The following is a 71723-nucleotide window of genomic DNA, read 5'->3' on the forward strand; positions in this document are numbered from 1 at the left end:
AGCTACTGTTCTTCATGCCGCTCATTTTCTTGGCCAGCAGGATTCTATTTTCCTTTCGCACTGCTCCAGCACAGAAGGAGGTTACTTCCCAGAGGTTCTACTTTCAAGGACTATGAGAGTTTGGAATTTAGACATAAGGCCAACTGGGGACCACAGTTGTAGATACAGAACCAAATGTAGAAGGAAAAGAATGCTTGGTGTGTGAGTGAAAAGAGTGAAAAAAGGGCAGAGGTAAAGATCAATGTGAATTTTAAAGATAATTTCTATGGCATCAAGAGTTTTTTTGATACTTTTTGCTTTGCTTTTCCAAACTATTTGTATACTGATTAAATTTGTTCTCTGACATTTTTTTTTCTGTTTTGTTTTTGGGTTTTTTTTTTTTTTGACATTTTCATATATAATGCATTTTGATTACTCTCACATCCAACTACTTGTTATCTACTTTCACTATGACACTCCCACCTTCCTATAAGTTCCTTTCTCATAGTCATGTCTTTTTGCTTTGTGTTCCACTGATTTTAGCCAGGGTCATCTGTAATAGTGGGTTTGGAACCATCCCTTGGAACCTGCATCGCTCATGTCTGATATGTACCAAAAACAATGTCCTTACCCAGAATCCATCAGTTTGTCAGGAAGGTATTTAAGATATGCAATCCAGGAATCTTCAGGGCTTCTTTGCATTATGTACATTGAAAGAGTAAAACAGAAATCTACCAGCTTTTACCTGGCTTCAGATGTTCCCCCAAGAGGTCAGCAAAGGCTTTGAAATCAGCCTTTGCACCCTAAGCAGCAGGCAGTTGACTAGGAAGAGACTTCTGCTCTCTAGGAGTTCATGCAAGGCTTTGATTATCCATCTAAGTCATGTTTCTCAGATTTTCTCCCCAGAGCGCAGCAATTTGTCTACGTTCCCAGAGAGAGGACAGATCAATCTGTAATAAATCATCTCAGGTTATGTGTCTTCTAAAATGACAGAGCTTCAGCATAAATTTATATACTCTTCCCTTAAGAGAATTAGTTAAAACTATGGCAAGTTAGACATGAGAGAACAGATGCACATGTAGGACACTGGAAAACAGAAGCTGGTACTATCCCTGCTTTCAAACAATATGTATATCTGGAAAACTCAAGGGAAGAAAGGAAGAAAGAGAGCAAGGCCAGGAAAATAAATTAGTGAAGTAACCTAGCACCAAATTTACATGCAGAATTAAATGCTTTTAAATAAACAAAAAATACAGCTAGAAAATATGACAGCAGCAAAATAATAGTAGGAGTGCACTTTGTCGGGGAAGGCTCCATGAGGAAGCGTCACTGACAGTGTCCTTTAAGAGGGCAGATGACTGCAGCAACGGAAAGTGAGCTACAGAACAGAAGAGTCTCTTAACCTACCCACCAAAGTCATGCAAGCAGTTAATAATGTTAATAGGGGTTTTTAACATACGAACTGATTAAGTTGTAATTTAGAAAAATAAAAAAGAACTCTTTTTTTTCTGAAAGATGGGCTGCAATGTGGCCTGGTGGGGGAGTACTGGCTTCTACTTTCAGGGTCACAAAGCAAAATAAAACAAACAAATAAGCAACCTCCCCCTCTCTGAAAAAACAAACACAAAGAAACAAATAAAAACCAATCAGACCTACAACAATGCTATGGTGCTAGCGTTATTAATAAAAAGGAGCCCAAGTGGGACACCCAAGAAGCTTTGGGCTTGGAACTTTCTCAGCACTCTATCTATCAGCCCAGTCCATCTGGGACACAGAGAACTAATAAGCAAAGTGAGTTGGAGCAAGCTACAACTCACATTAGCTGACATCCCTAAGAGGCCTGTGGCACACCCGAGCAGCTTTGAGCTTGGATCTCCCTCTACCACAGAGGTCCTCTGAAAGACTCCACCCATCAGGAGATCCAAGCAGATGCTGAGACACACAGTCAAACTTCTGGGTGGAGTTCAGGGAGTCTTATTGAAGAGTTGGGGGATAGAAGACCATGAAGCGGTCAAGAGCTCCACAAAGGGACCTATGGAGCCAACAAATCCAGACAGAGTAGGGAGGCACTGCAGAGACTGATGCAAGAACCAATGATCATGCATAGTGAGGACCTAAACCCTTTGCTCAAATGTAGACTATAGGCAACACAGTTTCCTTGTGGGTACCCTAATATAGGGAGTAGGGACAATTTCTGACATGGACTCAGGTGCCCACATGTTCATCCCTTCTCCCTGACAGGGCAGCCTTGTCAGGCCACAGAGAAAAAAGATACAGGTAGTCTAGATGAGACTTGGTAGGCTGAGGTCAGGTGTTAGGGGAGGAGAGCTCCCCTTTCTGAGGACTAGGGGAAGGAGGAAAAGGGTATGAGGGAGGAAGGGTGGGGTTGGGAGGAGATGAGGGAGGGTGCTACGGTCAGGATGTAAAGTGAACAATTAAAAAATATTTTTAAAAAGGAGCCCAATTATATCTGTAAAGCAGATTATATAGCTACAGTAAAAGCGCTATGTACGATCAGTAGGGAAAATGAATTATTCAATAAACGGTCAAAGTAGGTAACCATCTAGAAGAAATATCTTAAATCCACTACTTTGTATATTTCACTAGAGTGTATTTGAAGTGTGTGAAGCTCTTAGATTTAAAAATAATAAATCTAGCCTAAGTTTTAGGTCCTACACTTGAAACGTTGTGATGGCATGCTGGTGACAGGCTGAACTCAGCTACATCTGAATTCTCCCAGATTGCTGCAGAAGCCGTGAGCGAGGCACAGAAGACAGAACTCAGAGCAAATGCAGAGATTTCTGGCAGCAGTGCAAAAGCTGTGAAAGTTAAAAAAAATCGACCCCAAGCCCAGCCTGTTGTCATAGTTGCAAGGTGAAGATGTAGATTTGCAGGTGCCTGTTATAGCACCTGTCCGTCTCACTTCACAGGAGAAAAAAAAAAAAAAAAAAAAAAAAACTGTAGCAGAGCTTCCTCTTAAACCAAAAATGCCTGCAAGTTAAAAATATGGCTCTTTTTAAAAAAGTAATAGAGGAAGGACAGCAGGTAGCCAAGAAGAGACTTGATACCCTATGAGAATATACAGGGGGAGGTAATCCCCCTCAGGAACAGTCATAGGGGAGGGGAATAATGGGAAAATGGTGGGGGGGGAGGGAGGAATGCGAGGATACAAGGGATGGGATAAACATTGAGATGTAACAAGAATAAATTAATAAAAAATTAAAAAAAAACATGTAATATCACAAATACCAAAAAAAAAAAAAGGTAAAATAATTCAATCAGAAATGTCTAAACTATTATAAATGATAAAATAAGCACAAAAGCCAAGGTTGAAAAATTTAACCTTATTGAGATTGTTTTCAATCATTATCATTCATACCACCACAAGTAAAACAATACACAAATGAGACGGGGAACATATTTACAATGTAAATCATATACCATTGGTGGGCTTGCTGCTAAAGAAGTTTAGCGGGTCAGTGAGAAAAAAAAAATACAAACAACCAAATGAAAATGGGCAAAAGATAAAGAGACATGAGGACATCATCTTCATTACTCGTAAAGAGAACAGGGAATAAAAGCTATACTGAGATGTCTCCCCCACTTACTGCATTGCCAATGCCAGCAAGTTCCATGAGACACTGAGGAAACAGTGAAAACCTGCACTAACCCAAGTGTGTGGTTATTTCACTGCATCTATCAAAGTCGCAAGTATTTACCCTTTGACATAATGATCCTTCTAAGGACCATAACTCAGACACTCGGGCACTGGCAAGTAATATATCTATTTGATTACCAAATACAACACTGAGCATAGAAGCAGCAGACCAAAAGCAATAATGAGCAATAATCACATCAGCGAGAGCACATTCATGTGGAGTCAACTGGGTTGGTATGGCGGCACATGCATGTGAACCTCACGCACACTTAGAGATGGAAAGCTGAAACGCTGGAGGTTTGAGGCCATCCTGGACTCTGCAGGACATATTTGCACCATGCTACCATTTGTTCAGAGAAGATAAGCATTTCATGAAGGTGAATACATACACTGAAGTATATCTTTAAAAATACATGAAACTGACAAAATTGGTAACGTTGCAAAAGGAGAGTCCCTTTATAGTAGGCAAATTGGAAGGAAGATGAATTACAATTTTTTTCTCTTGAAATGTATGATATTATGGTTTTGTTCTTTAATATTTAAGCTTGGTAATGTGTTTCTTAGATATTGGGTGGTTTAAATCATTTGTACTGAGGATTGTATGTGATCTTCAGTCTATCACTGACATAATTAACAAATACATGCTATTTCCACAAACCTTCAGCCATTTTGTTCCTTTAGAGCAAAGGTGTAACTTTTGTCATCCTGTTGTAAAGGAGACAGTCGGATACTGCTATGAGGAATCAACAGGACATTCTGAATGTTCAGTAGTATGTAGAGAAAATAGGAGGATGGACGGGAAGAGGAAGAGGAAGAAAAGGGGGCGGGGAGAAAAGGGAAGGAAGGATAGCATGAAGTCTAAACTTGGCATTCTGGAAAAATGATGATACATTTCAGACTGTTGGTCATTTAAAGTCCATTTTTACTTTTTTAAAGCCTGGAGTGGGTTAATTGTTATTGTCATGTTAATAAAGCCTAAAGCAGCAAACTTTGGAGGTCATCTATAGACAAGAATGCTAAAATTTCTTACATTTTCTAAAGAGGCTGAGACACTTGTATAAAGGCCCATGCCTTGCAAACCTAGTCCCTGCTCATGATGATGACAATAGAAATAAATAGAAATAGCAGAAACTTTATCAACAATAAACGTATTTTACATAGGTCCAGGACAGAAATGTAAAAAGGAGTTAAAGTACCATATTTAAAGAATCAATCCAGAGTAATTGAGTGACTATCTCTTAGCATACCATGTATGTGAAGTCTACTTCAGACTGATGGGTGATCCATTGTGATATCAGAGATCCATTCGTTTCCTCTTATTCTGAACATCTCAACCCAAAACATCAGAATTTCTTTCTTGAACAGAATGAAATATCAACAGAAAGATTCAACAAATGAAAATATTGACATTGAAAATTGGCAGAAGCTATGAAAAAGAAAAAAAAAAACAGCAAGAAAGGAAAAGTATTTTAGCAAAATAAGACAAGTTTATAATACAGAGAAGTAACTTCTAATTTTGCAATGGAATGGCTCTAGAAATCACAATCAATATGTAAAGGAAGACATGAGAGTAATTACAGCAGTCATTAATCCTAGACAGGTTAGAATCAAAGAGATGGGAACATAATGATTAACCACAGTAATGTAATTAAGGATACTGCTGGTGTACTCTTTGACCTAGCTATCCATTTCTAGGAATTGTTCCTCCAGATATAGCCACATAAGAACGCAGAGTTATATATACAAAGATATGTATGAACTTGTTGGAAATACACATATCCTTTGCTTTGAAATAATGAAATTAGAAGCAGCTTACATGTACAATAAAAGGAGACTAATGAAACAAATTGCACAATGGAATAAATACTATGTGATTATTAAGTAAGATGGGGGAAATGTTATGTATGTAGTGAAATATAAAATCGACTACAACAAAGAAAAGATAAAGTTGTAGAATATCATAAAAAGAATCATATACATTTTAAAAATATCTGTGCACGTTTAGATATGTCTAGAAAGAGAATTAGAAAGCTATGAGCCAAGTAGTTGACTGAGAATTTAAAGAAATAGACACTAGGCCATACACTTTTACTTTATTCTATACAAAATAATAACACTTGATTTTAAAGATATATATTTTAATGTTGGAAAATGATGTTGTTCTTTTTAGCTCTCAGTGTCTTCTCTTCCGCTTACATGTTATATGTGTCCATTCCTACCTGTACTTTCTTTAACACCTTTGTTTCTCTTCCCATGGTTCACTTTCTACTTTTATGACCTGCACTCAAAGTCATATCCACATATGTACATATGGATAAGTATTTAATGATAGGTCCACATATTAGACAATGTGTGTCATTTAACATTCTGAGTCTGGGCAACCACATTTAGTATGATAATTTCCAGTCCATAAACATTACTGAAATTTCACTTTTTAAAATAGTGCTTAGGAGATGTAAGGAAAGACGATCAACAAAAAGAAATTGCAATTGAAAACACCATGATGAAATGTAACACTTTGAATGCTGGTAAAAGATAAGTATTATAAGGCAGGAGAAGTTTCCATAAAGTTTTAAAATATAATCAAATACAATTAAGGTACAAAAAGGAATAGTATTTAAATAACTGGAAGTTCACCAGTAGGGCAAGGAAAAAAATTCAAAATTGAACCATAATTGTTTTAAATTAAGCATTAAAAAAAATGACAGAACTTGGGAATGTTATATAAGAATGTTCTCAAAGTTAAAATATCTTGCATAAGTAATATCAATTGAACACAGATTATTATAATGACTAACGATTGTTCAGGCCAGGCTGTTTTCTCTTGGGAAGTACCTTCTTCTCTTGGAAAAATACATCTTCTCCTCTATAAACAGTAGTCTCAGGATACATAGTTATCTTTCAAAGATTATACTCCTACCTGGCCAGACAACAGGCTTAATGGCCACTAACCTGGGCTGATCATGGAAGTACCCTCTTAGTCCCGGCATAAATGACGTGGGTCATCAAAGCAACACCACAGCTGTTTTTTCAGCATTTTTAAGAACTGGACTTGGTAGGAAATGAGGGTCATTTTTATGGTAGGCCTCATGGGTGCACCCTCAGAGCTGTGTAGAGGAAGCAAGATGGCCCAAGGTGGCAGAGCCAGTGGCAGAGGCTACAGTGTGAAGAGCCCTTCTGCACCACTGTTGCACTCTCTGCTTATCTAAAAAGATAAGTCTCTTTATGACTATGGTAGGGATGGCCAAATGTCTGTCTCAATCAGAAAAATGCTCACTAATAGAGAAAACAAGGAGCACACCAGTACATCTACTTTTCTATCTTCTTTTCAATGGCAAAGTCATCATCTATGAATCTAACTATGAGCCGACAGCTTAATATGAAGTAGAAGTTTACATGTTAGGATGACTACAACTTTTAGAACCAAAATCAAAAAATCCTGAATCGGAGAAACAAATAAGATAAAAGCACGGTATCAGACGTTCTTAAGAGATGGCTCAGAGGTTAAGAGCACTGGCTGCTCTTCCAAAAGTCCTGAGTTCAGTTCCCAGCAACCACGTGATGGTTCACAACCATCTATGATGAGATCTGGTGCCCTCTTCTGGCATGCAGGTGTACATGCAGGCAAAACACTGTATATGTAATAAATAAAACCTCTTTAAAAAAAGAAAAGAAAGAAAGAAAGCTTTCATGGGGACGTACCCCTTGGACTAGTGTCTCGATATTAGTGAGTATATACCATTTAACTCTTTTTGCTTCTGGGTGAACTCACTCATTATGATAATTTCTAGTTCAATCCATTTGTCCACAAATTTCGGAAATTCCTTGTTTTTAATAGCTGAGTAGTATTCCATAGTGTATATGTACCACAGTTTCTTTATCCATTCTTCTACTGAAGGACACGTAGGCTGATTCCATGTTCGGGCTATTATGAATAAGGCAGCTATGAACATGGTTGAGCATATGTCCCTGTTGTGTGGTAGTGCATCTGCCTGGGAGAATGAGGAAATAGAAGGATCTAGAAGGTCCTGGAAAACTACAGGCGGGTCTGGGCCCTGGGGTCCTCCTCAAACTATGGCACTAGCCAAGGAAAATACAGGCAGTAAACTTCGAACCCCTACCCAGACTAGCCGATGGACAGGACATTCTCCACCGTTAAGTAGAGAAGGAGATCTGACTTTCACACAAACTCTGGTGCCCCATAGTTGACCATGTACCTTGGATGGGGATGCCTGGTGGCACTCAGAGGAAGGATAATAGGTCACCAAGAAGAGACTAGATACCCTATGAGCATATACAGGGGGAGGAAGTCCCCCTCAGTCACAGACATAGGGGAGGGGAGTAGGGGGGAAGCGGGAGGGAGGGAGGAATGGGAGGATACAAGGGATGGGCTAACAACTGAGATGTAATATGAATAAATTAATAAAAAAATAAAAATAAAAATAATGGAAAAAGAAATGTACACCTATAGTCCTAGCACTCAGGAGACCTAGGCAGGGCATCCCAGGACCACTGGAGATACATAGAGAGAGGTTGTTTCCAAAGCCAAAACAAACAAACAAACAAATCTTATTCCCCTATTCCGCTAAATAACCTGTCTCTTTCTGGTTGAATAAATATTCAGTTGCAGGGAAGAAGAAGGAGAGAGGGCGTAAGTTTTTCACAGGTTCTTAGGCTAGCTTGCAGGCCTCATATCTCATTTCTAAATAACACTTAAAGATACTAGCTCTTACAGTGGTAAGAAAACCCTCATGAAAAGATGATGTTGAGAACTCTGACAGATGCTGGATTGATGCCATAATCAACATAATGATGAAGTCAGTACCATATAAGAGACAAGCAAAGAAAATGACAAGAGTGGATATGCTCAAAAACATACATTTAATACTAAAAGTGTAAAATTTAATGTGAGGCTCCACAGCTTGAGTTCTGAATGCCTATTTAACTATATAGAAGTTTTCCAGGCACGGTAGCACACACCTGTAATGCCAGCACTTGGGGGCCAGAGACAAGCAGATCTCTGTGAGTTCCAGAACAGCCTGGTCTACAAAGTAAATCTAGGGCAGCCAAGGATTCAAGGAGAAACCCTGTCTCAAAAAACAAAAGGGGGAAAAACCTGTATAAAAATTCATCTAGTTGCATAGATTTACAGTCTGATTAAACTGGGTGTGTGATATTTTTTATTTATTTGCAAATATGTTTTATAATGAAGTATCTAATATTGGAAAAAGGCAAGATATGGAGAAACACATTCAGACATAGAACAATTAGTGTAAAATGTCAGATGAGAAAAAAATTAAAATTAAATTAAAATGTTTTTCTTGTTTATTTTTATGATTTACATTTCAGAATTGAGTTAAAGTTATCTTCAACAATTTTAGGAGAACATGTGAAAAGGCATACCTGCTAGCCAAACAGATTATCTGCAAATGGAAATTACTGTAATTTATATTTAAATGCAATTTCTTTAAAATCAAAACAAAACAAAAACCCATAAAATTTGCCATTTGCCTTAGTATGTTGTCCTGTAATGTTAGATACTAAGGAGGATAAAACATGGGTCAAGACTTGCTGGGTTATACATTGAGCTTAAATCCGGTCCGCGTGATTTAGCAAGACCCTGTCTCAAAAAGAAGAAAGAGAGATAGAGATAGAGATAGAGATAGAGAGAGAGAGAGAGAGAGAGAGAGAGAGAGAGAGAGAGAGAGAGAGAGAGAGAGAGAGAGAGAGAGAGAGAGAGAGAAGCCGCATATGCTACAGGGAGCACAACTGGAAAGTCAGGGATATTTAAGCTTGTTTCAGCCCAAATGATGCTGCTCGCGTATCCAGATGACATAGTTTTGGTGTTTACTCTGTTGGATTTTGGTAGATTCTCTACTTTTAGCTGTCTTTTCTATGCCCCCATTTCTTCCTTTTGGAATGGAAACATTTAATCTATATCATCTTGTGGTAGAAGTTTGTAACCTTCTTTTAAAAGCAGGGTTCAGAGTCAAGAGATTGCTGAGTCTCCAAAGACACTTTTGACTTTGGACTTTGTCAAGCCGTGCTGGAACTGTAAGACTAAAGGGATTTTCAAGTTGGACTGAATGGACTATGAGACATTGAGAGAACGCCTTGGGCCTATGAAGGGTGGAAGGAAATGTTATACCTTAAATGTGACACATCTCTCATAGAATCGTGTGTTTTGAGTCATTGTTCCCAGCTAGTAGAACTATTTGGTGGAGGTTATGGAATCTGTAGGAGGCACTGTGTAATTGAAAGATATGGGTCCCGAGCTAGTGGGCCTTGGGAATCATAGCTCAGCTTCCATATCTGGTCTTACCTTGCCTCTGCTTCCCAAAGGATGCCACAGTGTAACATGGTGTTGCTGCATGCCCCAGCTGCCACAGAATCGCCTGTTTCCATGCCTTTGCTACATGATGGATTATGTCCCCTCAAACCATGAGGCTAAGATAAATAATTCTTCCCTTCAATTACTTTTTGTCAGGTATTTTTGTACAGCAAAGAGAAAAATAACTAATACATCACACACATCAGAATGTCAATATTTCTTAACTTCCTGAGTCAGAGAGAATCAGATTCAGGCTTAGCAATATAATGACTCCATTCCCCAGTGTCAAACTTAGATTTCTTTCTTTTTATTTTGGTAGAACTCAGTGTTTTGTTGAAGTCTCAAACAGTAGAGTGAGTGCAGAAAACATGAATACCAGGTGATAAGTGGAGAGAAATAATTGCAGATGATTCATCTCTTTATCTAGGTGAGCGCCAGGGGCTCAGGAAGCAGAATCGAACTCCCTAGGGATGGTATAGTGGAGGTGGGGGATCTATCCTTAGAGGAGTTATAAGAAGAAATGAAACAGAACTCTCTGACATTAGACATCATGGTAGCATTTAGGAAAGCATGGTAAGAAAGCTAGAATCTTGAAGACTTACCCACCCACTCCACACACTAGGAATAACATATTTCACCTTAAACTTTTTCTGCTAAAGAGATAAGCTCCTTGCCATCCTTTTCTTGGTTTCAATTATCTCTAGAGAAATAGAGATTTTAAGCAGTAAGAAAGTAAAGGATTAAGAATATTAAAATGATGAAAGCTAACCAATGAAAATTCCAAAAATGTAGGCAACTCAAGAAAATCTGACAAAATTTAAAATTAGCAAAGAAAAATCTAAATATGTCTGTGCATAGCTGTCACCCCAAAAATGTCCTAAATAGATCATAAAATTATTTAAAAAATATCAGCATCAACCTCTTAGGAGCTGGAATTCTGGCCAACACAGGCTTTAACCACAGCACATTTAAGTAAGAATAATGAAAATATTAACAAATTGCTTAATTTCCTAAGATATTAAAATAATTTTTATAAGTAAAAAATTGGCCTAGGAAAGAAATTAGGAATGCAATAAAATCTATTTTAAAGTAATAACAAACAGAGCTCTGAATATCAAAATGTGATGGGATGTGGCCAAAACAGTGTTTAGAAGAAAATGTACTCTTTTAAAGGTCTTTAATAAGAAGGAAAAAAGAACCATTAATGAGAAAAGCTAATATACTATAAATTTGGGAACAGAACAGAGTATTAATATATGGCAAAACTAAAAATAATATGCAAGTATAAAATGATAACCTGGAAAATAAATAGCATAATCATATATAAAACTAAGAGCTGGGTATATGACGAAGAAAATGTATAAATCTATTATAATATAACAACCTAAATTATAAAGATGTATGCTATGTGGCTATACTAATTTGTTATTTTCAATTAAAAACCATCAATAACTACTGTAAACACACATGCACACGCATGCACACATGCACACACACAGACACATACACAATTAAAATTCTATCACTCTCAGACTTAGTCTTTGCTCTCTCCCTGTCCTCTTTTCTCTCTGTTATTCATCTTGAAGAAGCTCATGCTCTGACCTCATCTCTGATGCTTTAGTTTTAAAGATAATATACATAAATTCAGACATTCACATTGCTTATCTCCAACCTTGACCTTTCGTGAGCTCTATAAGCTAGTAAGCTAGAGAATTTTATTTACACACACACACACACACACACACACACACTTGATCATAGATGTTTTTCTGTATATTGTCTCATTCATCTGGAAATGACAAGTCATCTCTTTAAACAGTATATAAAATAACAAGTTCCTAAAATTTGAAATTCTTAAATATTTTAAATAAAAGAATAGTGGGATTCACGATCATATTTTCTTTCTTTTTTATTTATTCTTGTTACATCTCAATGTTTATCCCATCCCTTGTATCCTCCCATTCCTCCCCCCCCCATTTTCCCATTATTCCCCTCCCCTATGACTGTTCCTGAGGGGGATTACCTCCCCCTGTATATTCTCATAGGGTATCAAGTGTCTTCTTGGCTACCTGCTGTCCTTCCTCTGAGTGCTACCAGGTCTCCCCCTCCAGGGGACATGGTCAAATGTGAGGCACCAGAGTACGTGAGAAAGTCATATCACACTCTCCACTCAACTGTGGAGAATATTCCGACCATTGGCTAGATCTGGGAAGGGGTTTAAAGTTTACCTCCTGTATTGTCCTTGGCTGGTGACTTAGTTTGAGCAGAACCCCTGGGCCCAAATCTGCCTATCATATTGTTCTACTTGTAGATTTCTAGGACCCTCTGTATCCTTTTATTTTGCTATTCTCCCATGCGTCTCTCATTTAGAGTCCCAATAGGATTATATGTGTGTAATGGTACTTTGACCATACCCCCTTTTGTGATTTGTTTTAGGTTCTTATTAGACATTCTACTTCACTGCATAATAGTCACTCTCAAATTTGTATATCTAAAAATGAATCTCTTCACAAAAAATGCACTCACAACTCATTCTTATTTTCTCCAGAAAAGAATGTCACTATTATCACAGGCACCAAACACTAGCAGTACGCTATAAAGCCCCTGTTTCATCTTGTATGGAACCCATCAATTAACATTAGTGTGGTACTTTGATGATTGTATATGTATTATAGGGATGTTTATATGTCTGTTATATCTATTATCTATCCATCTTTCTATCACCTATGTACTATCTCAGCTACCTACCTAGTGAGCATCTATCTATCTTTCTATCCTCCCATGTTCTGTTTTCTTACTATCTCTTTAACCCAGATCTTTATTATTTAATATTTGTATCTTGTGATGATCCTAGAAGCCTCTCAGGTAATCCTGCTTCTATTTGAGACCATCCTCATAGGCTTCAAGACAATCCTTTACTCACTGTGTAGTGACTTCTCAAAGGGAAGTCCATAAAGTCTTCCTCCAAACTGTCTCATTCTGATTTCTACACCAAACCGCTGCATTAAAGTGGGCATCTCACTACCACCTCCATCCATCCATCTATCTCCCTCATTTCCTGCTTTATTTTCTTCACAACAGTTATCACTCCCTGACTTAGTTATTGATACAGTTGATTGTCACCTACCTACCCCAGTCATGCTAGAAAACTACATGTGCTCTTTCTCTGCTCTATCCCACTAGAAGTTTTTTATGTATTCAAAACTACATAAGCAAGAAGACAGAAACTGGGGGAGGAGCTCACACAATGAGGGCGGAGGCAAAGACCACATATATCTACATTGAGGTCAAAGGAAAGTACAATAAATGAAAAAATATTTTAGTACATGCTAGAGATTGTTGTTTTACATAGAACTGAGACTAAGTAAGAACTGAGAGCCTGGTGCACTAGAATGAAGGCAGGCCTAGAGACGGTACCTGCCATCTATCAGTAAATATGAGGATGGACCCAGTAGACCCAGAATGCATCCTTTATTTCTCAGAGTGAATCTCAAGGTATGGCTGAAACACTTTACCTTTAGTTGACCTCTACTCACAGAGTGTGAATCAAAAGATTGTAGCTTTTATATGACTTCTCTGTGCTCAGGTGCTGTGTGTGAGGAAATGTTGGGAGAGTGTTGAAAGATCATTGTGACAGCTTGTGAGTCTTTGGGTTTTATCAGGGGAAGAGCAGCATTTCTCTGTGGGATTCAATGGGACTGTAGTTAATTTCCCAGCTTAGGTGAATGTGCTGCCACTTCAGATATCCACAGATGGACAGCCTCTAGGTCATGTTTTTTGAGGGTTAACGGAATGTGCTTTCAATCCTTATCAAAAGCGGTTAAGCTTTGCAGTTCAAGTGACCCTACAGCGTTTAAATATAGTCAGCACTTTCAACAACACTCTTATATTTCAGCATGGCCTTGGCGGCAAAACTCAGACTGCTGCACTAAAATCAAACTACATCCGCCAGTTCTATATTTACAGACCTCAGGCTTTAGAAAACCGAGAGGACAATCTGGGAAGCAAAGTAAGAGCATTTGACTTAAAAATAGGTTTTGCTAGGGGAAATTTCAAGTCCTCAGAAGACAATTATCTGTAAGTAAGTAAGTAAGTCAGCTGCACAAAAGTAGCTAGAGTCGATTGGTAGGCAATTTAAACAGTTACACGTTGTCTAACAATAAAAATGGGCACACGTTATCTTGCTCAGTAAAAGTAAAGACGTCTGACAGTACACGCCTGAGAGCCCTGTCTTAGGGACACTGGTGTTGGGATTAAGACAGTTGCTCTATTTTGATTGCATCTCCTGAGAACCCACTCTATTTTCTAGATAGATCTCCTGCAGCTTGGGGATCAAATGGGTTTTTATGGGGGAAGAGAGCTTCTCTTCCCAACAAAAACAAATGCTGAACTTCTTGAAAACTGGACTGTAGTAGGAGTCAGTGGCTATGACCAGGTGTGTGCCAGCCACTGGTGGGCTTAGATATTTGTATTACTTTTCTTTTGCAGGGACAAAAACCTGTGACCAAGGCAACTTAAGAAAGAGCTAATAGGGCTAATGGGGCTAAGAACACATCACAGCAGGGGCAGCAGCAAAGGAGGCACGACAGCAAAAAGAGAACGCTGGGACCTTGCATTCGTTACTACAAGCACAAAGTGGAGAAAGCAAACATGATGTGGGGCAAGTCTATAAAGAGTCAAAGCGTGCAGCCAGCGACGTACTTTTTCTACCAGCATGCCACTGCCTCCTCAAACAATGCCGCTAACTGGGAACCAAATGTCCTACCATCTGAGCCCATGAGGGACATTTTTCATTCAAACCACCACCATATGACTTCTACCTGAATGAATCATATTCCTTGTAGCTGAAAAACTCCAGAGAAATGAAATAACTGTGGCTGGCTCAGGCTAAATAGGGCCCAACCCAGTAAAGGGTTATAGAATTACCCACATATAAGTTGCCTATGTACTTTACAATGAGACTTGGTTGGAATGGATACCATAGTTCGAGACAGTTATTATTGGATATTGTAGTTCAGATTATTTTTCCTCTAGTGTGCTTTTGAGACTTTCTAAGTTTTTATGACAACTTGTCTTATAATAGATAGTACATATAAAATTGCCATTAAAGAAGGTATACATAAATGGAAGAGAACATTAAAACTAATTAAGAAATGCTAGGTACATTTATATATTATTATAATTGGAAAGATAAGTGAGAATACATGACTTTTAAAAAAATAGTATATACTATACAATTAAGAAATAAAGAACACTAAGAACTTCAGGATAAAATAGATAAATTATCAAGGAATCAAATTACTTTCCTGAATCTTCCCCCCTACTCACCAGAATTCAGCATTTTTAATTTTTACAGCTTGTATTGCATTTTATTATTTTCATTTAGTATGTGTATGTGTGGGGTGTAGAGTGCCATGGTGTGCATGTGGTCAGAGAGTAACTTTCTGGAGGAAATTCTCTCCTTTGACTATGTGAGTACTGCGTATCGAACTCAGATCACCAGGCTTGCAGGTGAGCACTTTAACCTGCTGAGCCCTCTCCTTGGCTTGCCCTTTTGGTTTAGATTTTCAAAGAGCAAACAGTCTCTTTGTTGCAAAGCATGACTTTCTATCTGTAGCTGATCTCATTGTGTGTGTGTGACCATCAAAGACTTTCTCAAAGTCTCTCTCCGTTTGCAGAACTTCTATTTTTCATCTAAGCATTCTAAGATAGAAAGCAGACCCCCTTCTCCAAAACTCCCACAGAGTATGACAGACTGCCACACAGGCTTTTCTCTCAGTTGTGTTGAAACCAATGTTCAATTGCGTTGTGAAAACAGAAGGAGAAATATTTAGTATATTTAGTACAGACCTTATCAAACGTGTTTCCAGGCCTCCGTAGCTGTTAACCACCAACTCAAGAGAAAACCATGTCTGGTCAATACCTTGCCTATAACCCTGTGAGTTCCTAGCCTACTCTCTGCATAGATTAGTTCTTCTATTTCTCTGTCATTCCCAGATATCATACACTTTCAAACACTACTAAATAAGCTTTCTTTATAACCAAACTTTCTAATATATATATATTATATATATAATTTATTTTCAGTAAAGTTCAGGCCAAAACATTATCTAGTTCATTCCATAGAAAAACTGTACTAATCTTGCAACTCAGACATCATATTTTTCAAGTTCTAAGTTTTAAAGACTCTCAGGCAGGAGTGCAGAATGATGCAGAGAGATCAACGCACTCTTTATTCAGTTTCCTTAAATGCTATCATTTTGCAAGACTAAAATGTCACAGCTAGGATATTAGCATGGGTCTTACCAAGTAACTAGAAGTCTCTACCACCACAAGGATCTCCCAACTTGTCTTGTTCTAGACTGTTCTAGGCAGACGTTCTTCTCTGCAACCGGAAACACCCCCTTAACTCCTGGGTGCTGCTCATTTGCTGTCTGACTCTATAATTGTCCATATGAAGGATATTGCGTGAATTGCACGCTACAGCACATCCCTTTTGAGACTGGCTTTTGTCTCACATCATTCTCTGGACAGTAACCCAGGTTGCACGCACTGAATGCACTGGTTCCCTTTCTTGAATGATATATCACGGTACAGATCCCATCATGCATTTCCCGATTTGCCTCTTGTGAATAATGTGCATACAAACATCTATGTGAAGAGTTTGAGTGAATATAAATTTTGTATCTCTATAAACAACATCATTTTCATTCTAACAACAATGTGTGGATGATAAACTTCCTTCATTCCCTCTAGCCTTTGTTTGTCATCATTTTTAAGGTGTGCGGTGATATCTCGTTGTACTTAGTTGCTCAAGTTTTTTAAAACTTAAGACAGTTTCTCTCTATATAGGCTGGCAGGTCTTGAACTCTAAATTTTCCCTTTTCAGCCTTGCAGTGCTGGAACTGTAGGCATGTCCCACCACACCATGCTTCCCTGGGGTTTTTATTTTCGTTTTGATAACAGATATCACCATACCTTTGCAATATGATTCATTGACATTCTATGTATCTTCGATAAAATGGTTCTTTGTGTATTTTGCTTATTTAACTAACCAGACACTTCTTCTAATGTTATGTTTTGAGAAACATTTACATAGTCTTGACATCAGTACTGTCTACAGTATGTTTCCAAATATTTTCTCCCATATTTTCATCTGTCTTTTAATCTTCTTACATGGTTGATTGCAGAGCAAAAATGTTAATTTTGATGAACTCCAATTTATCAAACCTTCTTTTCATAGATGTTGCTTTTGGTAAGAACTCTTTACAGTGTTTTCCAGCTGTGTGTGACAGTGATCTTTCTCTTAATTTATATGATTTTTCTATATTTATGTTTCATGTTAATTATCTATTTGGGCTTTGGAGATGTGATATTTAGGGCAAGATCTGTTTCTCTATGGATATCAAGTTTTTCCTATATTGTTTTATAATAGACTTTTTTTTTTCTCCTGTGACTTACTTTTGTACTCAATTAAATTCAGCTGTCCTTACTCTGTGGTTGGTTTGTCTTCTCTTATTGATCCCTACATCTTGTTGTTTGGTTGTTTGGTTGGGTTTTTGTTGTTTGTTTGTTTCTTTTTTTGTTTGTTTGTTTTTTGTTTGCTTGCTTTTTTTTTTTTTTTTTTTTTTTAGACAGGGTTTCTCTGTGTAGCTTTGGCTGTCCTGGACTCGCATTGTAGACCAGGCCGGCCTTGAACTCACAACTATCCACCTGCCTCTGCCTCCCAAGTGCTGGGATTAAAGGCGTGCGCCACCACCACCCAGCATTTTAATTAATATGTGAACTTATGATGCCTATATAACATCTTCGGCTAGCAGGTAAACTGATTTTTACCACTAGTTTTAGATATTTAATTATTTTATCTATTCTTGTTCTCTCCATATAAGTTTTAGGATATCCTTGTCTACACCTAGAAGAATCATACACGTATATAATCATGACAAATGTGCATGTTTGCACACACACACACACACACACACACACACATACACACACACACACACACACACATACACAACTTTCTCAAAAGATCCCTAATATATATGTTTTATTGGATTTAATTTTTGGTTTTGCTTTCTTGATTTATTGTTTTATAATTTTATATGTGATTCTGATAGTTTGATAAAATCCACCTCGACTCTCTTACCTCTAACTTCTCATAACTTCCCTTATCAATGTCCTCTCCCTAATGAAATCATACATACAAGCAGCATTATACAGACTGAGCAAGTGGTACCTATGTATTTAGGAATATACATCTTCATGAATAACGATGATGAAAAAAAGAAGACCATGAATTAAAAAAAAAAAAAAAAAGCAAGGTGAGGTTTATGAAAAGGTTTGAAGGAGCAAAAAGGAGGAAAGATGTAATTTTATCATGTAATTAGATTACATCATAATATAAAGCATAAAAGAAAAAATTCAAAAAGCACTGAGTCTACTTAATGTTGCCAGTAACGTGCATGCATGTAGGGCCATCCACTGTTATACGAACAGGTGCAGATATATCTACTGTGTGTGGACAGTGTATCAGGGATGAAGTCTGAAAAATAGCTGACTCTTTTATTTTGATTTCTATATGTTTTGGAGACAGGGTCTCTCTCGGCAGTTTTTGTCTTTTGTAAGTTGTTTTAATCTGAATTCTATACATTGTTAATATGACTGTTTAATCTTTGTATTAAATATTTTCTCCAGCCATTCATTTTAACCTTCACATACTACTGCATTTGAAGTGAATTTTAATGTTATATTAGTGAGTGAGATTTGTAATCTACTCTACCAATCTCTGTGTTTTACTAGGTTCATTACATTATTTATTTAAAATTTAATTAGAACTTTAAAATGTAATTTTTTTTTGTGAGTTTGTCTTCTCATTTTTCATGACTTTCTGTAAGTTGCGCGAGTATTGTTAAATTCTATTTCATCTACTTTGGTAAATATAGACTTTTATTTTTATTTATTATTTTAAAGAAGTATACTTGTATGTTTAGTTTAGATTTTATTATTCTTTGATTGTTATCTATTATTATAGTACATATAACCAACTGATAACCATTCTATTATCTCCCTTATTTTTGTATTTATTTGTTTGTTTGTTAGATTATGGTGCGTATGTATGTATGCGTGTGGGCACACATTTGTGTACATGCTATGGTACATGTGTGGAGCTCAGAGGACAATATGCAGGAGTTGGTGTTCTCCTTCCATCATATAGTTCTTAGGGACCAAAGTTAGGTCATCAGACTTTGCAGCAAGCATCTGTCCCTGCTGAGCCACTCTCACCAGCTGTGCCTTCTTTGATTACAACATAACGGTCTTTAAAAATTCTCTGAATGCATATAGAATTAAATTTGAAATAATAATTTTTGCTTTGGCCATCAAATACCATACCAAAACTCACAAGTTATCCATGTTGTATTAACTAATATTCTTGCACATGGTATTCTGTTATTTTGAGTTTTCAATGTTTTGTCTTTCCTTTGTGTTGGGAGAATTTTCATTACCAGTGTTTTAGGGTTACTCTATTGTTAATACATTCTCTTAGTCTTGCTTCATCTGAGATGTCTTTATTCCCAAGATATTTATGGTATTGCGGGTTTCAGAATTTGAAAAATATTTCTCCAATTATTGCTGCCTTCCATTGTTTCTTATGAGAAATTCACCATAATTTGAAGTTCACTGCTGCTTTCCTCCACATGAGATTTTCTCTTATTGACTTAAGATTTCTCGTTGTTTTAGAGCATCCTTGTTTTCAGAAGTTAAACTATGATACAGATATTTAAGTTATTTATTTGCTTATTTATTATATGTGAGTGGGCATTTTGCTTGCATGTATTCTAGGCACCATGTGCATGCTTGAGGCCCATGGAGGTCAGAGGATCCTCTGGGACTGGAGTTACAAAAGATTGTGAACTGCCATGTGGTTGCTGGGAATTGAATTCAGATCCTCGGGGAAAAAAAGTGTTCTTAACCAGTAAGCCATCTCCTCAGCCCCCTACGGTGTGTTTTACTGTAGATCTTTTTAAATTTATCTGTCTAGGACTTCCTAAGCTTCCTCAATGTGTAGGTATACATCTCTTACAAACTTTAGGGAGTTTTCAAATGTCATTCATTTGAGGCTCTGCTCTTCTCCCTGTTCAGATTATATGGCTTCTTTGTACAGTAGTTATAGGTAGAAGTTCAGATTTCACACTCCATTTGGGGTTCTTTACTATGGGTGGGTGCTAGGAAGCCACTGCTGATGGATCCTCATATGAGTGTCTTAGCAGGGACTCCTTCGTGCTCCCCTATCTGGCCTCTAATGACACTATTTCTGAAGAGGGTGTCTTCCTGACTCTCCGATTATTGTCCCTCACAGGAGGGTCTCTTAGTCTCCTAACAGTGACAATCCCTACTTGAGTCTTCTGATTCCATCTATCTATATGCATGTCAGGCAAGGGGTTGACTGCCTTGTTATCCCCTTTCAAAGGCATCCAGGCTCCTCACTCACCTTCTCTGGGAAGGCTGGTCTTTCTCATATCTGTAACCATTACTGGAAGGTCTTATGTCTTATTGGGTTCTTCTTTTCCAGCCCCTTGTATTAAGAAAGTGTATTTCTTTTTTGAGTGCTTTTCTTGTCTATATCCATTGTAATTATGGGTGTCTGAATTGCCTAAACACTTGTCAGAGTTACATGAGGACAGAAGAAAACCCAGAGAAATAACCACATCGTACTGCTAGAGTCCATTGTCTCTGGCTGCTTCTCTCTACTTCTGAAAGCCTTCTGTTTACTTTTTTATACAGTCTCGAGGGATTTTAGTAGTGCAAGTGATTTTATAAAAATGCCTGATGGGACTGCCTTGCCAGGCCACAGGGAAAGAGGGCCAACTCAATCCTGGTGTGACTTGATGAGCTAAGGGGTGGGTGGGTGTGTGGGGCATCACTTTTCTAAGGAATAGGGGAGGAGGAGGGAAGAAGGGAGGAGGGCCTTGGAGGAGAGGAGGGAGCGAGCTATGACTAAGACGTAGAGTGAATAAATAAATAAATTAGTCTTAAAAAAAAAAAGAAAATCACAAGCCATTTTTCTTTTAACAGAAACTCTTAATGATGTCCAAATGTTGCCTGTTTCATTGCAGCCTGTGAATAAATGTGGACATCAACTAAGCAACAACTCCAATTTCCCATCCTTGCCCTCACCATCTCTTTCTATTTTCTGTAAGTAGATTTTTGTTACCCACAGAGGCATTGGCAAGGCTCTTACTGCTGCAGAGTGGTATCGTGGGAACATAGGACTATCTACTCAATTCTGCTGTGTCCTGATAAAAACATCATCATTAGGAATCTGAGGAGTTATGTACAAAGGAAATGAGAGCTTTCTACTTAGCTTTGAACAACTATTAATGATTCGGGCTACGAAGCACTACTGCATACACCCAAGGACTCATAAATTTGCCTTGCTATATGTTAATTTCCAACCTTTCTTGTTATAGTCTGTATGACAAGGTGGTATGTTATGATTTTTAGTCAGATTTCTCTTAGTTTAATAAAATACCTGAAACAATCAACTTACAAAGAGAAAAGGTTTGTTTGGGCTCAGCTTTAGTCTACTTACTTGGTCATATTGCTTCTGGGGTTGCAGTAAGGCATCACATCGTTGCTATAGCACATGAAAGAGGGAAATTTTCATGTCATGGCAGCTGAGAAGTGAAAACTGAAGGAAGAGCCAGAGTTCAGATACATTTTCCATACTCCCTTATTTAACCTCAAGCCTACACCTGCAGTCTTCCGGGATCCACTGCTGCTCTCTAACAAAAAGAGATACTTCAATGAACAAAGCTAATACACCAGTTATAATCAATGGAACAATCATAGAGCAGAAAGCCTATACAAGGAGGGTTAATATCAAAACCATGGGTTATTATTGAGATTGGAGAGATGGTTCAGTGGTTATTAGCTCTGACTGATCTTTCAGAGGACTTCAATCCAATTCTCAACACCCACAATGAGAGCTCTTTATGATCTGTTTAACTCTACTTCTGAGATATCCAAGACCGTCTTCTGGTCTCTAAATGTAGGCAAAATACCTGAACATGAAAATATTGGTGATTATCTATTATGAGGAATAAAGCATTAGCGCACTTTCTCACGTTTTGATCAATATTTCATGTGCTCTTTAAAGAGTTCACAGAGGTGGACCATCACATTTGCCCCATTGTCTTGTTTTCTGTTTTTCTAAGTTGGAAATTTATTGTCTTTAATACTTTAAACAACACAGAACTTGTTTTCATGTTTGTGCTAACAATAAAATTTGTATAATGCTTAAATATAGTTCTCTTTCTTTCTTTCATGATGAAATAAAGAAATGAAATTCCTTGTCCTTTGCCATGTGCCTAACGTGACTGGTTTAATAATGGGCCTAGATCCAACAGGGTGCTGGCAGAATTGATTGTTTTTTTTTCTTTTAGGCAAGTATTCTTGCAGAACCTGCTCTGTCAGCTGGTTCGTCTCTCCGGGTGAAATCTTAGGCTAGTCCAGCAGCCTTCCCAGGTACTTTAGGCAATAGGTGTCTTCCAGTCATTCACAAGTAATAAAAAAAAAAGGCATTTAAATCTATGACCCAAACTCTGGATTATCTCTTTCAAAATTGCTTTTCTTCTCCAGTTCCTACTCATTTCAGGTGTGGAGACCATAGTGAGAAATACAAGTCATACTCAACATCTCCTTTACTTATCGGCATGTTTTCTCACTTGGAACAGCTGCTTTGGTTCTGGATAGAGCAGGTTTTACATTTAATCTGATGCAAGAGCTCTCTGAAAAATACTAAACATCCACAAGTTCTCTGCATCTTATGAGAGCTTTTTGGAGTTACTTTCCCTAGGAATCTATATCTGAAGACTTTTGAATTCAATGTATTTTCTTGGTGTGCTGCTAATGATCCTGCCTTAATTTTTTATTTAAAGACGTACACTCAGACTTTCCCTGCCTCCTCTTTCTTATGTGAAGAAGCTTCTCCAGGCAATTATATCTGAATGCTCTGCATAGCCAAATCTTTTTCGTAGGACTTACAGATCACAAAAGAGACAGAAAATGTTTATCTATGAAAGTATAACTTACATCTTATACGGTATTTGTGAGGTGATGTTTCAGGGCAGGTACCCAGCATCACCTATGCCCTATGGTTTTCAAGTACTAATCATGTGATTCTTGCCATGTCACATTCTCTGAACCTTCTCATTTGCCTTAATGTTAGATGTCAGGATGACTTATGGTTAGAAAAAGGAAAAACTATAGTATCCTCAAATCCTTATACAGAAGTCCACATTCACTGATCTCTAACTTACAGTGAATTTGTATTTTGCATCCTATTGAGAAAGCAAATCAAAATCAGACAGGCAAAGTTCACAAGCTCTTAGTCTCCACTGTGCAGGTGGTCTGATACTTTTTTTAAATTGCTCTTGGAGACTCTGATACAATATCAGCAAACACATATGGTTGCAGATGCATATTATTTGTTGTTTGCCTATAATATGTCAAATAATGAACAAAACACAATGACTCCAATCCTCATACCAATCATATTAATGAAGGCATGATTATTGTTTGACAGATGAAGAAATTAAGAATGGATAAATGAAGACTATGCCGGGGTTTTATAGAGTCATAGCACAGACTGCCTGCATTCAAAATTCCTGCTCATTACATTAGATCCACTGAATAAATGTATACATCACTGACATATATTTCTATATGCACATTAATGAAGAATGGGAGAACCAAGACTGACACAGAAATCAAGAAAAGGTTAGATCATGGGGCAGATAAAGCCAGTAGAGGTGCTCCTTCTTGTTTGACCTACAGTAGAAGAGGAAAGCAGGAAAGAAAGAATATCAAGACAGCCTAAAAATAATTACAGAAGAAAACGCTTAAAAATTATAGAAGGAGTTAGAAATCAAAGAACAAGAGGCTCATGCTCTCTCTTTCCTCACCCCAGCTGTGTGTGTGTGTGTGTGTGTGTGTGTGTGTGTAATGTGTGTGTGTGTTTATAGGAAGCTAACGAACTGACCTGAGCATGGATATGGTGTCTCATATCTGTAATCTCAACACCAGGAGGGTAAAGCAGGAAGATAATGAGTTAAAGTCTTGACTGACTACATACTTGAGACCTTTTCTCAAAAATAAAATGCCTCTCCCTACCACTCCCCACCACATTCCCAATTGTAGAGAGGTCAAAGAAAAGGGTTAGGAAAGTGTGTGGCTCCTGAAGTTTAAAGTATGATGGAAATTCTCATTTTACATACAATTTTAAAATTGTATATAAATAAACATAACCTATAACAAACACATCCACATCTCTGGGCAACCATTACTGTCACTCATTTGCAAAGGTTATTCATTTGTTCAGGTCTGAACTTGTCTCTAATTAAATACTAAATCTCATTCCCTCTTTCCCTTGGACACTAAAAGCGACTGTTTTGTGAATTTTTCTGTTTCAAGCATGTTGTTTACATGCAATCGTACAGTGGTAATATATTTATGACTGGATTCTATTACTCTTAATATTTATTGATTTATGTTTGTTTTTACTGTGGTTGTATGAAAATGTTAGGAGTCATCACTGTTTATTTAACTATTCCTTTGCCATGAGTCAGTTAGGGGCTTATATTTTCAAAAATTAGGAACAACACTGGGCTTCCTAATCTTATAATGAAGCCTAAGGTACCTTCATTGTCACTTCTTTGACATCAGAATAACCATCTCCTGGTCTGTGCCAACAGTCAGTAGCTAATAAAACAATCTAACCTCAGAAAGCAGGTCAGGCACAAGCGTGATTTTTGATTCCTTATAGACCAGGCATGGCATATAGTTTTCTACACAAACCCCTCATTCCGCTAAGATTAGATGCTTCCTTCTGGAGGTTAATTTCCTTGTCACTACCAATGTTAGAGTGTTTCTATTTTATTTATTTAGAGGCTTACTATTTTTAATAGGGTCTTGCTAAAGGCTAACTTCAAACTCATACTTCTGCTTCAGCCTCCTGATTGCTGGGGATTACTGACATGTGTGACTACAGCTAATTTCTATTTCCATTCATGGAAATCAACACTTCTCTCTAATCACTTAGTATTTAACCTCAGCCTGGATTTACAGTTGGCTCAATCATTTTCTCTAAATGATTTTCATCCCTTGCCGTCTTTGTTCGGGGTTCACTTGGCGTATTAGTTACCGCTCTCACATCAACAAATTATCGGTATGCATGGTCTACACGTAAAATGCAGAACATGGCCAAGAAGAAGCAAAAATAAACATATGGGATTATACCAAGACAAAATGTTTCTGTACAGCCAACAAAACAACCAACAAAGTAAAGAAATGGACAGTAGAACAATGCAATCTATATGTATGATGCACAATTAAAATCCACAATATACAGGAAAGCAACTCATCTAAGAAGTAAATGGTAACAAGCCACATCCCAATTAAAAGTGGGCAAATAATTAGAAAAGACATTTCTAAAAACATGGCATATAAATGGCCATAAATCTTCAAAATTATAATCATTAGAAAAATGCAAATTAAAATTAATGACATATCATCTCACATCTACTAGAATAACTATTATCAGAAAAATAAAAGAAGATGGAATTAGGAATGTTCATGATATGCAAGCATGCGGATCTTAGTTGTATTTCCAGAGTCCTCAGTCAGACAAACAAATAACAATAGCAAACCCCAGTTGAGGTGACACATTTTTATCACCCCAGCATTGGAGAGTTACAGATAGGAAAATTCCTGAAGCTCAACAACCAGCTAGTCTATCCTGAAAGACAAGATCCAGGCCAGGGTAAAGGTATGGGGAAGAGTTAACCAAGACCAAGGATCTATGAGGAAGCCACATTGAAATTTACTACCTTCTATGCTAATTTAAAAATCACAATTAATGAAGAATTTGAGTAGAGGCATCTTATGTGGGTGGATCAGGTTAATCCCAGAGGCTGCAGATTATTAAATAATAGTTTCAAGGCCTGTATGGGATATATTCCTAGGAGTTATGAGCCAGGAAAGCCACCAACCCCCCCCAACTATGTAAGTTATAACCATTGCTCTTGGATGCCAACCAGAAATGGATGTTAAGATCTTTTTGCTTATTGGAGAATGTAGATAAACCATATTGGAACTGACCTGGAATCTTCCTACATGTGCCTAGTTTATATATATAAAGTTATGTTAGTTACTATGCAGACAGCTGGGGAGAAAAGCCAGTGGAGGTATTACCAAGCTGTGGACCTTGCATGCTTTGCCTATAAATACAATTGTGGCTATGACAAATGTCTGATTGGATATGGGGCCTGCTTCATAGGAGGGAGTTCTTTTCTATTACTAGAGACTTACAGCCATTCCTGTAGAGGTAATAAGTACCAAGGGTGAACCTATTGTTTCTGTTTTGCTAAATGGACATATCCTCAAATGGCATCCCAAATATATTTATAACCATAGACTATGGCTGCCCTCAGCCTTGATCAACCTTCTCTTTGCAATGTATACCACTTAATGCTTAGACTCATGGCTAGTCAAGATATGGACAAGTGACTGGTGACTAATCAGCCTTAAACAGGGCATCCATATCACTGCCCCCAAGGCTCAGGAAATATCCTTAAAGAATTCAAGATCCTGATGATAGAGAGATTTTGAAATGTATTATGGCTCTGACAAAGTTGTGGCACTCATAAACTCACAGGAGTTGCAATTGACTGGTTGTTTTCACAGAGTCTGTAATCCCATAAACATCCAGTCATTGATGGGGCATCAGTCTATGGGATCTAGGACAACTTAGTGGAGCTATTGACAGTCTATAGCTCCTGTGAGGATAACATATTGACCTTAGTGATGCAACCACTGTAGTGGATGGCTCCAGACCCAGCCCCACAAGGATGATCCCGGTTAATCCCAGTGGATTACAAAACAGCAGCAACAACAACAACAACAATAACAGCAACAGTAGCAGCAAAAATAGCAAACAGAAGAAAAGAGTCAGAAAAGTGGGATAGGGACTTGGTTGGGGGAGAAAGAGTTGGTGGAGATAGGAGGAGATTAAAAAAGGTTGGGCAGATAATCATGACTAGGGTGTGTTACACACCAGTAAGAAAATTACAAAGAATAAATGGATTTAAAGAGAGAGGAACAGAGCCAAATCCAGGAAAAAAAAATCCCTAATCAAGAATAAGAGGTATTGGATTCTGAGGAATGACATCTTATGTTGACCTTGGACATCCATACACATCTATATACACATATGTGCATATTGTTTGGCACACACAAACACAAACAGATACACAAAAAATGAAAGATTTTTTTAAAATGTGAGAATGTGCAGAAATACTTGTTTGCTGTTGATGAAAATAGAAATAGGCACAACCATTATGGAAACAGTTTAGAGAATCCTCAAAACATCAAAACAACAACAACAACAACAACAACAGAGCTGTTAAACAATCCAGGAATTCCACAATTGTCTATGTTTATAGGAAACTAAACCAGGATGTCAGAGTACGACTATTGCAGTACCATTGTCAACAGTCAAGATATTGAGTGAAGCCTATATTGGAAACGAAAAATGTTTATTTCCAAACAGATACTATTAGCCTAAAAAAAAAAGAAAGAAATCTTGTTCTTTGAGGAAATGTGGAAGAACTTGGGGAATATTGTACTAAGTAAAATAACTGAGACAGAAAATGACAACATGCCATTGATTTGGGAGATACTAAAGTCACAAAAATAAGAGAATACAATATTGACTGCTAGAGAACAGGGTAGAAAATAGGGAACTTGGCAGATTCTTTTCCAGGAACATAAAATTTTAGTTAGGTTGGAGGAGTAAGTTCAAGAGTGTGTTGTAGTGTGTAACGTAGTGACTATAGCTAATAACAAGGAATTATGTTATATTGCTGAAGACTGCCAAAAGGATAGATTTAGACATGTTCACCATAAAACATAACAAATTCATTAGGTATGATATACATTAATTTGTCTGGTTTTACTATTTCACAATGCACAGATATTACTAAACATTTTATTAACTATATACAATTACAACTTTTATTGGTTGTCAACTCTCAAACCTCATCAGAGAAGATTCTTTCTGCAGTCAATGATTATCCACACAGAGACAAATGACTGGTTAATATGAAAATAAGAGACGATAAAGTGCTCAGTCCTACATGGGACATCTCTACCGTATATCATCCTCCCAGGACATAGGAGCCATTGTAGAAGAGGAGGCTGAAACACAGTAAGAGCCAGAGGCAGTGGGTAACTTTAGGGAAACAGCATTTCCAAGACAAAACAGAGCAGCTGCACATAGGAATTCATGGTGTTTGTGACAGCATGGTCAAGACTTGTGCAGAATCAAGCCAGATAAAATCCAAGCATGGAGTTCTACCTTATGTAAGGATGAGCACAATGTCCCATCCTTAACTAAGGAGCTACTGGCAATTAATAAGTTAAGGCAGAGGAAGAGCCGTTTTCTTTAAGGCTGTGGCACCTGCTAAGTCTCATGAGCCCCAGCGGGTGTCCACATACCTAAGAGTATATAGGAAGCTATAAAGGAACGCAAGGGGCTTTATAATTTGTTAGAAGAAGACACAAAGTCGGGCTAGTATGGAATTAGAACATAGAGCAGGGAAGAGATAGTGGAGTGGGAGGAAATGCTCAAAATGCAATGCATAAAAATTCTCTTAAAAATAAGTAAATAAAATTGAGCTGGATATAGCGTGCTATCCCTGTAATCTTAATATTCAAAAGGCTAATGCAAGGATATAAAGATGTAAAGGCTAGGCTGGGCTGCATGGCAAGATCTTGCCTCAGAAATTAATTAATTCATTAATTAGGAAAGTAATAGACTTGTGAGTGTGACACTGACTATAGTACTTTATCTTTGTCTTCCAGAAGTGAGCAATCTAGATGAATGCAAATAAAAGGACAATGGGACTCATAAAAATTCATGTCTCATGTTAGTGTGTGGCTGAGACATGTACTGAAGGCATAAAAGAGAGGATAGCAATGACTGAAGCAGAACCAGAAATAAATAGCACCATTGAAGATCAATATTAAAATTTTTGCTCAGGAGATGGCTTAGTGGTTAAAGTATTTGCCATGAGTGCATGGAGACTAGAATTTGGAATTTCCAAGCAACACATAAAAAAGATGAATGTGGTCCACATGACTGCAACACCAGCATTCCCACAGTGAAATGGGAGGTGGAGACGGGAGAGTACCCAGAAGCTTGTGGGCCAAATAGTCTGTGGAATGACACAAGGAACCGCATGAGACCCTGTCACAAATCAGGAGGAAAGTTAAGTCCAACATCCAAGAATGTCCTCTGACCTCTGTACACATGGTATGACACACACATGACCACACTCACATGCACAAACATGTGTATATACACATCACTCACAGATCATAGATACATGTTTACTTTTATTTTTAAAATTTAAAAAATGATGAGTCTTAGATAAATTATTCTGTGTGAGAATGAACAGCATTTTGACTGTTAGTAGGTCAAATAGTTTAAAGATTTAGAGGTGATGGGATACCATAGCACCATGTACTCTGAGATGTAGTAGAGTCCTAGAGCACATAAAACAGGCTCACCATTCATGAGTGTATTTTTACAACATTTCCCTCATAAAACAATGATCAATTTTGGTTCCTGCCATTTAGTTTCTTTCTATATTTGATGGTTTCATATAGAAATCAAATTTTATGATGTTAAACATGATGGCCAAATCCCTTATTCTGGATAGAGAGTTTTTGAGGTTTTCAATAAAGTGTACATGATGGTACAGATTCAATAGTTAACAAATATTATTTCATCTTTCTATGAGCAAAGTACACTTCTGGTCTATTGGCCTTGCATTTGGCCAGATGTAATGAAACCTTAGTTGTAAAATGTTTGCATGCCTTGTCTTAAGTCTTTGCCCTGGTGATTCTTTTTTTCTTTAATTGTTTATTCACTTTGCATCCTGGTCATAGCTCTGTCCCTCCTCTCCTCCAAGTCCCACCCTCCCGCTGCCTCTCCCTCCTCCCTCCTCTACTCCTCAGAAAAGAGGAGCCTCCCCTCCCCATCCACTCCAGACCATCACATTGCATCAGGATCGAGCATGTCCTCTGCTCTTGTGGCCTTGTAGGCAGTCCCAGGGAACAAAGTCCATGTCAGAAACAGCCCCCACACCCATTGTTAGAGGTCCCACATGAAGCCTGAGCTGCCCATTGGCTACATCTGTGTAGGAGGCATAAGTCCAATCCATGCACGTCCTTGGTTGGTGTTTCCATCTCAGCAAGTCCTTCTGGGCCCTAGTTAGTTGCCTCTGTTGGTGTTCTTGAGGAGCTCGTCTTCTCCCGATCCTTTTCTCCTCCCCACCCCTGACTTTTCCACAAAACTCCATCGCCCAAAGTTTGCCTGTGAGTCTCAGCCTCTGTTTCAAAGGGCTGCTGGATGGAGCCTCTCAGAGGACAGCTATGCAAATCTCCTGTCATGCATGTCTTTCTGGGTCTGGGCTACCTCACTCAGGATGATCTTTTCTAGTTCCATCCACTTGCCTGAAAGTTTCATGGTGTCTTTGTTTTTAACAGCTGAGTAGTATTCTGTTGTGTAAATGTACTACTGTTTCTTTATCCATTTTTTTTGGTTGAGGGGCAGCTGGTTGTGTCCAGATTCTGGCTATTAAGAATAAAGCAACTATGAACTTAGTTGAGCAAGTGTCCTTGTTTTGTGATGGAGCATATTTTTGGCTTATACTCAGGAGTAGTATAGCTGGGTATTGAAGTAGAGCTATTCCAGCTCCATGTCTCAGAAACTTAGCTCAGAAAAGCACAGGGGAGTTAAGCCTCTATGAGCTGGTGTCCAGGATTTAAACTCCTCAGAATATAACCAGCAGCTCAGAACACAGTAGAGCTCAGAAAAGTGTGAGTTAATACACAGAGCTTTGAACAAATGAATGAATGAACGAATGCTTCTTTTGTACCATAAAGCAAAGGTGTTTATTTCAAATCATTATCACGGTCCAGGTTGACAAAAATGGTGCTTTTTAGCTAAGTCTCATGCAAATTCTTATTGAGGACTTATATATTCAACTGACAAAAGTTATTAGAATTTTCTGTATCCAGGCTATATTGTCTTAGCTATTGGAATAAGAAAGAGTAGTAACATGAATGAAGAAATAATAAAATAGAATCTGGGACACGGATGGCGCAACCTGTGATCCCAGCACTCAGGCAGGCAGAAGCAGGTAGATCTCTGTGAGTTCAAGGCCAGCCTGGTCTACAAAGTGAGGCCAAGACAGCCAAAGCTACACAGCTACACAGAGAAACCCTGTCTTGAAGCAAACAAAACAAAAAACAACAAAAAAGGGAATAATAAAACAGGACAAGAATCTTCCTTATGAGATGGGTCTTTCTACATACTTCAGATTTTGAACTTTTGAGAATTACCTTTAATGTATTGCTACATTAAGAAACAAACACTCATTCTCTCCCTGTCTCTCTGTCTCTCTGTCTCTCTCATTCTCTCATACTCTCTCTATACGCATATATATACACACGTATACCTTTATATGTATATACATAGAGACATATATGTGTGTATATGCACACAAATATGCACACTTATCTGCTGTTACCATGATAGTCAGAGATCATGTCTCAAAGCAAATACATACATACATACATACATACATACATACATACATACATACACACAGAGAAAGGAGGATTATTACACTCAATAGTCTTTTTGAGAATTCAGTTTTACCTTCTGATGACATTGCTTTTGCTGTTGGCCCATAATCAGCTATAGTCTATATCACTTAAGTTTCAAAAGTGAAGGACATTTATGGACATACTGTGACACGCAAGTGTGCACACCAGTGGCGATGTCATTACGTTGATAGCTGAGAAGCTATTCTCAGATATGTAATAGATCTGATTCTGAATAGACCAGCGTAATTAGTCCTGATGATTCAAGCTGTTTTGAAGACTTTGGCAAGAAGACGAGGAGACCCATGTCCCTGCACGCAGGTTTAGGACTTTCTATCTATTACATCAATGGAGAACATAGTTTAGAACTAAAAGATGACTTTCTGCAGTAGTATAGCGATCTGAGTTGTAGTCCTCAACACACACAGATAGGAGGCTTTCTAGGGTTCAATAGCCAGCTAATATTGTTAACTTGGTAAACTCCAAATTTAGCCTCAAAAGCTAAGGGGGAGGGTAAGAGAAAAAGACACATGGTATTGATCTATAGCCTTCATACATATTTGCACACATGCACAAGTAACAGTCACATATATGAACATGCACATACACTATAAACATGAAGAAAAATAAAAGCAAAAGAAAGACTACTGCCGGGATGTAGATTAGTGCTGGAAACTTGCTTAGAACACCCTATGTCCTGCTTAGATCATGGGCATGAACAGCGAAGGTCTGGAGAACGCAGATCATCACTTCCACCTCTGGTCAAAACATAACAACACAAGGCAGCGAAAGTCAGTTCAAAAGTAAAAAATAAAACAAAAATTTGACTAAACTACTCACTACAACAAGTTTAATGCCAGAGAGGCTCCATTGCAAAGGCTTCGGTTCAATTTCCAATCCTGATCAATTGTTGGTTTTCTCTCAATGGGCAAGCGTACCATAATTCTGTATACCTCTGCTTTCCTCTGGGGAAAAAGTTATCAATAGCTGTTATCTCTTCCCATAGAATTGCTGTGAAGACTGGTAGAAAAATGTGTATGGCTGGATTATTCTACCCACTCTACCCACGGGGTGGGTTCTGTAGTTGCCAGGCGCTACATTCACCCTTTTCTTTTCTTTCTTTTTTTTTTTTTTTTACAACTTTTAAAAAGTATTTTTACAGATAAATTTATATTATTACACACACACACACACACACATTAAACTACCTGCAGCAAGAAGAACCATGAAACAATCAGAAATTATATAAATGTTACATTCATAGTGTTTTGGCTATTTGTATTTGGCAGCCTTGAAGACAATTTCTTTCCTATCTTGGTGCATCTGAAGTTCAGGATGTAAATAAATATCTACTATATCTTGTCATTATCAACTTAAAACATCTATCTAGACCTAAACACATCTTAACCCCTAAATGACTAAGCTTAATTGTAAAACTAAACTATCTGGCCTTCAACCCCATCAGAGGCTGGAGAAGGAGTAAAATTAATTACCTGCAGTTTAGCAACTTCCCAAATGAGAAAGTGACAGAATTGCTACTTTCTGCTAATATGTCATCAAGAAAAAGACTAGAATCAATGGTAGAGAGGAAGTAAAGCCATTGGGCAGCACTGTCTGTACAGAGAAACATGGCTGCTGCATGAGGTGTGTGTTCAGGTCTCACTTACTGCCCAGCTCCGCGAGTGCATTGGGCACAGCTGTAGTGGTGATGAGTCACCCAAAGCAGGACAGGGCAGATAAGGAGGCCTCACTCCTGAGACAGCTCCAGGAAGAGTGGTTACTTTACCCACAGGAGCATTTTGGTAGGGAGAGGTGAACCCAGTTTCCATCATGGTAGTTCCATGGACAGAGCCTAAGTTCCAGCTGCAGAGGCTCTCTGCAGGACTAGTATTACACAATTTACTCTCATGTATCAGCACCATGATGTAGCCAAGGACACCTGACTCTCTAGCTTACACTCACCTAATCTGAACAGTCCCTGTAAGCATTTCCCTAGGGAACTGCCCACTAAAGGGATTGGTTGGTGTGTAGCAAATATGGGAGACAGCGAATATAGTGAAAGGATAAGTGTTTATGGATACAGAGCTTAGACTTTCTGAGAAAGGAAAGCAGAACAGACCCTGTAACAGTGTGTGTGCGTGTGTGTGTGTGTGTGTGTGTGTGTGTTGTGTGTATGCGCGTATCAATCTGTCATACATCGTATGGAGGTCAGAGGGCGTTTTTTAAAATATTTTTTAATCATGTATGTATATGTGTGTGCACATGCACACAAGTGTGTGAGTGTGTGAGTGGATGCATGTGCTCTCACATGTGAGTGCAGGTACCCTGTGGAGGCTACAAAGAAAGGTCAGATTCCTAGGTGAGGAGGTTATAGGGAGTTGTGTCAGTCAATGTGGGTGCTGGGTCCTGACATCAGGTCCTCTTCAAGTGTGTTCTCTTAGCCACTGAGCTATTTCTCCAGCCCCCAGAGGGCAGCCTTTGGGAGTCACCTTTCTCGTGCCATGGATTCTGGGGATTGGAGTCAGGCTTTCAGGCTTGCACACAAGACGGCACCTACTGAGCCATCTTTCTGGGCCCTGGACTCAGGTCTTTTGATATCCTGCAGTCTGGTCCTTATTCTAAGTCTGTCCCTTAGTCTGATTCTCATTCTCACCCCTAACTGAAATTTCGCTTCCATTTTTGGCCTCATCATTATCCTGGCCATCCAAGACCACAATGAAGCTTATTTGTGACTCTTTTATAACTTCATTGCTCTAAAACCAGACTCTGTGACTGTTTTCTTGTGTAGTCATTTCTGTGTGTCCTTCTCACTGGCCGTCAGCCTCGATCAGATTTTACTGCACAATAGCCCAGTGCCAGGGCAGCCATGGATGTCTAGTTTTGCTGCTGTTGTTGTTTAGTCACCCAAATCACAGTATCACATTGTTCTTTCTCAAATATTATTTTTTCTTGTCATACCTTTTCTCAAAAGTCTCATTGCTCCCAAATCTGCTTTTCATTTTTAATTCTTTGTTTTGGGTTTTTTGATTTTTTTTCTTTTTGAGATAGGGTTTCTCTGTGTAGCCTTTGCCATCCTGGACTCACTCTGTAGACCAGGCTGTCCTTGAACTCACAGTGATCTGCCTATCTTTGCCTCCCTGAGTGCTGGGATTACAGGAGTGCACCACCGTTCCTGGATCAATATCTTGCTTTCTACTCCATAAAGTCTAGACTTTTCTTCATGAATCCCTTGGCCCAAGTGATGCTCTAGCTTTGTTTTACTTTCCAAATTGCACAGTCACCATACCACATCCGTGTCCCTTCAGAGACTCCAAACTGCTGATACATGCCATTAGCTTGGCCTTCCTAATACACCCCATTTTGCTTATGATGGGGACACAGGGAACAGCAATGTCTTTTTTTCGATGTGGCTGCTGCTGAGGGCTCAGGGTGATTTGGGAAGCAGAGTTTGGTCTTAAAATTCCATCAATTCCTACTAACACTTAAGGAGCATCTTGAGAGATTATGAAGAAAAAGAAATACCATACCTGCCACAAAATGTTTTCCACCAACAGGGAGATAAGGGCAGAGTAAAGAAAGAGACTCAAAACAGCTTCATTCTTTTTTTTATAGCAGGCATGGGAAAATATTGCCTTCATTTTCCAGATGAGAAAGCTTGCTTACCTTCCTGAGGGTGTAAGTGGTTGTTTATTGTCACAAAGCTAATAATTAGCCAATTAGGGTCTGCTAGTTGGGTGATCTTTTTAATGTGTGGCTCTGACTACAAGCAGCAAGGCCATGGCTCACAAGGAAAAGCAATGAAGCATGCTTGAAAACAGTGTTGAACGGGCTTGGGATGGTGAGGCCTCCCTGGCAAGTGGCATTTGACTCAGGGGCTAAGGAATCCAAGAGATTTCAATCAGAAAAGAAAGGAGAGTAGGAAAGGATATTCCAGAAATAAAGAGACATTATGAACAAAAGTCAAAGAGTCAAATGCAAGGAGCAGAGCAAGGGCAAGATTGCTTGCTGATTAAAGACTCCCCCTCTCCTCTCTGAGAAGCTCTGATAAAGGAGGAGGTGAGGCCCGAGTGTTCCCTCACTGATAAGCAGGCTCCACCCGGAGGCCTACACTACACATTTGGGGACAGAGGGATAGAGTGGAAGAGGTGCCCCTTCTCCAGTAACATAGAGACTGGAGTGGGGGCAAAAAGGGGTTCACTTTCTGAAAATTAGTCTCTAGATATTACACTTGGAGCAAAACCAGAGGAGATTCTGGGAGCCAGAGAGAAGGAAAGACAAATGGCAAGTGTCCTGGCGATCCCTTCTGGAGACAGAGCCTAGTGTGGGGTTTAGGGTGGCTAGGTCAAATTACTGTCCTCCCCACACACACTGGAGAGGAGGAGGGAATTGGAAGCATCCAGAATAGAAAAAGAGAAAGGCAAGGGAGGGCATGAAGGAAGGTGGGCAAACTTGAGCCTCTAGGGAAGTGGCTCATTCTGGGAACTGCCTTGAGATGAAAACGTGGGGAGAGGGAGGACCAAAGTGGCTCGAAAACGCTGTTTTTAATACAACCTTCCTTTCGGCAAGCAGCTTCTCTCTTCTCCTCCTCCCGCCACTTACTTCAGGAGGAGAAGGACAGAGTGGGGGATAAGCTGAGGAGAAAAGACAAGCCAGTAGAATGGGACGTCCATGGAACCAGGAGGTAAGTGGCCTCTACCATGACACGGGAGTCATCTCTTCTATCTCTAAAGTCCTACAACCCTGTTTGATCTTTTTTTAAAAATTAATTTCTGTCATGTGTACTAGAGGGCGGGCTTTTAGGGAGAATAAACAGAATTATCTCTGTGCAAAGGGACAAAAGCACTAACACCGTTACCCCCTTCCCATTATCTCCTCTTTGTTCATCCCAAACTTCTTAGTCTTGTTTTTCTTTTTCTTTCTTGTTTTTTTTTTTTTTTTAAACCTCTTGTTTCCCCCACTAGAGATCTCCAGAAGAGGGACTTGACACTGAATGCAGCCGACAGTGGGCAAGAGCCAGACGGGTGCTGATAGCAGTCCTGCTTTGTGGCCTGCTCCTTGGTTCTTCCGTGTTTTGGGTGTACATCTTCCAGAACTGTGGTCCTCGTAAGGAAGATCCTGGAACACCCCTGACCAGGCAGCCCTCCTTCACATAGACTGGTCTAGGCCCCTGAGTCTCCCGCCCCATGACTTACTTCCTCCTATGCTCAGGTTCCATGAGGATCCAGACTGTTCTCTTTCTGACTCCCACAGCAGGCTACCAGTCAGAGGACATCCTTCTTACCTTTGTCCCTCCGTTATGGCTCCCTAGAAGTCCTCTGCCAGCCCCTGGGGGGAGCCCTTGTTCAGTTTGCTCTTCTTTTCTCGCTCTGAGCTTTTGTTTTGCAGGTCTATGTGAAACAGCTGTGTGTTTAGATCTCCTAGCTTATTACTTGGCCTCTGGAAACAGAAGTGTGTCCCCCTGCACTGACTTTTTCAGCTTTGTCTGCCAAACAGCCAATGGGACCAGTGATTCTTTCCAGGCTCTTACAGAAGAGAACAAGAGCCAACTGTGGAGACTATTGGGTGAGGACATAGGTTGGCAGAGTCTCTGGGCAAGTAGACAACTGAGTCTCAAGTGATACTGATAGTTGTAAATTCTGCACAAGTAGAGAAAACTTCCCTTCCACTACTGTCAAAGATTCTTCTTTAGTTACATGATGATTGCACTTATACTTTTTCTTTTCTTCTACCTCTTTTCCTTTCTTGTTTCCCTTTCTGCATTTTATTTATTATCCTTATCATCTTTTGTGTCTATACTCCATATCTACCCTGTTGTCAAGTTGAAACTTTAAAACCTGGAAGCTCCCCCCCATTTTTCTAAGCTTGATTTTCTTCTATATCCCTATTGGAAGTTTCCTGAACATCCCTGTTTCCATCTTCTGTTTGCCTCTGTACCAGTATCCACTCCATCAGTTCTCCTGTGTTTCCACTCTAGAGTCCCCAGGGTCCTGGAACCTAGGTTCCGGACAGGAGAAAGCCTTCCAATTCTATAACTCCTGCATGGACACAGATGCCATTGAAGCTTCAGGGGTGGGTCCACTCAAACAAGTTCTTGAGGAGGTGAGAAAAACTGAGATGTCAACATCTCTAACTAAGTAATTCATATGACCAATGCATACTTGAGGGCTGCTGTGATTTTCCTATAATGCAGGGCTCTTTCTTAGGGATTCCAAGTTACAGAAGGGAGATAGAAATGGAAATACTCTCTGAAGAATTGAGACTTAGAGTAGAGAAAGAAATAGGAGGCCTAGAGGTATCAAAGTGCTCAGAAACAAGCAGCAAGTGGATGTGAGAAGGAAGGGAAGATGAACACATTGGGGGATGGGGCTGACGGGTCCCTAGGTTCAATTCTGTCTCTCTTCTATGAAGCTTGGAGGCTGGCACATCTCTGGCAACTGGACTTCTTTGGACTTCAACCAAACTCTAAGGCTCCTGATGAGTCAGTATGGCTACTTTCCTTTCTTCAGAGCCTATCTGCGACCTCATCCAGCCCCTCCCCACACACCAATCATCCAGGTGAGGCAAAAACTGGCAGAATCACAGTTTCTCCTGAGTCTCTAACTCTAGGCTATCACTGCTTACAAAAGATATTTAGAGCTGAGAGATAACACACAGATGCAATGTAGGGCACAGCCCTATCTTAAGGGAAAATTAGTACTGCAAGGATCAAGGCTACTAGGTGGGGAGGGGGAGGTATAGCAGGACCAGCTCTGTGAAGAGTGAAGTAAAAACTTTCAGCTTTCTTTATTGCAATATGGATTTCTCTTAGTCATTCTCTTTCCAGAAGTGCCCTTCTCTTATTTACTCTTTATTTTCCCTAAGGCACCTTTATAAACTTAATAGCTAAAAGCCTGTCATTTTAATAGATCATGCACTCATCAAGACAGGCCCCTTAATCCTTAGCCAAGCATCTGTGATCTAACCCCTACACTTAGCTCCTGTTATCTGTCTCCCCCTTATACTCTATGTTCTGCTGACTCACATGCAGTGACAAAATTTTTCCTCTTCTGTTTGCATATGCTGCTTTATTGCCCGTAAAAATCCTGAGAGACTGCTATGTGTTTTCAGATATTAGCCTTGAGAGTGTCCTTCAGTAACCCTTCCCTGACACACTGGTTACAATTTAGGCGAAGTCCCTCTGTCACCCATTTAAATCTCTCAGCATTTAATACTCTGAAAACCTGTGGCCTCAACAGACTACAGTTCTCAGAAACTAGTGTCCACTACTAGGTGCGTTTATACATAAATTAATAATGGAAACATCACTGGTGTGGTAAGCACTGGAGTGTTCTATATTTGCCTCTGAATTCCACACCTTTGTATAGAGTACTGTTTCAAGAAAATGTGACCACCAGTATGAGGTATTCTAAGATATGGCTCTGACATGAGCATTCATAAGTTTAACTATTACAGTTTGGTGGGATTAGCTAAAATCTGAACTGCTTAAGGACAGATTTAGAGAGGAGGCCACCAAATGGAGCCTTGGGATATGGTTAATTATCTGAGTGGAAAAAAAAAAAAAAGAAACTAAAAGATACCATAAAAGAGTGACAGGGAGCCAGCCTGATCTAAAAAAAAGTGAGTCCAGGACAACCAAGGCTAGGTAAAGAAACCTTGTCTAGGAAAAAAAAAAAAAAAAAAAAAAAAAAAGAGGTGGCAGGGGGAGGGAAATTCTGAACTAAGGAAAGTATTTGGAATGCTGTGGCTCCTGCAAAAGTCAGTGAGAGGTTGGCCTAGAGGTTAAGTAGGAAGGACTAGTGGGAATGAAAATAGGACACTGGGCCTCATTATTGTTGGCCCAGAATGTCAAGAAGAGTTGGTGACTATTAACACATGGCAGGGGTCGGAGGAGAGGAGCTACTGACACCTTTCAGATTTACCATGACTCTGTGTAGAGTTCAAATAGAATCAGCGTTGGAGCAACCTGAGGCAGCTAAAGATTCTAACTCAACGTATTTACGTTGCATGAATGATAACAAAAACGGAAAATAAGAGCTGAGTATGAGAATATGACCCATTTCAACACACCGTTGATGGTCCCAGGGACTTTCCAAGGCTTCTAGGGTAGAAAATAAAGAAGGTGGGACAAACACTGAGTCAGTGCCAGTCTTTTAGAGTAAGTTTAGCCATAGAGGGTGGATTTCAGGGTGCCCACGAGGTGCTGAAGCAAGAGAAGCAAAGGAGTAAGGGGAATTATGGAGATGGAAGATAGACCACCATGGGAGGGATCACAGAGATCCCAGGAAGAACTGGCTACAGGAGAAAGGAACAGAGCAGAGAAGAGGAAGGCACCGTTGAAAGCTTGCAGCTAGTGCTCCCCCTCAAAAAAAGGTGTGTAAGTGGGAAGAGATTGTAAGTGGACAGCAAGAGGACAGTAAAGAAATTGAGAAAATGGGCAAGGATTCCTTTCTTTCTCTTTAAACTTTGGGCATAAAATGTAATAAAGATGGAAGAAAGTAAATAGGTCAGTGGGATTGGGCTGTTGGGGTGGGATATTGAAGTCAAAAGAAAGAAAGCAAAGAATGAATATAAATATTCTCTGAAACAAGCTTACACTAGGACATGGACACTTGCTTGGAGTGCAAAGTTTAACTGATCCCCTACATATAGTATCAATAGAAATGGTATTTTAATATAAATGTTTTTTAAAGTATAAATTAATGTAAAATTTATGATGAACAAACCATCAAGTTTTCATTTATTTGTAGTTCTAACAATATAATTTTTCCACAATTAAGCAAAACTGTTGGCGGTCTTTAAAAAACAATTTTAATTTTAAAATAGAATAAAGTAGATTGTGGGATTTGGTGCTAGAGATTGGATCAAGGGCTCATCTGTGATAGGCAGCTACTCTACTGTAGAACCATGCCACAAGCTCCTGACACTATAGAATTCATTTTAAAAATTCATAAGCAAAGTGTTGATGATTTATTCATGATGGATTTTTCTGCATTAATTGTGATTTTAAAATATGTATTAAAATATTCATTTAGCCAGGCAGGGTGACACACACTTATACTTCCTGTGCTTGAAGGAGGCAGAGGCAGGTGTGTCTCTGTGAGAACGAGGACAGCCTGGTCTACAAAGCAAGTCCAGGACAGGCAAGGCTACACAGAGAAACAAACAAACAAACAAACAACAACAATGTGCATCTTCTTACTGAGTGTGAATACTTTTTAATAAGTGCACTGGACATGGGTACCCCACATCCTTGGTTTTAAATCCACACTGTCACAAAGAATAGTTTCCTCTAAACAAATCTATGTGTTCCTCTCTTGCTGAGAAGCTCAACATTTGCATGCAAAGACTTGCCCCAGTCCCTTTCTTCTGTTCACTCCATCCTCTCATTTCTTTCTTATCATCCCATCTCCCATGGTAGCTGCCCTACCTTCCCACGCCTACCCTCTCCATCCCCTATATGCCCACTTCTCTCCAGTCTCTCTTGTGTCTAGATAGACCAGCCGGAGTTTGGCATTCTTCTTCAGCAAGGGCAGGAACAGAAGGTCTATGCCCAGGTAAGATGCCACACAACCAACTCCCCATCCCCAAGTGAAAGGCTTCTAGCTTCTGGGACTAAGATTACCCTACTCTAGGTCCTGCGGGAATATGTGACTTACCTGAAGCGACTGGGAACTTTACTCGGAGGTGACCCAGAGAAAGTCGAGCAACATGTCTCCTGGTCCCTCTCCTTTATGTCACGGCTGTTCATGTTTCTGAGGCCACTGGAGCAGCAGCGAGCACAGGACAAGCTCTTTCATGTGGTTACTATTGGTGAACTGCAGGTGCCTAGAACTGAAGGCCTGGGGAGTCTGTGCTTGATGGCCTCTCAAAAACGTTCTCGTTTTTGTCTTCTTCCTTCTACTATCACGAATTCTTTCACTTTAAAAGCACATGTATTTAGCCGGGCATGGTGGTGCATACCTTTAATCCCAGCAGTCAGTGAAGAAGAGGCAGGAAGGTCACTGTGAGTTTGAGGCCAGCCTGGTCCACAAAGCAAGTCCAGGACAGCCAAAGCTACACAGAGAAACCCCGTCTCAAAACACACACACATACACTCACACACATACACATACACACACAAACACCACAAACACACATGCACACACGTATGCACTTATTTATTTATTTATTTATTTATTTTGTGGAATGCTTGTCAGGAACATGCCAAAATATGGGTACCAAATTTTGGGAGTTGGATTCTTGTTTTCAATCATACAGGCTGGGAGACTGAACTCATGTGGTCAGAATTAGTGCAAGTGTCTGTAACCATTGAACCATCTAGTTGGTCTCTTCCTTTCCTTTCAATTTGCCCTTAACTCTAGTCTTCTCCAATCCTTTCCCTAGCACACCGCCCCCTTCTTGATTCCCTCTCTTTCCCTTCCTTCTGGTGTCCTTTCATGCTCCTCAGCTTTGTGTCCTTTCTCTAAGGAAATGGCCCCAGCCATCGACTGGTTCTCCTGCTTGCAAGCAACATTCACACCGATGTCTCTGAGTCCCTCCCAGACCCTTGTGGTTCATGACCTAGACTACTTGAGAAACATGTCACAACTGGTAGAAAAAGATCTGCTGGCAAACAGGTTGGTCCAGGTGGAGTTGGACAGATACTAGGCAGGGAAGGGGAGTAAGGAACAGGGACACATTGAGTGAGAAGCACCTGTAACATGGCGGGTGGCACAAAAGGAAAGATAAAGGCCAAGCATTGGGATGTGAGGAAGACCACATGACACATGAAAGGAAGGATATATTGGTGAGACAAGATGAAGTGTTTTCTAGGAGTGTACCGTCAGCAGCCTTTAAGGAGCTCCTGCACTATAGGAAATGCGAGAAAGCCCAATTCTGAAAGGCACAAGCCCAAGCCCTACTCTATAGACCCCAGTGGCAGCACTGTCTAGAAATCCTTTAGAGGGGAGGCAAAGCAGCAATAGTATGACTTCAGCAGCTTTGTATAAGTGTGCAGTGAGTGAGAGACAGCTGCCTGCAGGACCGAGGTAAGCCACGAAGCCAGCTTTGTCGTACTTAAGAACCTATCTTCAGATGAGCTGAGGTTTCCTGGTTTTAAAAATAGATGGATAGATGAGTCCAGTCATCTCCCTGCAAGTTCAGAAGGCAGCCTCTTTACTCCATTCCTCTGCTACTCCCAGAGCCAAGAAAGACTACTCTTGATGGCTTTGCATATATGGCAGTTGCATATATGGCTTTGCATATATGCATATATAGCAGAGAAAGAGCTGCCTACACGCATACCATGGTAGTTTAGTGAACAGATTATTCATTGGGGCATGTTTAGAAGCTTTTGATTTAGGTTGGGAATTTTGTATCCACAGGGACATGATGCAGAGCTACATGATCTTGGGGCTGGTCGATAGCCTTTCCCCAGCCCTGGACAGTAAATTCCGGGAGGCACACAGAGAACTGAGCCAGAAACTCAGGAAACTGAAAAAACTACCACCTCTGGTAAGGAGAGAAGGTGATGTATTTTCTATATTGGGGGGAAATATTGATATATTTGCAGAGATAAAATAGCATAAGAGAAAAATAGCATAGGAGAGCTCCCACCCTGTGCAAATAGGCAAGATGGGAGTACATCTTATGACTATAGACACCACCTGGCTACTTTCATGGCATTTGGCTGAACATTAGAGTTTCAACATAAAAGTGAAATTAAGAACCTTTCCTTTACTGTAATTCTTGAGCAATATGTTGTTTTCATAAACGCTATGGTTTGATGATCTGAACCTAAAGCTTAGTTAGACTTACTGTGATGAACAATATTTGTCAGGCAGTGGCCATTTAGAAGATCCCAAGTTTGGTGTTTAAGTGTGCACCACAGAGTTCATCCTTGATCCTGTGGGATGGCTTTGTTTTGTTACAAGCAGACTTAGTTGGTCAGGTCTTTGCATATCTAAGGAGAAGGGTATATAAAAAATATGTAGAACCAACTAATCAGTCAGATGCGTTATCTGAGATACACAGTTCTTCTTTCACAGAGTTCCTTGACATCCTATGTCAGAGCGTTTCAAATCCAAGTGGAGCCATCCAGAGCACTGGGCACATCCTTACTTCAAAGAAGGCCTCTATTTATGGTCTGGAAAGGGAATCATTTTTTTCTTGCTAATTTGTGGGTCATTTTTAAAACATCTTTAAAAATATTTCTTCAATACTGGGGAGATGGCTCAACGACTAAAGTGCTTGCCACTCAAGTGTGAGGACTTGAGTTTAATCCCCCAGTTTGAGTCAACTTTCAGTAGTATTGTCTGTAATCACAGTGTTTCTGTGGCACAATGAAGCAGGATAACCTCTGATATTCTTGGCCCAGTAGCCTGGTGTATACAGTGGCAACACGAAGAAACTCAATCCCAAACAACGTGGAAAGTGAGGTTTGGCACCTAAGGTGGTTTTCTGAATACTACATGTGCACCATGGCAGTTAATGTGCGCTCTCTCTCTCTCTCTCTCTCTCTCTCTCTCTCTCTCTCTCTCTCTCTCTCTCTCCCCACCTCTCTCTCTTTCTTCCCTCCTTCCCTCCCTCTCTCCCTCCTCTTCAGATTTATAAAAGGAAAATGTTCTCACTGAGGTAGAGATATAGCCATCGATTATTTATGGTTTATAAAAGCCTAGATAATTTCCTTTATTGGCTTAATCCTCAAAGTTTTATGATAAGCACAAATATCATTGTATGTTTTTATTTAGTTATCTTTTGGATTTTAGAGATAGAGTCTATGTAGCTCAGTCTGTCCTGGAACTCACTAGGTAGACCATGTAGGATTTGAACTTAGAGAGATCTGCCTGTCTCTGACACCTGATTGCTGGGATTAAAGTCATGCACTACTATACCCATCTCATTTTATGTTTATTTTAAAGATGGACCAATGAATATATGAGTTTGAAAGAGTCTGACTATAGTATTAAGTTAGAGCAGGAATCTTCTCGGGCTGTCTGGCTTGAAGGTCAGTGTGCTTCTTCATTATACCTTAGACCCTTCTCCACTGGGATGGTCACTCAGTGTGGGGTAGATTCACAAGACGCTGCTATGAGATCTATCTCTTGATCAGAGGAAGCAGAGCATAACCCCCCAGCTGCAAACTTCCTGGCAAAAACATAGCTTCCTGTAAGTGACGGCACTGTGGCATGAGGTCATGCCTTAGAAGGTATAAACATGCTAACACAGAGACTCATGCTTAAGGAATGTGAAAGGCTTACCAACCCTGTAATCATTGTCCTTTTCATTAGGTATATCACTGTGAAGTGTGTATCATGCTCTGCCAATTAATAGATGATGCCCTTGGAGAAGCTGCTTCTCCTTTCTGAACAGGACAAAAAGTGACACAGAGCAATAATGCTGATGACATCTGATAAGTCTTAAAGTCCCTATCAGGCATCCATGTACACTACTCAGTAAAGATGATTGTATTTAGCCTTCCCTAGAAATGCTCTGGAGTTTTTAGTTCCCATTTCTTAGATTGAGAAGCAGGTGTAAGAATGACAACTTCCCCTGATATCTCATTTCTCTTAGTGAGGAGTCAGGCTACAAACTAAATCTCCTTGGTTCATGAACCTATATTTTTAACACACTAGGCTGGATTGAGAAATAAATGGGTACTACAGCATTGGGTTAGCAAAGTCTTTCATAGAAAGAGTTTAAGATAGTTAAGTACATTTGTTATGTTCCATATGGTTTATGTTGCTAACATTTGACTATCTTAAGTGGCACAGAAGACAGAGCTGAGCTCCTAAAGAACGTAGTTTAGACAGTAGATACCCTCGGTGGCTCCTTAAACAGGGTGAGCATAGAAAGTTTGAATGTCAATAGGGTTAGCAATGTGTAGAGAAAGAAAGGAATTGCCTGACCTTATCTTACAGGAGCAATGCATGGATCATGCTGGCTGAAAGATAGTCTAGAAAGTGGGTTTGTCTTCATGACTCTGACCGAGAAGAAATTATGAGGCTTTTCATGCAAGGCTGTGCCCAATGCTGCTGCTGAAGTACAGCCTGGGTGGTTGAGAACCGGTTCAGCCAATAGGATAACAGTAAAGCAGAAATCAGAGAAAAGAAGGTCATTTCTTTTCATGAATTGGAACATTCAGAGATTTTTGTCTGACTTATATTTTAAAAGAACATGCTTCAAGGTAAACAGTGAAATTTCCTGACTTGTGGTTTAAGAGGTAACATGGAGTCAATGGCCATACCAGATTTCGGCCTTGATTTTTAGTTCCAGACAATGGTTATTAATTGCAGACTTCTGATTCACCTTAGGAATTCTAATGTAAGTTCTTATTTTGAAATATCAGTAGCTATCAAATGTGACTCTTTTTGTTGATTCGTTTTGAGAACATGGTCAACAGAAATGCCTATTAAACCAGGTTTTTCCTTTATGAGACTTGTAAGGCTGGATTTGGGACAAGGACAGCAAGATTTCATATTTGCCTTTGTGTAATAAGAACTATTTATATTCAGCCCAAGATCCCAATTTATTAAGGCAATTTAAATTTTTTGTTTAAACAAGTAATTTTATTTGCTTTTCTTCTTGTATCCTGGGTCATCTGCAATTTTACTCAGTGTTTCTTAATCCATATTACTATTAAGATCTTGGTAGAAAAATATTCAGTCAGGCTTGGTTTAGCTATAGATTCATTTCTTAATTTATATTTTTTTGTTTTTTCAATTTTTTTGACACAGAGACTTACCACATCACCATGATGGTTTAGAACTTCTAATCCTCCTGCCTCAGCCCTTCAGCTGCTAGGATTACTGGTGTGTGCCACCACTCAAAGCATGTGGAGTGTGTGATATTTGTTGAGTACCAAGTATTAAAAATTGTTTCTAGGCACCCATTATGTAAGAGTGAACAAAATAGGGAAGTTTCCCTGCCTTTGAATATTTACAGTTTGGGAAAAGAAAGATAATAAACTATGTGTGTTGGGTAGTGTTAGGAAGAAACGCAAAACATCAAATGAAGAAAAGGAAAGCAGAAGAAAGAGCAGTTATAATTATCAATAGACAGGTCAAAAAAGGTCAAATTAACTGTGAGTCATTCTTGTGATGTTTAGTTATGGTTCAATCAGACAAAAGTCCACTGATATTGTACCACCATTCCACATCAATTTCTTCATTTACTAGGACATGATTTGAGACTTTTCCGGATGCTTTCCTGATGTTAAGATAATGCTATCAGAGTGGCAGTGGAATTCACAGAATAGTTTTAATGGAATGCCAGTGGAATTTAGAATAAACAGTGATTTTAAGGAACTATGTCATTTGGTCTTCCAAATCTGTAAAAAAGGTAGAGCAAACATTCCTCTTGTTTGTACAGCTGGTCTACCTAAAGAACATGGGTTTAAGTTAATAGCTCATATTTGTAAATGGCGGATACTGTGTTTAAGGGAAATACTGTGGTAGCATTTAAAGACAAATTTAGTTTATTGGCAGGTGTCAATTGGTGTTTGCAGTAATTTATACTGAAAAATTAAGAGGTGTCTACTAGATTTACGGTCTGTAAGATATATGCATGCGTGCATTTGGATAAGCAAGCAATCTGAACCATCCTTCTTCAGTGATGCTGCTCACTTTTGCTTGGTTCACACTCCGATTTACTGCAGCACTTCTGTGTCCTGGGCTTCTGCTGTGGGACTCTCTGATATTACTGTGGCCCTTATCTGTGTTTGTAGTGTGCTCTTATCTGTGTTTGTAGATCCTAGTCTGTCTTGTACCCTAGTTTAATGAGTCCTTTAAGTAGATACAGTTTTATTATTTTGACTTTTTTTTTTTGTCCTCAGTAATGCTACCCTGGTGTTTAATAGTTACACATTGTTTTCCATGCCTTCAAAAACATTCCTTTAATAATTCATTACAGAATTTTATCTAGAAGTTCTTACACACTCCTGGGAGCTTTCTTGATTTCTATTATTTTTTTTACAATCTCATTCATCGTTTGTAGAAGGTATATCCAACCATTTTCACTGCCCTGAAATGAATATTCTGAGCTGGATTTTCTTACATTTGAAACATTTTTTCCATCCTTTACACTTCAGAGATTTTTCCATCCTCTGTTTCCACATTCCCTCTATCATGTGTCATGTCCACCACCCTTCCCTGTCAGCAGAGATTCTAGTTTGAGTGGTGCACTTGCTACTTAGTTTTGCTTTTACTTGTTCTAGCAGCAAAAGCCCGCATTTACTGATCTATAGGACTCTGCAGTATGACACACACACTCTAAGCCAGGGCATGGATTGTGTGGAGGCAAAGAGTTTCTCCCTTTGGTATGAAGGTGTGAGAGGAAGGAGTGTGTGATGGAACTCCTGGGCTGTGTGTGCGGTAGGTTAGGGCCCAGGTGGGTAAGTCAGGATTAGATATTCCTCCTCTCCTGCCTAGGAGCCTTCTGTTTCTCCAAGAGACGTGTCCCAAGGGACATTCATTCATACCAGTAGGCAACAAGCATAGGTCTTGAGGGGGAAGGGAAGCCTCTTTCTGCTAAGCAGCAATGAATATTGCCAGAGAAAATGATAAAGGAAAATTTGTGTGTTTGTGCTGTTGTTGTCACATGGATAGTATACGTGTGTATGTGTTGCATATGCACTTTTTTTTGCATATAAAGGCCTGAGGTTGGCATCAGGTGGCCTGAGGTTGGCATCAGGTACCCTTTATCACTCTCCACCTTTGGTGTTTGAGGCAGTTCTCTCACTGAACCTAAAACACTGACACAGATAGGTGGGATGGCAGCCAACCAGCTTCAAGAATCTGTTTTTCTCTGTATCACTCAAAGCATGAACCTTCAGACCTGACTATTTATATGGCTCCGGGGTTCTGAATTCAAGCTCTTGTATTTCTATGACAGGCACTTTAATACCTGAGTTATCTCCCCCTCCCTTGGAAATAAAAACTTTAAAAAAATCCATCGAAGAAAACATCCTTTGAGATGCAGGTCTGGGGAAGACTAGCACTGGAATGTGGTAAAACAAACAAACAAACAAACAAAGGCCTGGGCAGGTCTCACTCACTCCAGTATGTTTTTTCAGCCAGCCTACCCACGATGGATGAAGTGTGTGGAAGAGACCGGAGCCTTCTTTGAGCCTACCCTGGCAGCTTTGTTTGTTCGTGAAGCCTTTGGTCCAAGGATCCAAAGTGCTGTATGTGAGAGCTTTCCCCTGCCTGCAATCCTCTACCCATCCTAGCCAACACACCTTACCCTGGTCCTGTGATGCGCGCTCTTCTTTGTGTTGTGTAAGGAGGGAATCAGGCAAAAAAAGAAAGCCAACTAAGAAAACCCAGAGGCCTGTTCAGTCCCTTGGTCAAGTCCAATTAAGCCACAGGATATGAAGTATCCACAGCATGAATTAATGTGAACACCTTACTGGACTTTCCTGGTATCCTGTTTGTTCAACCATAAAACAAACAAACAAACAAACAAACTCCTTGACCTTTAAGGCCATCTCCATTTGTTTAAGAATTTTGAACAACACATGACATACCAGGAGCACAGGATGATGTAATCTCACAGAGGCAAATGAGCAACTTCTAAATGAGTGAGGAACTTATAAGCATTTTACATGTAATACTTTTATAGCAATTATTTTCCTGATTTACTAGGAAAGTGGATTTAGTCAAGAGTCTTTAGAAGACTTGCTTAACTTCACAGAGCCACCAAATAGCCATCAGGATTTGAACTCTGTCTGTCTGAAGCCAGAGTAATTTCTGATATTGTCACGGAATTCCTTCCAGCAGAAAAGAATCTACATAAAATAGTGAGCATTTGAGAAATAAGGAGGTGTGTGTATATATATACATAATCTCAGGATGTATGTCTTTCTATTGAGACTTCAACTTATTGTGAAGCCAAGGCCAAGGAACTTAGGAGATAGGAAACAGATCTTAATTGGGGGAGTATGAGCACAAAGGCCTTGAAAGCGTAGAAGGAAACAGTAGCTCCCCATACCTTCTGCTTTCTGAGAGAATTGTCTAGCTCCAAAAGAAAGTACCCATCAATTTCAGATATCCCAGTAGCAAGACACTGATTGTTATTATGTCCTCTTCTTGGGGTAGCCAAATCCCTACCCTCTGTGTGCTTGGCACTGCCTTAGAAACGCCACAGATTGTTATGCCCTGGATATTTGTGGTACTCTGGGAAAGGTTCTCTTCCCCTTTCCCTGACAGCTTCTGGTACCCAATAGACTCTTTAGAGCCAATGTCTCTTTATAGACTGCAGCAAGATGAGGGTTCAGATTGATCCTAATACTGTTTTCTTTTCCCTGACCTCATCTGACAGGCCATGGAATTATTTGCTGAAATCAAGGATGCTGTCATCACACGCCTCAAAAAGCTCTCCTGGATAAGTGAGGAGACCCAGAAAGAGGCCTTGAACAGGGTAAGGTCAGGACTGCAAGGCCAGGATCACAGGCTAATTTGGGGCTATTTAGGAGATAGTTGATCACTGGATCAAGAAATGGGGATGGAGGAGAGGGATAGGGGCACAGAGCACACGTCGGGGCACAGTATTAAAAGCTCTTGAGGGATTCTGAGGAAATGCTGGCTGCTTACAAATTTTTGTGTCTCTTTCTAGCTCACCCAGCTTCAGGTGGAGATGGGGGCCCCAAAACAGGCACTGAAGCCAGAGCTGGCAAAACAGGAATATAGTGATGTGGGTCTTTCTTCTTCTCAGTGTTCCTTAAGTCCTTGACTTTGTACTTCCCTGATGCAACCGAGTCTGCAAATCAATCCATTTTCTGTGGGCAATTCTGAGCCAACCTCTTCCTTACTCTGGTGCTGGATGGGTCTTATAGTCCAAAACTCTGGAACTTTCTAGGGCTCTTTTTTGTACATACATACATACATACATACATACATACATACATACATACATACATGAACACCCATGCATTCTGTGATGTGTCTGTTTGTTTGCATGATGATGCATGTGAATTCTGTACCAATATGAGGTGATCTTACAGCATTATTTCTGCTTAAATGTGGTTGCATGTATATCAGGGATTATATGTTTCAGTTTAAATATGCCAAGTACCATCCATCTGTATTCATCTCTGTGCATCTAAATGCCCTGCTGCCTCTTCCCCAGATACAACTTGGTCCCAGTTTCCTTCAGTCTTTCCTGAGTTGTGTACGATCCCTCCAGAGCAGAAAAGTTCGGAGCTTCTTACAGCCTTTCCCCTACCACAGGTATGAGAATAAATACCAGATCCCAGAAATGGGCTAAGAACAATGACAACAGTCACAAGTCTATGATGATGGTTGGGAGAGACTGCACTTGCCTGGCAAAGACAGTAAGTGATGGAGCCATATTTATGTGTGCTCTTCATACAGATGGCAGGAATCTCCCTGGGGGGTCAATGCCTACTATTCAATATCTGACCATGTGGTAGTCTTCCCTGCTGGCCTTCTCCAACCTCCATTCTTCCACCCTGGCTACCCCAGGTATGGACCGTTCTCTGAAGGTGAGTCTTTTGGTGGGAGATCTCAGGAGGCATTAACAGGTGTTAGGATGGATAAGACTTGGAGTTGGAAAATTGAGTAAATATTTTTGAGGGATCCTGCAAGTAAAACAAGACATTGTCTCTGTAGAGCCGTGAACTTTGGTGCCGCTGGCAGCATCATGGCCCATGAGCTATTGCGTATCTTCCACCGACTCTGTGAGTAATACGTATTGGAAGGTAGGGCCAAAGGAACCAATAGGGAGAACATCAAAGAAGGCCTTGGGGCGGAGGGAAGGAAGAGGTTGCTTCAAGGCTCCAGGAGGGACATTCTGAGAAATGCCACATGTTCCTGGGAGTCAGGTTAGTCTGTGGTATCCCTTATACTCCACTGTCCTTCACCAATTCATTCTCTCACTCCATTTTTAACAGTACTTCCTGGGGGCTGCCCAGCCTGTGATGCCCACGCACTACAGGAAGCATTTCTATGCCTGGAACGCCACTATGCTGCCTTCCCCTTACCAATTACACCCTCTGTCAATGGCTCTCACACACTCTTGGATAATGCTGCAGACATAGGAGGCCTCGCCATTGCATTCCAGGTATGCCGAGGTCCCCGTCCCTTCACTTTCCTTCCACTATTGCCCATGGAAACATAGTTGCACAGCTTTCTGCCCTTCGCATTCCCACTGAACAGATGGCAACTTGGGACCCCTTCCTACCCTGTAGATTCCCTACCTTCTAGAACATCTGTAGGTCTTCTGGTAAGTACCCTTTCCTCTTAGCTTAGACCAGTACATCTGTGCACACTCAGATAAGGCAGCTTAGGAACTTGTTGGGATACCATGCTATGTAGCTGGCATCAGACGTCTAAGAGCCCACAGATTTGAATACTATAACAAAATTTCTGTACCATACCCATATGTAGGCATACAGCAAGAGGATAGTAGAGCACAGTGGGGAGTTGACCCTGCCCAACCAGAACCTCAGCCCCTATCAACTCTTCTTCCGAAGCTACGCCCAGGTAAACTGCTCCCATTTCTCTCTACACTTGCTTTATATCAGTTAAGGACCCTATGGCTGATGCTAAAGGGATGTTTGCCCCCTGCTACACTGCTCCATGCTGACACGTCCACTGTTACACATCCCACTTTTATCTTTTCTCATTTGTCCCTTTGGAACCGTCCTTTAGATGATTACAGCAACTGGCTCCTTACCCTCCCCACAAAACAAGACTCTCCAATTCCAAGCCCCTCTATAAGCAAAGCATGTTTATTTTCTCATGCTTCAGAAATACAGACTATTTTTAAAGGCATCAACAACACGCTGGACATGTGACCACAGTACTCAGAGTCCTCAGTCCCAGGGCTGGTCTCAAACTGGTATCACTCCTTTGAGTACCTTGTGCTCTGACAGCAGGATGGCTCACAGTTCAACACAATAATGGCTTTCTTACAGAACTCCACTACCAAACCCTACTTTGGTCCTGTACAAATGGTAACATTATACAGGCAAGTTCCTTCCTAAACAGCTAGTGCCATGTTGAATGATTTACACATGACAAACTATCCGTGTGGCTCCTGAGAACCCAGCCCCTCCTCCTCTTTGTTCTCCCTAGTGATCTCCTAGTCCTTGTATCCAACCTGTCCCCTTGACTCTATGAAATTTTCTCTACTCCTTACTCGTCTTGACCATCTTCCTCCTCAGGTGATGTGTAGGGAGCTGAGCTCACTAGACCCTCAGGACACTCACAGCCCCCCAAGCCTTCGAGTCCATGGACCTCTCAGCAATACTCCAGACTTTGCCAAACATTTTCAGTGTCCGCGCGGTACCCTTCTGAACCCCTCTGCCCGCTGCAAACTCTGGTAGCTTCACTACTAAAGAGACTGAGATGTAAACACATGGGCTTGTTCTGGGCCCATCCTTGAGGTCAGAAGAGACTTTGTTCTTTTGATTCCAAAATTAAAAGCATGTATTTAGCTTCTGCTATCTCTTTTTATCCAGTGTGTGTGTGTGTGTGTGTGTGTGTGTGTGTGTGTGTGTGTGTACATTGTGGGCTCTAGCTTATGTCTGGACGTCAGGAGACAACCTTGGGTACTAGTCCTTGCCCCCTATCTTGTTTTGAGAGAGATGTATATTCCAGAGTATACACCAGGCTAGCTGCTCCTCTGGCTTCCGGGAACTCTTCCCTGTTGCCCTCCCATCTGTGTCAGTCTCACTGTAGGCATGCTGAGATTACTTATGTGGACAACTGCATCTGGGCTTGCAGTGTGTTCCAGAGACCCAAACCTAGGTCCTTGCACTTCTGCAGTAGTCATTGAACCCACTGAACTATCTCCACAGTCCATCTCTTGAAGCCTCTTCCCTGATACATGCAATTCCTAGAAGTCAGGAAGGATAAGAGGGGAAAGTGCCAAGAGAGGCTTCCTGGACAGTGGGAAAGCAGCAGTGGGAGAGCTGGTGGGTCTGAAGATCAGTCAGTGAGGCAAAGGCCGGGCGATTCAACCAGTCAGTTAGAGAACCAAGAACCACTCACAACTGTTTTCAAGATTTTATTACTATTGCTACTTTATTGTCAGTCTCCTCCCTCTAACCTGCTGGTTTAGACAAGGCTTAAGAGAGAAGGGTGTGGGTTTGGTTTCTTTAGCCCTAGGACATGAAATTCTGGCTTGAGGTGGCAATTAGGTGGTGTCAGTGGGAGTTGGGAAAGTGCTGTTGATACACCCTAAGGCCAGATGCTTCTTAGAGACAGGGAGTAGGGTATGCATGTGAGGAGGCATGTGGGAGAGGAGGTCAGAAAGCAATCACAAAGGGGAGGTAGATGTTCAAGTCCTCATGAACGGCCCAGACTAATGCCTCTACCTCAAAGTCTCTCATAAAAAAAGCATGATGCTAGCCAGGTTGAAGCAGAAGGCTAGATCAAAGAGGTGGTCCCGGATAGTTCTTGCCTGGGAGATCATGTCTTCTTGCTGCGCCATATCTATCACCTGCCACAGCTCACCTACTGATGAAGCCACAAAGTGTTCTTCAAACTGCTCTTGGCCCTGGTCTGGAGCAGGAAAGAAGGCCAGAGATGAGCAGCCCAAGTCTCCATTCTAGTCTGAACCAGAACTGAAAGGAGGTGAAAGGTGGATGGACAAGTGAAGGCCAACTGCCACTATGAATGCTGGCCTTGGCTGGAGAGAGAATGCTCTGTCAAGAGGGCTTTGCAGAGCTCACTTCAACCATTGCCCCATTTCAAACACTGGTGACATCCACTTCTCATACCGGTTCCCTCCTCCAAAGTATTGCACTATTTGGGGAGTGAGGGACACCTTCAAACATGAAGGCAAAGGGCCCCTCTCTAAGCGAACACTCTACTTCCTCAGAAGCTTTGGACATTGCAGATAGCCTGTGCTGTGGCCTGGCTAGGAGTCTCTATAAAGCCAGATACTTTTACCTGCATCTATTATTTCATACTATGGTGATAGGAAACATGAGTGATCTCCCTCAAACCAAATCCACCTCAGACTGATCCTGGCCTGATCAGCTGCCGGAACCTGATTTCAACCAAAGCAAATGCTCAGTTCCACTCCCCCCGACCCATCCCCCGCCTCTCCTCTACCCACCTGCAGAGAATATTTTCTCTTTCTGACTCCTGTCATCATCCAGGCTTGCACTGCCCTTCAGAGTCTTCACTCCTTTCACTTGCTGCAGCAGCAGCAGCAGCAGCACAGCTGTCAGGAATGTTGCCCTGTGGAGCTGGGAGCCCAGGGATGTCATGGGCCTCCACTCCCGTGGTGCCTCTAGTCCCAAGCCCCAGGTCAGCACCACTCTAGACCCATCTCAACTCTTACCCCTTGCCAGCTTCTCTTTTCCTCCTTCTCTTCCATAGGAACTCTGACTCTATGTGTGCTGTGACATCACCGCCATGGTTCTAACCTACATTCTAGATCTTTGTGCCATTCCATTGCCAGACAGAGGAGTGGGAAAGGGCAGAGACTTCTAAGACAGCTGTAATGGGTCACCTTATAGATCACAACCCGAAAGGGCTCCAGAATTTGCCAAGTATTGTCATATCTCTTACATCATTGGATCTGCATAGTTACCTGTACTCTAAAGAAACAGCATTCTCATAGTCACTACTTAGATGAGAAAACATCTAGGTTCACTAGAAAAGCACACCTCCCATGAAAGTTCATCAGGCGTCAGTGGGCATAGCTGTGAAAGTAACCTTTATTTTCCAGATGTAATTGTCATCTTGGAGACTTATTGCCCATCCTAGGCCTACTCCTGGAAGCTTCTAACCTCCATACAGTCCAATCTATGCCTAGAAAGGTTTCAGCCTCTGAGACTTACTGCTGAATAAGCTCACCCTTTCTTCCTCTTATTGAGTTCTGCCTGGCTGGTTCAACTCAGCTGTTCTGAGTCAAACTCTTCTCCAAGCTGACTAATTCAATCTGACTTGCCTCAGTTTCCGACCAAATTGTTCTGCTTAGTCTCAAACTAACTCCAGCAATCTGCCGTTATTTTGTGGCTCCTTCTCATTCTCTGGCTCATTCTGCCTTCACTTGTGTTAGCTTGTTATCTCTTCAACATCTCTCTGTAAAACTCTCCCAGTAAAAACTGCCTGTGAATATGTACCACAGTTTCTTTATCCACTCTTCTACTGAGGGACACTTAGGCTGTTTCCATGTTCTGGCTATTATGAATAAGGCTGCTATGAACATGGTCTGAGCCAAATTTCTTGTTGTGGTGCTGGAGCATCTTCTGGGGTATATTCCAAGGAGTTGAATAGCTGGTCTTGAGGAAGCCCTATTCCCATTTTTCTGAGATAGCACCAGATAGATTTCCAAAGTGGCTGTACTAGTTTGCATTCCCACCAGCAATGAAGGAGTGTTCCTCTCTCCCCACATCCTCGCCAGCATGTGGTGTCGCTTGAATTTTTGATCTAAGTGTCCCTCAGTAGAAGAGTGGATAAAGAAACTGTGGTACATATACACTATGGAATACTACTCAGCTATTAAAAACAAGGAATTCCCGAAATTTGTGGATAAATGGATTGAGCTAGAAATGATCATAATGAGTGAGTTAACCCAGAAGCAGAAAGAATCAAATGGTATATACTCACTTATATCTGCATACTAGCCCAAGGGGCATGTCCCACGAAAGCCTTCACTTACCAGGAAACTGGGACAGAGGGGAAGGCATCCTATTGGGACTCTAAATGAGAGACGCATGGAGAGAACAGCAAATAAAAGGATCCAGAGGGTCCTAGAAATCTACAAGTAGAGCAATATGATAGGCAGATTTGGGCCCAGGGGTCCGCTCAAACTAAGGCACCAGCCAAGGGACATACAGGAGGTAAACTTTAAACCCTTCCCAGATCTAGCCAATGGTCAGAATATTCTCCACAGTTGAGTGGAGAGTGTGATACGACTTTCTCACATACTCTGGTGCCTCACATTTGACCATGTCCCCTGGAGGGGGAGACCTGGTTGGCACTCAGAGGAGGACAGCAAGTAGCCAAGAAGAGACTTGATACCCTATGAGAATATATAGGGGGACGTAATCCCCTCAGGAACAGTCATAGGGGAGGGGAATAATGGGAAGTGGGGGGGGGGGGAGGAATGGGAGGATACAAGGGATGGGATAAACATTGAGAATGTAACAAGAATAAATTAATAAAAAAAAAAAAAAAAAAAAAAAAAAAAAAAAAAAAAAAAAAAAACTGCCTGTGAACTCTGGTACCCAGGATTTGAACACTTACCCTTGGTGGAGCGGCCCTCTGGCCACACAGAGGAAGGGCATGCAGGCTATCCCTGATGAGACCTGATAGGCTGTGGTCAGACGGTAGAGAATCTATATGCCTCAGTCTTTTGACTGCTGGGATTAAAGGCATGTACCACCACACCTGAACCTAAGCTTTTCTTTACCCAAAACTTGCTCTCTACCAAGCTGGCCTTGAACTCTGTTTGCCTTGTCTCCTGGAATTAAAGGTCTGTCTGTATTTCAGCTGGATCACACAGACCTATGAGGTCCTTGGGTGTGATCTCTTGTCAGAGCAGCCATGTTATGAATGAAAACTCCTCTATACATAGGAGTATTCTATATTAGTGCTTTTGAGTCTATATGGGACACCTGTCTAGAAGTCCATGTAGCTTTTCTCTATGTAAAGTGTACAAACTGTTATCCTCAAGTCTACACATGCTGCCTGATGCTCTGCCTGAAATTCAAAGTCTGATGAAAACTGGGAATAAGGGTGGGGGTTGGGGAGGAGGAGAAAGTACACACATCATGTAAGGCAGAGAGACAGAGAAATTCATGCATGCTGCATAGGGATGCATTGAGAGAGAGGGTGGTGGTACAGCCCTTACCTCCAATTACTCCAGAGGAAAGGAACAGTAGGAAAATCACAAGTTCAAGACTTACTTGTGTTCCAGAGTGACTTTAGGCCAGTTTGGGAAACTTAGTGAGACCCTATCTCATAAAAATATTTTTTTTAAGGAGATGGAGATGTAGCTCAGTAGCAAAATACTTGGCATGAAGAAGAGCCTGGGTTCATCTGCAGTATCACACACACACACACACATACACACACACACACAGACATACACACACACACACAGAGAGAGAGAGAGAGAGAGAGAGAGCGAGAGAGAGATGAGAGCGAGAGAGAGAGGAGAGAGAATGAGAGAGAGAGAGGACTTGGCTTTGAGCAGAGGGTATTCTTTTTTTCCTCTTTCCCTTATTTTTCTTCATTCCTAGACTTGGCCTATTTTGCATCGAGGCTGAAATACCTTCTTTTATTTTGTATCTTTTTGCACTCTCAGACACAGAGAAGTTGTTTGAAGAGTATCAGACAACTCCTTGCTCTGTAGAGGGGTGAGAGCCTGTAGAAAGAAGACAAGAAGACAGTGTAGAAAGGAATCAAAGATGCTAAATAATGAAATTGGAGAGAACCTGCCCTACTGCCTGCTCTGGCCACAGTCATACCTGTTGGCTCACTGACAGGGAGGACTTGAGAGCAATGGGTTGGGAAGGTGGGATGAGGGTCCTTGCTGGAAAAACAAAAACGCCCGTGGGCCATAAGCGGCCAACTGAGCACAGGGACAGCGAAGGGTTGTCACTCTCACCATGCACACGTAGCCTGGAAAACACATGCAAATACAGGTACCAGAGTGTGTATGTGAACCTATGGTTTTTCTGGAAGAAAGATTTGCAGAAATGAGAAGATGGGGTGAGAGAGGAAAGTCTTTCCCATTGAGGTAACCCATTCTAGCAGGGACACTCACAGAGAGACTGGCAGACTCTAGATCTTGCTTCCTTGAGCTCCCGAATAGGTGACAGGAGACTGAGGAGTGATACTGAAGGGCACTTTATGGTGGTGACATAGAAGTGTAAGAATGCAGTGACCCTGCTTACCCCAACCTTGCACCCACTGACCTGCAGATCCAGAGAATGATGAACGAATGGAAAAAAATAAAATCACGAGTCTCCTTCTGGCTATTTTGGAGGAGGAGCTTTTTGGCTCCCGGGGATTCAATGAAACCTACAGCTCTGTAAACATGAATGGGGAGGGGAGCAGTGGGAAGGGGCAGGCTGGAGTGGAAAGAACCAACTTGGGCTCACCATCAATGACTTCTATTCTTTACCAACTCACCTGCCTGACTCCTAGTGTCAGAAGTAAATCACGCAGAAATGAGTTATTTCCTAATTTTCATCTTTTTTACACAGTATAGAACGTAGAAAAGTAGAAACAAATGAACAAGACCCTAACAATTCCGCCATTTGATGGCAACAGCTGCTAACGTGCTATCCAGATGTAGAGCTTATTTCTTCCTCCTAGATACCTGTGAGCAGGTAAGAAACACCCTCTGGACTCAACAATAGGGCGACATGCCTGCAACAAAGACACAGCTTCTCTGCTGAGACACTATTAATTGGGGAATTGCTATCTGGAAGAAAGACTGCAATGGTGCTTCATGTAGAAAGCTGCAGGAGCACTAAGTAGAAGGAGAAGACAAGAAAAGGGCAACAGAACGATGTCATGACAACCATGACTATTATCAGAAGGAGGAAAGATTCAAAACTCTGTTTTCACCAACTGAGATGGATGGAGATGGGAAAAGGGACAACTTGGTCCCCACCGAGCTATTTATTCCTGCCCTCCTACCACTGAAGACCTTCTTTCCTTGCACAGGAGCAAGGAAAGAAGTGAAGACCTATGTGTGGTTGCTCTCCTTCTTCCTTCGGGGACCTATGGCCAATGTCCTTGGTGACTGCACCTGCTCTGTGTGGTCCTGACTGAGCCAGACTCCTCCATCACAACCTCTCTCCACCCCCACCCCCTCAAGGATTAGCTTTATGGGCTTAGTGTTTCCTTGGCAAGTGCACTGCTCATGACCTGCTCCCCCTCCACTTATCAGCGCATCTATAACCCCAACCTCAATCTTATCACTCCCTCCATCTCCTTAGACTGGAAGTCCACGGGTTTCAGAGATCATTAGTACCCACACTGCCCCAACCCCCAGTGAGGCATAAAAATGCCCCACAAGGTGACCCTCCTACTCTCTAGGTAAGAACACTGTTTCTCCTTGTGTCAGGCACCTCCTCTTCCTTTCTGTATTACCTTTCCTTTCCTTTCCATTCTTTCCCTGCTCAAATGATTATTTTGTTCTCTGCATCAGAACTCCATGGCTTACATCAAAAGAAAAGGGCAATTTTGCTGGCCAGTGGTGGTGCACGCCATTAATCCCAGCACTCGGGAGCAACAGGCAGATGGATCTTTGTGAGTTTGAGGTCAGCCTGGTCTACAAAGTGAGTCCAGGACAGTCAAGGTTACACAGAGAAAGCCTGTCTTGGAAAGCCAAAAAGAAAAAGAAAGAAAGAAAGAAAGAAAGAAAGAAAGAAAGAAAGAAAGAAAGAAAGAAAAGGGCAGTTTCAAAGTCCCTACGGTCTCCAAACAAGGGTCTCAAGCATATTTCATTCAAGTATCTCATTATCTGAATGGCCCAACATTTTCCAACAAGTAGAAAGGCCTGGAAAACTATGAATTGGGGACTATGATCACAGCCTGAAAGTCTGTTTCAGTGTTCTCTCCAGCCCAGGGGTTGAGAGAACAAACTCCCTCTCAGTGTGATATCTTCTCATTCAAAGCCCACTGTTGCCTTATTTCCACTGACGTTGTGGGTCCGTTGAAGGAGTACATTCCATAACATGTCTCATTGAAAGGCATAAGAAGGATGGTGCAAGAAACTATTTGGTAAAGTATCATGGCCTTATTATAGTACATCCCTCCTGCTGTCTCACTCCTAGAACGTGTCTCATGATTTCTTTACCCTCTGGTCGGTCACAATTCCTGCTTTCCAACATCAGGAGTCACAGAGAACTCCCTAAGAGTCTTGTAGGATCTACATCCTAAGGTACCTGTTTCACCTTCAAGATTATCTAGCTTTGCTCCCTCTCCAAATTCCTTGGCCCCACCCCTCAGCCACTCCCAGTCTCAGCTGTCCAGCCCACTGCCAAGAAGCAAGAGGGTTCCTCCCCTTCCCCCTCCTTATTTCAGACTGCTTTGTGGCCCCAAGCTGACTCTGTGGAGGTCTCCTCCCCTTCCCACAGCAAGTTCTTCACTGCACATGCATACATTCACACCCGACCACCACCCACTGCAGGCACAACTTACCAGCCCATATATTCGCCTGGGTCTTCATGCCCAGCAGACCGAGACTGTCAGCCGCTGGCCTCCTAGACTGGCTTCTTTCATCAGATTTGAACAAGTTGGAAAGCACCCGCAAGAAGACATGGGGGCAAAAAGGCCTTGGATCCAACTTCAGAAACTTCTCAGCTGGTGGGTCAGAGAACAAGACTGGGACCAGCACTTGGATCAGCTTCATATGCTGCAGCAGAGGAGGTAGGCTCTTCAGGGTACCCACACCACAGCACAGATTCTTAAATACATTGGTACATAGCCCCCCACCTCCTGGCCCCCTTCCCCTGGAAAGCACTCAGTGCCAGGCTGTTGTCTGTATTTACCCCTTTCAGCCTAGGTGAGACACTAGTCCAGTAAGCCTATGGTATGGGTTTGTATATACAGCGACCTTGAATATGGATGTAAAAGCCAGAGGAGAATGACAGCTGAGGTTTAAACTTGTCTTCCTGCCTCAAGGAAGGAGGCAGTAAAGGAACCCAAAGAGACAGATAAAAGAAGCAACATGGGTTGGCGAGGATGCCAAGCAAGAGAAGTTTGCTCCGGAGTTGTTTTGTGGGGAATGCTTACAGGTTTTGAAATAACCTTCGTTTAGAAGACTTGATGAAAGAACGATTGAGGAGTTGTTGACATCAGGTGGAATGAGAGTTGATTACCTGGGAGAGAAGGAGAGGGTTGTTTATTTGTTTATGTGATGCCTGGAGGTGAGCAGCTGAAGAAGGTAGCTCAGGTGAGATTAGAGTGCTGGGTTCAATTCTCCCTTGCCAGAGATAATGAAAGGCCTTTAGTGCAGGGTTGCTGATCCATCTCCAGATGAACCATTCCATTGCTGACCTCTGAGATCCAAGAAGTAGGAAAAGCTGTCCAGGCAAGAGACCAGAGATCCTCCGTCAGGTGGCCTTCTGCAGCACAGTGTTCATTGGATTTACTTCCCCTTAGTCTGCTGGCTAGAACACGGAATGAGCCGATGACAGACTGCCTGCCAGTGGTTCCGAAGAGCTCTGGGCTTGGGTCAGTGTCCAGCTCATCCTGTCTCGAAAGTTTTTATAATTGTGAAGAAGGAGTCTTGCACTGATCCTTTGTGCTGAGTCCTGCCACTGTCTAGCTTCTCTGCTAATTCCAAAAGCTCCACCCTAGGTTGTGCAATGAGAACTTCGGCTTCTCCGTGCCTTGCATTAGAGTGGGACTAGGGTAGACTTTGAGTTCATTTGTCTCTGGACCTTTCCTCATCAAAGGTGCAGTGGGGTCAAGGGTTAAAATGGACAAGCGCTTTATATAGTAACCTCAAGACAAAGAGTAAACTCTGGAATCCAGCCCTAGCAACTCTGAGCTGGTCAGGACATGAGCCTCAACTGAGACCAAGAGCTTAGGTGAGATAGGAAAAGGTCTGACCTTCAGCTTTTTAAGTTTCTCCTGGGAGCATTATGAAAGATGAAACATTTCTTCATCTATAAAGCTCCCTCTCTCTCTTTCCTCCCATTACCTTGAGACACTGCAGGAAGAAAAATTGGAGACTTAGAGACACAAAGGAGAAATAACCATCAGGCTATCTCCTCTGCTTTCCCTACGGTCCCCAAATTGCTAAACTCTTGACCTTTGGAGCCCAAACTATGCTGTCTAGGAAGACTGGCTTCAGCTTTATCTCCCATTCTATTGGATTCAGGCAAAGTCAAAATCAAAGATTAACCCAGGGCCATTTGTAGGAGAACCATCTCCACCAGCTAAGAAGCCCAGGGCTCATTTCTATTTGGTTGAAAACAAAGTATTTAGAGTCTTTGGTATAAAGGTTAAGTATGGGAGGAAGGCATGGCCTCTAGGCACCCCAAACCCTCTAGTCCCAGCTGAGACATGCTTTTAAACAACGCAAAGCAGTGGTGAGACCTTGGGTAGGGACAAATGCAAGAGTCCAGAGCTTAGCTTTTAACAGCCGTTAGATCTTGGACATGAATTTCACAGAATTTGTAAGGTCTAAGGCTAGTCCAAGCCCTTCAGGGTCTGGTCTCCAAACTCCCCTTGGCTACAGAGAACAGGTCTAGCTGGCTTGGAAGCCTGGGGAACTTACAGAAAAGCCTCCTCCTTGCCCAGCTCTTCAGGCCCCTGACATATTTATGTGGCTTAGATGAAGTCTGAGGTCTTTTGTTTGTTTGTCTGTTTTCACAAGGATACTCTGAAACTCCCAGGAGGACTTAGGCTCTCTTTCCTCAGGAACTATCCCTTCTCACTTGTCTGTGTGTTTAGTTAATTTATTAATTTTTTTCATGCTTCTAGTTAAATTATATACATCACTTTGACTCGCCCCTTTCCTCCCTGCAGACTTTCCCATGCCCCCCTTCACATTGATGTCCTCTTTTTCTTTTATTATTGTTTTACACACACACAAGCACACAAATACGTGCAAAAATATGAATACAGCTTGCTGAGTACATTGTTTGTGTGTAAATGATTTCAGGGTTAATCATTTTGTATTAGACAAACAGTTATGGAGCTCGTCTCTGAGACAGGCTGTTTCTCCCTCTCTGAGCAGTTGCCTATAGTTTTTTGTCTAGGAGTGAGGCTCAGATATCGTCTCCATTCCAAGTTAACATGGCTGTTAATACTATCACTGTTCTGGTCTTGTTTAGGCAGCCATTTCTAGGAGGCAGAGTCTAATATCAGACTTTCTGGTCTTCTGGCTCCTACAATCTTTCTGCCTTCTCTGCTGTGATGTTCCTGAGCAGGAGCTGTGTTCAGGATGTATGCATGAGGCTTGTATCCCCATGGCCCATTGATCTCTGCATGGTGTCCAGTTGTGGCTCTCTGTGATGGTCTCCATTTGCTGAGAAGCATCTTTAATGGTTGAGAGCTACACTTCCTATTTTCTTGGTGGTCTAGCTAAGTGCTGGTAGTGAGCTCTCTTCTAAGACTCATGTACTCATTAGCCCCACGTAGTTGGCTATGTTTTGTGTAACAGGCATGGCTTGTTCTTATTGATTGGACCGTAACTTCAATTCGACAGCTGTTGGTTACTACAAAGATAGGAATGTCACTATTGCACCTTCGGGGTATCTTGACATTCCGGTTGGTTTTATGGTCCATACATGTCACCGCTGAATAAGACTATTGGTTGCTTTTTTTTTTTTTCTCCCTTGGCAGCCTCTGGTACTATAGAAGGTATATCACAGGCAGGAGGCTTTCAAGGTTAGATCCAACATGAATATTATGAGACCTTTGTCGTAAATTCAGTGTCTTCAACCACATGAAAAACTGCCTCATCTATCTATCAACTTATAACTAATACTCAGGCCACACACAAGCTTTCATTTTATGGGAAGAATTAAAGTGAAAGGAACCACAAGGGACATCTGGGAAGCCTTAAAAAAGGCTCTTGCCCTAGCGTCTTCTCATCTGTTGAGTCAAACAAATAACTGAAGAGTGACAAAGTTGATTTGTTACTGTGTACTGTGAAAGAGCACATATCATGACCATATCTACCTCTTCTGACCATGGCCTGTTTGTGATGGTCCCTAAAGAACTTTTACTCATCTTCCTTCAGAATTTGGGAGTCTCCACTGCTCAGAGCAGCCAAGGAAAATGACCTGTGTACACTTAAGAAACTTCAGCTTGACCAGAACTGTGACTTCCGAGAAAGGGGTGAGATCAGAAATAGTGGGATAGTTTTGTTTGATTGTTTGTTTGTTTGTTGGTTGGTTGGTGTGTGTGTGTGTGTGTGTGTGTGTGTGTGTGTGTGTGTGTTTTCTGAAATGGCTGCTTGGAGAGGCTGCTGTAATGTTTCTGGAACCAGGAACTTCTTGAAGGAGAATTTCAAGTGTTTGGTAATCTTGTTTTATATCATTCCAGGAGCCCTGGGGGAGACAGCACTGCACGTAGCAGCCCTCTATGACAACTTGGATGCTGCTGTAATGCTCATGGAGGCTGCTCCATACCTGGTCACAGAGTCCACACTGTGTGAGCCATTTGTAGGTGAGGATGCTTCCCAATAATTCAAAGGGGAAACAAATGTGAGTGGGGAACTATCATTACTAAATTGTATCTGTATGTACAGAAGGGAAGGGGTGAAGATCAGGAGTCAAGATAATTAAAAGATCCTAGACACTGGAGTTCAGCCTTTTTGGCTTCCTTTTACTTGTTTAGTATTATTTCTGTTTAGTCCTCTCAGAATCCCTCAGGAACAGGGCTGGCTCCCTACCATTCTCTCTCTCTCTCTCTCTCTCTCTCTCTCTCTCTCTCTCTCTCTCTCTCTCTCTCTCTCTTCTCTCTCTCTCTCTCTCTCTCTCTCTCTCCTCTCTCTCTCTCTCTCTCTCTCTCTCTCTCTCTCTCTCTCTCTCTCTCTCTCTCTCTCTCTGAAACCCTAGCTAGAATTTATATTTCCATTTCTCAACAAATGAAGGATAGAGAGCCTGCTGCAGGAGTCAAGGGGATTAACTATTCTTGGTCCCTGACTACTCTGTAGTCTACAGCAGAAGGTCGTCTTAAGAGCTGTCGGGGAGTTTCCATAAATGGCTCTGAGGGGTTATGTCCACAGAACTATGACTCACAGCTGTCTCTGGGCCAGGCCAGACTGCACTGCACATTGCAGTCATGAACCAGAATGTGAACCTGGTCCGTGCCCTGCTTGCCCGAGGGGCCAGCGTCTCCGCTAGAGCTACAGGATCTGCCTTCCATCGAAGTTCTCACAACCTCATCTACTATGGTGAGATCCAGGGCCAGGCTTGGAGAAAGGGGAGGTAGAAAGCTGGACTGGGCAAAAGGAGGAGAGGCCTTGAAGAAACCTTTCTTTTGTTCCATCTTTTGACACACTGGAAAAAGGCAAATCCTTCTGGCCTTAGAACTAGAGGGCAATTGCGTCCACAATACTGTGGCTTTTTTCCCCTTGGGTTCTGCTGCACACATGATCCCAAGCCACAAGCTGAGACATGGGAGCAGGAGGAGGCGGTTGTGGGTCCAGAGAGCAAATGTCCTTCTCATCTTCTGGTCCCGCTGTCTCCTATGACATATATCTTTATGTCCACAGGAGAACACCCTTTGTCCTTTGCTGCCTGCGTGGGTAGTGAGGAGATTGTTAGGCTGCTCATTGAGCATGGAGCTGACATCCGGGCCCAGGATTCCCTGGGTAAGAGCAGGGATGAGGAGGGTTCCAAATGCTGTGTGGGAGGGAGAGGATGGGGTGGGGAGAAAAGGAACACCTTAGGATAGAGGATGAAATCCTCACCAACTCCACTAAATGGTCACGTGGCAGCCTCTATCCTCCCCAGGAAATACAGTACTGCACATACTCATCCTGCAGCCCAACAAAACCTTTGCCTGTCAGATGTACAACCTGCTACTGTCCTATGATGGAGGAGACCACCTGAAGTCCCTGGAACTTGTGCCCAACCACCAGGGACTCACCCCTTTCAAGCTGGCTGGGGTGGAAGGCAACACTGTGGTGAGAATCCACCCATAAGGTGTCTCTTTAGAGATCTGACTATTCCTACCCTGTCACTAGCATGAGTAACTGACTTGGTCTATTGGTGTGGCCTCAACCATCTTCCAGCACACTCAGCATTCAAACCTTTGCTTGCTTCACCAGATGTTTCAACATTTGATGCAGAAACGGAAGCATATCCAGTGGTCGTGTGGGCCACTAACATCTTCCCTCTATGACCTCACAGAGATTGACTCTTGGGGTGAGGAGTTGTCCTTTCTGGAGCTTGTGGTTTCCTCCAAGAAGAAAGAGGTATTGATGTCATAACAGGCCCAGAACATTTCTATGAGAAAAATGCATGTTGAGGTCCTGCTTTTTCATCTGTAGAGACATTTTGATCCAAGTATATGCCACAGCCTTACAATAGATAGAAAACAGTCTCCAGAAGAAAATAGTTCCCATAGGTGGAAACATCAGCCAACATCTGTCTCCTGTGACCACCTTCCCCTGCTTGGCTCTAGTCTCTCTGTTTACTTTTCTCATTCTAACCTCTTAGACAAAGAATGTCCTAACTTGGAGTCACTTCCTTTCCTTTCTTTTCCTCCCTCCCTCCCTCCCTCCCTCCCTCCCTTCCTTCCTTCCTTCCTTTCTTCCTTCCTTCCTTCCTTCATTCTTTCCATCAGTCAGCTTATGTTGTTTCAGACAATACAAAGGAAACCAAAGAGATAGATAAAGGCAAAAATATATATCTTTTCAGCCAATTTATTCGATTTTGGATTGATGTTTTCATAAACTGCAGGAGAATTTGATTGGTATCATGCTGGGAATGCACACTGTGCACAGGGGCAGCAAAACGGAAGTGGAAACAATTCGATATAGCTGTGATAAAAAAAGTTCTACAGCAAGAGGCAAAGGAGAAAAGATAATGGATAAGCTGCTGAGGCTCCTGAAAAGCTAGGAAGAGGCAGATTCAAATTAAAGCAAGGAGGATTAGCCATCGGTAGAAAGGGGAAAAAAAAAGCCCTTTGATGGTGGAGGAAGAATTTCCAGACATGCTTGACAATTAAGAAGCCCCCAGAGAGGAAGTGTACCCTTCCAGGGGACTCTATGAGGAATTGTGAGTCACTGGGAAGAGGAAACTCAAACAAAAATCCAAAACCAAACAATAAAACCTGAAGAGTTTCACATCAAACATTCCAGAGATAGAACAACACAAAGACAGTTCAGACATATTGGACTGAGCGCCATAGAGAAAGAAAGAGACTGAACTGGAGAAAATGCCTTTGCTTTTCAGGAACCTATAGATATTGGTAAAAACTGAGTATCTGCTGTACAACAATTTCCGAAGAACCCTTAGAGAACCACAAAGCATGGAAAGTTATTACAACTAATGAGCAGAAGAAAAATTGCACAGCCACTTTGTTTGATTGTTGAGCAATCTTAGAAGTACCTAAAGTTTGAACAGGTTTTCTTAGGAATACAAAAAATTCCCCCCACTCTGTAGCCTCCCTCAGCACATTCCCTTGCTCTTTGACATCATGAATTGAGTATCTGCATTCTCTTGTGGGTTTTACGCAACTTGTAGCAGCTACTTTTCTTTAACACCACCGGTCTTGCTCAAGGTGATATTTCTTTTTGCAATTGTCACTCTTAGTTCCATCTGAAGAACAATATTTTTTCTGTTTTATGGCAAAAATAGATTTTCCTGGTTGGTGGCTTCATCAATTTTCTGGCCTGGGTTGTTGGCCGGATCTGGATATTGTCTCCACTCTCACGGCAAATTTTTCTGCCTAGTTCTTTCTGCTTTGCTTTGAATTGATCTCTTTTCTAGTTTTTCAAATGCTTTATTGCCACATTCTACCCTCTCCACTTACCAGTCTAATAATACTTCTAATGCAAATTGGACTATTTTCTTGCTTGGAGGTCCCTGTTGTTGTTGTTGTTGTTGTTTTATTGCCTTCAGAAAAGCAAATCAAACTCCCTACTGTAAACTCTACAGCACATATGCACAGTGACCTTTGTTATCACTTAGTTCTCCCGTGTAATTTCTGTCCACTAATCTCAACAGATTCTCCCACAGTCCCAAGCACAGCTTACCTGCAAATGGGCGTTGGCTTCTCAGACCTTCCTGTCTTAGTTCAGTCACCTACGTACCGCTCATTTATTATAGCTTCGTTGTGGCTGCATGCACTTTGTTTACTTCTGTAACACTTTCTCTGTAACACTAGCACAAAACCTAGCATGTAATAAACATTTCTAATTCCCTGTCAAAGAAAGGAGCGAGTGCATGACATTGCTGATAGCTTTGTCAACCTGTAATTCAGCTCAAAACTGAACAGTGCTCACTATGTGGTTCATTCTGCTTTCTATTTTCTTTGCAACAGGCTCGCCAGATTCTAGAACAGACCCCAGTGAAAGAGCTGGTGAGCTTGAAGTGGAAGAAATATGGACAGCCCTACTTCTGCCTCCTGGGTGCCCTGTACATCTGCTACATGATCTGCTTCACCACGTGCTGTGTTTACCGCCCCCTCAAGCTCCGTGACGCCAACCGCACACACTCTCGAGACAACACCATCATGGAACAGAAACCACTACAGGTAATTCTTGTTCAAAGGAATAAAAGGCAATGGTGACATGGGGTGATGGTGTTGGAGACCATATTGATGCTCTCCAGGAAAGACACTGTCCACAGGCCTATGAAGTTGGCGGAACCTCATCGGTAATATAAGAATTAGACAGGAGATAGGCGACCACCAATGATGCCTCATCAGTAAAAGAGTTTGTCCTGGAAGCTACAGTTTTTTTCACAAAAACTTCTTTGAAAAGCATTTGGTGTTACCAAACTTGTACAATTGTGAACTTCCATTTGTCACGGAGTTCCTCTTAATAATGGGTTGGAGACTCTACAGAAAGACGCTGAGAATGGGCAGCAGCTGAGTGCAAATCACCTCTGCAGGACCTGCCATTTTGTGCTTTCCCATAGAGGTCTGGGTAGTAAAGATAGATAAGAAAATATGTGGAGTAGATGACAAATGAAGCAAAAAAAAAAAAAAAAAAAAAAAAAAAAAAAAAAAAAAAGCAAATCCTCCTTTTGTTGTAACAAAATGAACAGATTCTGATGAGTAGCTTTGGACATAGGTAGTCAACTGGTAGAACAACACTTGGAGGAGTTTGTTTATGAAAGTAAAATTTTTGCCCTGGTGTCTAAAAAGAATAAGGTGATAATGACAACAGGAAAAATAAAAGAAAGAACTGTGCAAGCTAAGTAAGAGCTGAGTGCTGGAGATTTATGGTTCATACAGAGACTCACCAGAGGAAGAGTTAAGCATGGGTAAGGAAAGGAGGTGGTTTTTTATGAAAGAAAAGTTAAATTTTCTATAACCCAAAAGCAAAGTCTTGAATATATTGGGTTAGATAAAAGTAGCACAAAAACAGAGACAAGAACTCCAAACTAAATGAAGATATTCTATCTTTCTTACCTCTATTCTTTTTAATGTTTTCTCTCCCTTTTCTGTATCTGTGTGTGTTCGTGTGTGTGTGTGTGTGTGTGTGTGGTGTATGTACACAGAATATAAGACATATAAAATAAATGAGTTACACTTATAGTTTTAATATTTACATCACATACTATATATGATATATGTATTAACATGGCTTTAATATCCTTTATTATTCAACTGTAAAAGTTTTCCTGAGAGAGAAGAGAGAAGAGAAGAGGACAGGACAGGACAGGACAGGAAAGGAGGGAAGAGAGAGAGAGAGAGAGAGAGAGAGAGAGAGAGAGAGAGAGAAACAGAGACACAGAAAAAGAAAAAGAAAAAGAAAAAGAAAAGAGAGGAACGAGGAGAGAGATTGTTCTTTTTTTACAAACCACAAAGTAAATTGATACCACCAGCGTGTCAGAGGTAGACACAGGTGCTCAAGAGGAGTTTTCTTTTTCTATGGCTCCATCTGGGCATGAAAGTTCAGGCCAAATATAGGCAATATGGACAATTAGGAAAGGAAAGTGGCGTTAATGGTAATAAGGAGGTTGGAGAAAGTGACTAGGAATGGACAAAAAAATCTAAACATGACTGAGCTGAGAACTTCTTCCATTATCTTTGGTCCTGTGTCCTCCTGTGTGTTCTTTCCCAACTTTGCCTCCCATTTATACAAAGATTACACACTGGCAATATAGATGAAGTTTAACGCTGGGTGATGCTGAGCAATTCGATACAGCTAGGTTGCACATGTGTCTTTCTCATTGGGGCTGGATAAATTATGCATAAATGTATTTCATTGACCCAGATTGTCTAAATTATGTTTGAAAGACCTTTTTATTTGCCTCAGGACCAAATATAGCACAATGATAGCTAAATGTCCCATCCATCCTTTTTTTCTTTCTCTCTGGCATCTTCACTCCTTTGATTTTGTGCTTAAGTCAGTTATTATGGACAAAAATAGAAGCCTCTTATTAAACATTCCTTTGCCAATGGGGCAAGGAGTAAGAAGATCAAGGATACAAGAAGAGATTTGGATAGCAAAGAACATCAGTTAATGGTCTCCATTCTTTGGTGTTAAACTTTAAGCCTTGGCCCTGAGTTTCTAGAATGTTCTGGTTCTAAATCAGTTTGGATAAAGATGAGGAGCTCCTGGATCTGTCAACTGTAATTTGGAACATTCTGCTTTCACGTTGCTCCAAATTGCTTCAATAATATAAAATTCTCCTTTTTTCCTACTTTTGTGACATTTAAAAGTCTCAGAAATACAAAGGTATAAAAATATGCTGTCTAGACTTGAACTCAGTTGTTGGCCAATTAGTTATCCCAGGGTGCTTTTGCTCTAATAAATAAATACTTCAACAGTCAATGACACTAATAGCCCTGGAAACACAGGGCCCTTGGATACCCCGAGACTGCCTCTGTGGATAGGTTAGGGTTTGTGGAAACCACTGGGCCCTAGGAACTCCAAGAACTATTCTAGCTTCATGTGTGGGATTTTAAGATAATAGTGCAGCAGCTCCATGCTGGACATTTGGAACAAAGGAGAGAAGATCCTCTACCTGAATGAGGCAGCACAAAGTACATAAAAACTGAGCCGTGTAAGGGTGGAGTTAATTTATCTCCACTCACACTTGGATACGTCAGAATGACTATGAGATTTATTGTTCGGCCATAGAGTTTTCAAGCAATTGAAAAGTTCAAGGTCTGGGACCCGGGCTCATTAGATTTTAATACTTACTAACTCTGAAATGAAATAGTTTTGTGGCCACTAGGAAATTTTTTCACTTCCTAGATCTGTGTATTTTAAACAAAGCTACATGGTACAGATCTGAGAAGCTAGTAAAAGGACAGTTTCCCTTGATACAAACCAGACCTAAATATTCAGAATGTATGAAGTAGAGGCCTGGCCTTGGTATTTTAAAGGAGCACAAGTGACTAATATTCAGCTAGGGTGGAGAGCAACCAGATTCCATCCTGGATGTTTGTTTCT

The 71723-nt window shown here is 41.0% G+C and overlaps 4 protein-coding genes across 4 annotated transcripts in view; 3 read left to right on the plus strand and 1 right to left on the minus strand.

Moving 5' to 3' along the window:
• The first annotated feature begins 2670 nt into the window (after positions 1-2670).
• LOC127194818 (ATP synthase subunit epsilon, mitochondrial-like) lies at positions 2671-2857 on the plus strand. The gene is given in 2 exon segments (XM_051152392.1): positions 2671-2706; positions 2708-2857. Coding segments are annotated over 2 exon segments (186 nt in total).
• Positions 2858-36360: 33503 nt separating this feature from the next.
• On the plus strand, positions 36361-53106 carry Kel (Kell metallo-endopeptidase (Kell blood group)). The gene is made up of 18 exons (XM_051151533.1): positions 36361-36384; positions 36665-36806; positions 37089-37265; positions 37678-37802; positions 38112-38258; positions 41195-41257; positions 41336-41524; positions 42171-42319; positions 43067-43196; positions 48754-48864; positions 50001-50099; positions 50295-50372; positions 50808-50908; positions 51053-51163; positions 51311-51378; positions 51592-51761; positions 52088-52183; positions 52867-53106. The coding sequence occupies exons 1-18, from the start codon at positions 36361-36363 to the stop codon at positions 53026-53028; spliced, it is 2142 nt and encodes a 713-aa protein (XP_051007490.1). The 3' UTR covers positions 53029-53106.
• Positions 53107-53704: 598 nt separating this feature from the next.
• Positions 53705-55242, minus strand: Llcfc1 (LLLL and CFNLAS motif containing 1). Its single transcript, XM_051151534.1, has 3 exons — positions 54996-55242; positions 54768-54900; positions 53705-54208 (listed from the first exon to the last, which is right to left on the minus strand). The coding sequence occupies exons 1-3, from the start codon at positions 55029-55031 to the stop codon at positions 54033-54035; spliced, it is 345 nt and encodes a 114-aa protein (XP_051007491.1). The 5' UTR covers positions 55032-55242; the 3' UTR covers positions 53705-54032.
• Positions 55243-60701: 5459 nt separating this feature from the next.
• The window catches only part of Trpv5 (transient receptor potential cation channel subfamily V member 5), a 22388-nt gene continuing 11366 nt past the window's right edge, over positions 60702-71723 (plus strand). The window contains exons 1-8 of the mRNA XM_051151644.1: positions 60702-61051; positions 64380-64477; positions 64685-64807; positions 65400-65537; positions 65859-65957; positions 66100-66272; positions 66417-66563; positions 68636-68848. Coding sequence (XP_051007601.1) covers positions 60777-61051; positions 64380-64477; positions 64685-64807; positions 65400-65537; positions 65859-65957; positions 66100-66272; positions 66417-66563; positions 68636-68848 — 1266 coding nt within the window. The 5' untranslated portion in view covers positions 60702-60776. The remainder of the gene's footprint in view (positions 61052-64379; positions 64478-64684; positions 64808-65399; positions 65538-65858; positions 65958-66099; positions 66273-66416; positions 66564-68635; positions 68849-71723) is intronic.

Source organism: Acomys russatus, chromosome 10 (genome assembly GCF_903995435.1).
Source record: "Acomys russatus chromosome 10, mAcoRus1.1, whole genome shotgun sequence".
Taxonomy (NCBI): Eukaryota; Metazoa; Chordata; class Mammalia; order Rodentia; family Muridae; genus Acomys; species Acomys russatus.

Bases quoted from the DNA above. Each gene is read 5' to 3' on its own strand.
- Kel (XM_051151533.1), top strand. From the start codon at position 36,361: ATGGGACGTCCATGGAACCAGGAG. The intron at 38,259-41,194 runs GTGAGGCAAAAA...TCTTGTGTCTAG, and splicing joins CCCACACACCAATCATCCAG to ATAGACCAGCCGGAGTTTGG. The intron at 42,320-43,066 runs GTTGGTCCAGGT...TTGTATCCACAG, and splicing joins AAAGATCTGCTGGCAAACAG to GGACATGATGCAGAGCTACA.
- Llcfc1 (XM_051151534.1), bottom strand. From the start codon at position 55,031: ATGGAAGAGAAGGAGGAAAAGAGAAGCTGGCAAGGG. The intron at 54,901-54,995 runs GTAAGAGTTGAG...CTGGGCTCCCAG, and splicing joins AAAAGAGAAGCTGGCAAGGG to CTCCACAGGGCAACATTCCT. The intron at 54,209-54,767 runs GTGGGTAGAGGA...TTCCTGCTCCAG, and splicing joins AGAGAAAATATTCTCTGCAG to ACCAGGGCCAAGAGCAGTTT.